Source organism: Carassius carassius, chromosome 18 (assembly GCF_963082965.1).
Source record: "Carassius carassius chromosome 18, fCarCar2.1, whole genome shotgun sequence".
NCBI classification, from domain to species: domain Eukaryota; kingdom Metazoa; phylum Chordata; class Actinopteri; order Cypriniformes; family Cyprinidae; genus Carassius; species Carassius carassius.
Genome location: NC_081772.1, coordinates 6,692,048 through 6,764,136, shown reverse-complemented (window position 1 = coordinate 6,764,136; position 72,089 = coordinate 6,692,048). Strand labels below are relative to the sequence as shown.

At 37.5% G+C, this 72,089-nt stretch overlaps 3 protein-coding genes across 10 annotated transcripts in view; 1 reads left to right on the top strand and 2 right to left on the bottom strand.

Annotated features, from left to right (window-relative positions):
- The first annotated feature begins 40,434 nt into the window (after window positions 1-40,434).
- On the top strand, window positions 40,435-42,761 carry LOC132091816 (5'-deoxynucleotidase HDDC2-like). The gene is made up of 6 exons (XM_059497920.1): window positions 40,435-40,476; window positions 40,553-40,674; window positions 41,196-41,298; window positions 41,380-41,448; window positions 41,530-41,668; window positions 42,470-42,761. The coding sequence occupies exons 1-6, from the start codon at window positions 40,441-40,443 to the stop codon at window positions 42,604-42,606; spliced, it is 606 nt and encodes a 201-aa protein (XP_059353903.1). The 5' UTR covers window positions 40,435-40,440; the 3' UTR covers window positions 42,607-42,761.
- A 1,246-nt stretch (window positions 42,762-44,007) lies between these two features.
- Window positions 44,008-64,642, bottom strand: LOC132092229 (tumor protein D53 homolog). Of its 8 annotated transcripts, none has more exons than XM_059498378.1 (9): window positions 64,488-64,639; window positions 63,201-63,224; window positions 55,475-55,590; window positions 54,748-54,896; window positions 50,367-50,468; window positions 45,994-46,008; window positions 44,721-44,759; window positions 44,314-44,374; window positions 44,008-44,165 (listed from the first exon to the last, which is right to left on the bottom strand). In XM_059498378.1, exons 1-9 carry the CDS (start codon window positions 64,504-64,506, stop codon window positions 44,049-44,051), a joined length of 642 nt encoding a protein of 213 aa, XP_059354361.1. In that variant the 5' UTR covers window positions 64,507-64,639; the 3' UTR covers window positions 44,008-44,048. The 8 variants fall into 8 exon arrangements, with proteins under 8 accessions (XP_059354361.1, XP_059354360.1, XP_059354364.1 ...); XM_059498377.1 differs by having other exon boundaries at window positions 44,008-44,168; window positions 64,488-64,637; XM_059498381.1 differs by lacking the exon at window positions 63,201-63,224 and having other exon boundaries at window positions 44,008-44,168; window positions 64,488-64,642.
- A 5,695-nt stretch (window positions 64,643-70,337) lies between these two features.
- LOC132092222 (E3 ubiquitin-protein ligase RNF217-like) overlaps window positions 70,338-72,089 on the bottom strand; it is a 13,141-nt gene continuing 11,389 nt past the window's right edge. The window contains exon 6 of the mRNA XM_059498367.1: window positions 70,338-71,559. Coding sequence (XP_059354350.1) covers window positions 71,480-71,559 — 80 coding nt within the window. The 3' untranslated portion in view covers window positions 70,338-71,479. The remainder of the gene's footprint in view (window positions 71,560-72,089) is intronic.

Sequence of the window (72,089 nt, the reverse complement as noted above, 5' to 3'; positions counted from 1 at the left end):
GCATGCTATACTCAGAAATACACTAATCTGCACTGCAAGTGGTGTTTGGCTCAACACAAAGAGTCTGTCAAAATGATGTCAGCATTAGAACAATATCAATGTGGTCATTTTGCATGGCTATCAAGGGAGTGTACACTCTTGTAAACATGTTTGTCAATCTTTAAAAAACGTTTTAAACTCTGCTGTAGTCTGTGGGGAGGGTTTAAAATACAAAAAATGGCATATATGGGCCGAGAACACACACAGATAGGTGCCCCTTCTCTACTTCCTGTCATATGACCTGAACTTCCTGTCAGGATACATGAGTTTAAGGAAGCCATGGATTTCCCTTTCTGCATTCAGCTCTCATTGTTCAAACATCGTTACCCAATTGTCAAGCATACCTTTTATTCACTGCGGCACCTACGTTATTTACACAATAGCTTTTTTCCCCACTTTTGGAACCCACGGACAGCTCTTCAGACAAAGTCCTAGCTAAATACTAAAATAACTGAACATTTTGTATGTTTTTAGTTTCCATAACCTACCTTCTGGACATTTGGTCAGTAGATCACTGGAAAGTCAGCGAAGAGATGGTTTTGTTTGGATGCAACCTACAGAAATACAACAATTTACATTTCAGCAAACTCATCCATTATGGATGAATAAATGTTTCTTTGTAAGCATGTACTTTTGACAAAAGCTTCATTCTTTCAAATCTTAAATGGAAACATTCAGAATTGAAAAACTGGCATGTTCCATCCGTTCGTCCGTCCGTCTGTCTGTCTATCTGAATTTCAGTTCATTTTATTTCTTTAATTGCAATTCCTTGATTGTTTGTTCAATTCAACTTAATTTCTAAATCCATTTCTGCATTTATATGTGAACGGAATTCTAAATTCAATTCTGAAGATCACACAACACAAATTAAATATTCATGCAAACACATTACCATTTCTCTCATTGCACTGATTAGCTAAAAAAGTTAAAGTTCATTAAAGCATTTTAAGAAAAGAAGACACTTAACAAATGCATTGAAGTTGCTATTTGACACTGAAAATCTTAACTCTTTAATCCAGTTGCATAAGCAGTCTGGCTCTGCTCCCATATCAGTGGCTTCTGGCTCGCTCTGCTTGCATGGAAGCAGTGGTCCTGGATGCCCCCAGTCTGAGCAGACTCCAAAGGCAAATGTGTTAAAGTAATTAACGGACAAGAAAGAGGAAGTCATCAGATACACATTAAGTGACCTGACCACTGTGAAATCACTACTCTAGACAGCAGGATATAACCACAGTCCGAGAAAGAGATATGCTTTCACACATGGCACCAGTCAGTGAAGGCCAACCAGATAATCTTCTCTTCAACACCAAAAACAAACAGAAGAAAGGAAGGATGTCCTCTTATGACACCTGTGCTAATCATTACTGGTTTGTCAGATTTATGTATGTATAATTGTATGTGTGTGTGTGTGTATATATATATACAGGCAACAGCAGCAGCCATTCACCGATCTTTCCCTGAGTTTTAAGACATGGCTTTCTCCTCTTGGTTTGGGTATCACAAGCCCTGAGGAAGCACAAGGTTACAGAGAGATCCAGGAAAGCATGTTCTGCCAATCTCTACCAGGGTAAGACCCTGAAGAGGCACAACATTGATATGGTGTGTCACTGCCTGGTGATAAACAATGCTGCATATTATTGTTTTGGGCTGCACCCTCTGGTTCTTTATCAGCAAACATCCTTCCGCTTCCCATGATTGTGAAATGGCAATAGGTGTGCAACAGAATGAGATATTAGACTTAGACTTATGTAAGTGTTAAAAAAGTTAATTAAATTTAGTGCACTTTAAGCATGTCTCAGTTTTTCAGTAAGAGAAAAATCTAGGAATCAGTCTCATGTAATCTGAAAAAAAGTCTACAGTGTAATCACCCATTTAAATAGCTTGATAGACATAAAACTGACCAATCACAGTTTGTTTTTGTTCGCATTTGATATTTAGGGTGGGTTTATCGAAAAAATTTGATAGCATAATAATAGACTGGATATGCAAACAGAATGCCACAAAATGTGAGCTAATATATTTAAAAGGCTGAGGTTGAGACATCATTTTATAAAGTATCATTCAAAGTTTGGGGTCAGAAAGATTTTTTTTAATGTCTTATGCTCACTAAGGCAGCATTTATTTGAACAAAAACAGTAGTACTATTAAATATTACAGTTTAAAATAACTGGTTTCTGGTCAAATATATTATAAATGTAATTTACTTCTTTAATTGCAAAGCTGAATTTTCAGCATGATTACTATAGACATCAGAGTCACACGATCCTTCAAAAATCATGCTGATTTTGCTGCTTCATATTTTTGTGGAAACAGTGAATAATTTTTTCATGATTCTTGATTTTTCCAGAATTCACCTAATGAATATAAAGAGAACAGAAAAACAACTTTTATTTCAAATGGAAATCATTTATGACATTAAACGTTGCTACTATAATTTTTTATCAGTTTAATGCATCCTCGCTCAATAAAAGTATTCTTATATTCTAGAACATTTCATTGGTATAATCGGGGCAAATCTAGAGTTAGTCTAGGTCTAGAAGGACTGAATCTCTTATCTGAATATGACCTGCTATGGCTAAAAGAAAGATTTCTTTAAGGGCAATAACCCACAGCCAATTTGTGCTTGATTTACTTTTTTTATGAAGAAAAAAGCAAACTCAAAGTGGCAAACATAGCATGTCAAAATATTAATTGTTTTTATGATTAAAAATAATTCTCAGATATCTTTCCGCAGCCAACATCAAAATAGATCACATAGTCACAGATTGTGAAGGTTGCTGATCGCTGTGTTTTATTTTTTTAAATGATGACTGATTCCTCGTCTATGGAGGGAACGAGATTCAAGAATTTCAGACTAATTTTGAACAAGCCTAAATCTGTATGTGGTTTATTTTAGATCTAATTGGCTGGCCCTCCATCACTGTTTGGATGTCCAGACACTGACTTATCAGTGCGAGCAGTTGAAAAGCACTAGCGCACATTCTTGATCCCAGGCCCCCCGGTCTTACCGCTATCACCCGAGACAAGCACTGTTGAGTCTGGAGGACAATGTGACAACAGCAGGCTCAGCTCATCTTATCAGGTTGAGTGAGGGCCACCAGCTGACCAAACGCAGACCCCAGATCAGCAACATGTCTGCTTACTCTTCATACACTCCACAGGGGAAAACCTGGACTGAAGGTCCGAGCCTGGAAAATACCTGTCATCAGAAGAGCCGCGATCAGCAGCAGGAATCTTGACACATTCACACCGGGAGAAACGCAGAGGGAAAGGTGTCCACGACAGCTCCCAGAAACTCTCATGCTGTCTTTCCCTCTGGCAGAAAACACACAATGCTTGTCACTGTCTATTAATGCTGAAAAAACTTTTGGGTAGGACAGACAGTCTATGAGAGTTCAATAAAATTAGTAATTTGAACAGAAATAATAGAATAAAATATTTTTATATATGCCAACAAATTGAATTATAAAGAAAGGAAAAGTTCACCTGAAAAAAAAAAAAATCTTGTCATTATTTAACCACCCTCATGTTGCTCCAAACTAATTTTTTTTTCTGTGGAACACAAAAAAGGATTTGTCCATATGATTGCTTTGAGGAACAGCAAATATGTCTGCGTTTCAATGATTTACAATATCCGTTTTTGTGCCAAATGGCTGTATTGGCACATACTGACATATTTTGCAATGCTGTTACATAGGTACTGGCTGCAAGAAAGCATTTTATTAAGCTGGTTCTGGTGTAAATATTGTGTGGCTTTCTTGTTTGCTTCCATGTGGACTATATTTTGTAAATACATAGCATACTCTGAAAATTAAAAAATGCTATATATAAAATGATGTCTGACAAAGAAAATCATGATTTTCATAAAATATTAAGCAGCTGTTTTCAACACTGGTAATTATGAGAAATGTTTCTTGAACACCAAATCAGCATTGATTTCTGAGGGATCATTTGACACTGAAGATTGATGGCTGCTGAAAATTCAGGAATAAACATTCTAAAATATATTAAAGTACAAAATACATATTTTTAATTGAAATTATATTTCACAATATTAGTTTTTACTGTATTTTTGATCAAATAAATGCTGCCTCGGTGTACACAAGTGATTTAAAAAACAAAAAATACTACAGACTCTAAACTAGAACGCATGAATTTAGAGAATGAAACTATCCTTAAATCAAGAGACTTTCATTTTAGTAGTCTGCCACATGTCAATGGGTTGTGATGTAAATACTGTGTGGGTTATGAGACTTGATTGTTTGCTTATATGTGCACTGTATATTGTTTAGTGGATACACACAGTTCTTTATGAGTACTTTATTATTGAAATCTATTTTTTTTTTTTACATGCACCTTAGTCGCTGGTGAATAAAAGTGAATATTCGTGTAAAAAGTACACTGCAATGAGGTCAAGTGTTACAAGTATATATCTGATAAAAGGAATACAGAGAGCTGATTATTTGCGACTAAATTGAGAACATTATAACTGTAAATTTTAAACTGTAAATGTTATGGGACTAGGCAAGATGATCATTTCTACAATCTATAGCACCACACTGCTGCCAAATACTGCATGTTTGCTTGCCGAACAAAACATCTCTAGGCACTAATATCATATTTGTTAAAATAGCTGCAGCAAACAGACTTAACTGTATTCTGTTTAAATAGAATGAGCATTCAAAGGATTCATTCACGAATGTTAATGTGAATAAAGACGCTTCAGTTTCATTCATCAAGCCACAGCCGTCTTGGATGGGAGTGTGGTGTGTTACCTTACAGAATGGCAACAGCTGTGGTTTTCATTGTTTGTTGCCACACTCTCTTTCCTCCTGTAATATAGTGGTCAGGCTACATTACAGGTCAAGCTACTCTGGATTTACTGCAGCAGAGGTTGGAGCTCGGTCAGAGATCAGAGAGCTGGCTTTCAGAGAGGGTCAGTAAGAGTAGCCTAACTAGTTTGTGCTAAAAGGCAGCTGGCAAAGACCATGCTGAGAAATGATCAATGGCTAGTACAAATGTAACATATTCACTTCATTTACATGACTACACTGATTTGACTGTACTATACTACTATACTATACTACTGTTCAAAAGTTTTGGGTAAATTTACTAAACAGGGATGCATTTATCAAAAGTAACAGTAGACATTTATAATGATACAAAAATTCTTTTGAACTTTCTACACATAAATTGGCAGCATAAATGTATTCAACATTGTAATATAAAATGTTTCTTGAGCATCAAATCAGCATATAAGAAAGATTTCTGAAGGATAATGTGACACTGAAAACTAATGGCTGCTGAATATTCAGCTCGGACATCACAGGAACAAAATACATCGCTCACTAGCTCAAAGTGTCTATACTCTTACACACCAATAACAACATACAAAAAACACAATAAAAGCACCATATAAGTATGCAATACACTGAAGCTGTACAATACCTTTGCGTGTTAAACAGACCATAATTCCAGTAATTATTCTCTTACTGACTTATACAAAGTAAAAACACAATTTGTCTTGTGTGAACTTTTCCATGAAATATCTGAGGGAAGTTTAGGGAATCCCTGCAACCCTTGACACTCTTTATGAATCTGATAAGATAAATGACACAGACAAAAAGGGGAAGCAAATCCTTGACATACTCTCACTGTCTGAACTGCTAGTAAGGGTCTCTCTCTCCTTCAGCCTGAGTGTTTACTATGGATTATAATAGATGCTTCCAGACCTCTGAGAGAAGCGGATACGTCCTGGTGCACTCAAACATTTACTTGGTTCCCTTTAAAACTCCTTAAAAACCCTTAGAAGCTAAACTAGGTGGTTATCAATGTTGTAAAACACATAACAGATGGTTCTGATAATCTTTAAGGAAATTACCGTGATAATTAAAGCTTGTGGTGTTTTGCATGACAGGTGCTGGTCAGGTCTTTCATGAGTAAAATATAGACTATAAAACAAGACATGAGAGAGTTTGTGTGATGTCACACCTCTGGTACGATGCAAATCTAATTCAATGCAATCAATGCAACATAAAAATAAACTACTACATTACAGAACACTAAAGCATTTCACCTAAAAATGCTGAATGAACATTAATATTTCATTAAATTTATATTCGTATATAGGGTTAGTATATACACTGCTATGAGTGTGATATTGAGTTTATACAACAGTTCGACAGCACGAGTGTATAGGAAACAACAACGGAGTGTCTTTAAAAATATATATATTTTGTGCAAACTACACTCAAATATTAATTACTGATTAACAGACAGAAAACATTTCAATGTCTTAATTAATCATTTTAATAATTTCTCAAAAGTACTATTAGTTTATGTTTAGGCTTTTTTAATGAACAAAAACTCAAATGCACCTTTAATGGAACGCTGAAATATTGTTTGCCAACACATCACTGAGGAACTGGCATGAAAAGTCCCTAGGACAGCATACAGTGCTCTCTGACCCTGTGTGGTGGTCTTCGAGAAAGAGGGGTTCAAAAGAGAAGTCTAGATGTGGCTCTGAAGATCAGGCCTGTTTGATGTAGCTCATCATGACTGCTGCTGCTGTGAAGATGTTTTCGTGTGATGGCAGCTGGAGACTCGAAACTCTCCCGGAGAAATAACGACACAGTTTGACTGAGGAAACAGCATTATGAGGGTCTTGACCCAGAGCTGGTCAAAAAGTTTGAAAGATCGAGCGGCTGTTGCTGCTGCGGTGACTGCAGCGGTCGGTGAAGGGAGTGAGGCAGAGGGGGTTTATCGCCGCTCTTTTGGGAAAATAACAGCCTCAAGGTAGACCGCGCCAAACAGGAAGGGTGTGGACAAGATCCGAGCGCAGCTGTTGCCGCTGAGCAGCGTCTGTTCCCTCAGACTTTGATGTGTAGGCACACTGCGCACTGTGCCACGAGATAAACACTCTGGGAGTGAGGAATTGTTTGTGTTACGCATAGCTCCGTAATGACATGAAGCCTGTGAGAAAGTCAGCTGCCGCCGACAGCCCCACGGGAAGCACGTGCGTACGTAGACCGTCGGCCCTGAGATAATTGATGAGTGATGTCACTGATGAGTCATCGATGGCTCCTTAATAACCTAAATAATGTAAATGTTAGCTTTTTAAATTTAACATTGCTTCTTTTTTTTACAATTTGTATAGTGATAAAAGATAGGAAAAGATATTTTAGCAGAATATAATTATACCGTAATTATTTTTACTTGCTCTTCCTATGAAGTCCCCCCCCCCCCCCCCACTAATGTCACTTTGGTACACTCTAAAATACAACCCAGCACTGGGTAAAACATGAACAAACCCATCAATTGGGTTGTTTTTGACCCAGAGGTTGGGTTGCTGCCCTGTTGGTTGAAAACAGCCCAATTGCTGGGTTTGTCCATATTTAACCCAGCATTTTTAGAGTGTATTGTAGCTTTGATTTCAAGATTAAAAAATGGTAATTGCAATTTATTTTACAAATTAAAACTTTTATTCGTACAAGTCAAAGAAAATTCGAAATTGCGACAATCTCGGAATTTTGAGATAAACAGTATTGCAAGATATGAACTTGCAATTCTTTAAAGAAAAGTCTGAACTGTGATACATGAACTCGCAATTGCGAGAGAAAAGTCACAATTATGTTTGGCAGAAACAGAAAAACAGAATTGCAAGATGTAAACTCAGAATTCAAAGAAAAAAGTAGAAAATTGTGAGATAAGCTCTGAATTCTAAAGAAAAAAAGTCAAATTGCAAGATGAAAACTGAATCGTGAGAAAGAAAGTCAGAATTCTGACTTTATATCTTGCAATACTGAAAAAAGGCTTAATTGTGAAAGATACTCAGATATAAACTTTCACTCTTCTTCCTCTGAAGTGATGTCTTTTTCTGCCAATGTCACTTATTTATGGAAGCTTTGATAAAGAAAAATTAAAAAGGTAATTGTGTTACGCATTGTTTGTGTTACAAGGAACTGTTTATGTAATGCATAGCTCCATAATGACATGAAGCCTGTGAGAAAGTCATCTGCCGTCGACAGCCCCGCAGGATGTCAGGCAGAATTCTGAGTTTATATCTCACAGTTCTGAGAAAAAAAGTCTGAATTGTGAGAAAAAAATAGTTATTTCAGGATGGAAACAGGCTTCCATATAGGGCCATGCATGGGCTATTGGCTAAAATTAATCAAAAAGCTAGTGTACCTGGCTTCATTCTTGCTTTTCATGATCAAATAAATTTTCAATTGGTAAAATAAAGCCTTGCCCTACATTTTATTCCCCTGCATGCTGTTTTACTTGAAATTACATAAAGTTGCTGAAAACACCAATTCATGTTGACTTTAAGCATTTGGTTAATTTCATTATTTATTTATTTTTGTTTTAAATACAGTAGTGATCTCAGCTCTCTTTAAACACTTTAACTGTGTTTAAATCCATTCCGCAGATTTTCCAAAATCACCACAGAAAACCCCAGTAGATTCCCATCTGGGCCTGCTTTTAAATGTTAAAAAAGCTGATACAAAAAATAAACTTTTACAATTGTTCGGGATAGGGTAATGTAATTTAACCTCATATTTTCAGGACTTTCCTGTAAGTCACTGGTGTTGGAAAGCATCCCTGTTGTCCTCTCCAACACTCCATAAAACATTACATTCACCTTGGGAATACTGCTGTGGAGAAAGACTTGTGGCATTGAATGGGAGGCAGGCAGACATTCTTCAAGGGTCTAAAAGTCTGTGAGACACTATTTCTCATGGGCCCTGTTGACTCATGAAGCATCAACAGAGGGCAGAGTGTGTGTGGCCTTAAATCAATGCTTAGCATTTGAAACACAGAGTCTGTCTGACAGAAAACAAGTGACTGGTCTAGTGCTAGCAAAGCACTACATGATCATATGGAAATAACCATATGAGTTGGCCTACAGTTCCACATGCTGCATTATAAGAGATGGAGGGTTGCCGGTTGTTTGGCTTCATCCCTCTTTGGTCATCAATGGTCAGTTTAGACCACTGGCTTTTTGAATAGGCCCTTGGGACACTAAAAAGCAATTAGGAACAAGTCAGTTTTCTCTGTCAGTTTTGAATACTCTTCAAGTTTATTTTAGTGGCACTTTGCACAAAAAGTGAACAAAATACAACTTGAGATCGTTTAACTCTTATTATTACTTTTTAAATACTCATTGAAAGTCCTTGAATCTTTTAGAAAATGTTTATCAATCTCATGCAGGTAGTATATATATATAAAAAAATCACACCCCTTTAAAATAAATCACATGTTGTTGCTATGCAGCCTGAAAATGGACACAGTTTTTATTTTATTCAGCTGTATATGCTCAATGCAACTTATAACATCAAAGTAAAAAGATAGAACACCAACATGCAAGAAAAAAAATAAAATAAAAACCAAAATTGCTGAGAAAAAGGATCACCCCTTGTGTGATTATTTTGTTGAACCTCATTTTGCTTTAATTAGTCTGTTGGGATTTGTCTCTACTAACTTTGCACATCTAAACTTTGCAATATTTGCCCACTCTTTGCAGTACTGCTCAAGTTAATTTGATGGTGACTGTTTGTGGACTGCAGTCTTCAAGTCATTCCACAGATTTTCAATGGGGTTTAAGTCTGGGCTCTGACTGGGCCATGCAAGAACATTCCCATTTTTATTCTTTTACCACTATGTGCTCACTTTTGTTGTGTGCTTTGGATCACTGTCATGTTGGAAGGTAAACCTTCTTCCTATTGACAACTTTTTGGCAGAGGGCAGCAGATTTTCCTCCAGAATTTGACTGTATTTGCCCCAGATGCAGAGAATCACCCCAGTAACAGGACATTACCACCGCATGCTTTATGTTAGGAATGATGTTATTTGGATGGTGAGCTGTGTTGGATTTCTGCCAGAAATATCATTTGGTGTTGAGGCCAAATAATTACATTGTAGTCTCATCTGCCTCAGAATCTTCAAGGTGCGTTTTGGCAAAGCTCTGTCATGACTGCATGTGGCCTTTCTTGAGGAGTGGCTTTTTTCTTGCAACCCTCCTATACAAGCCACATTTGAGGAGAATTTATGATATTTTTGTCACATGCACACAATGACCACTCTTTGGCATAAATACCGACAGTACAACTGCTTCAGAGTTGCTGTAGGCCTCTTGGTCGCCTCTCTGACCAGTTTCCTCCTGCTCTTTCATCCAGTTTGGAGTGACGTCCTGATCCAGGGAGGGTCTGTTGTATCAAATACCATCATCTGACTTGTGCAGTCCACAACTTTATCCTGGAGATGTTTTGACAGTGCCTTGCTACCCATAGCTGGTTGTTTGCTTCAGTTGCAGTACCAAGCATTGAAACGCTCCTGGAAAGCTATTTTCCTGCTGAGCTATTCAAAATGACCAAAGCTGAAAGTAAATATAAAAAGTATATATATTAAAATGAACTAATACATATAAAAATATAATTTAAATAATATAAATATTATTATATAACAATTATTATTATTACTTTTTAAATGCTCATATATATATATATATATAGAGAGAGAGAGAGAGAGAGAGAGAGGGAGGGAGAGAGAGAGAGAGAGAAGTGAGTCTCTTTTGCTTTATATATAGAAAGATAGTTTTGTTATTGAAATTAAAAAAAATTATCTATATTTGTTGCTTTTAATATATATATATTTATAAAATAAATACAACATATATTATGATATGATATATAAAAATTATATAAGAAGTTATATAACTATGTATAAAATTATATTACATATAAAATAAAATTATATGTATACTGAACATATTTGTGGAAAGACCTTGATTTACATTTAAATTAATTTTAAATCACACACTTTATCAGTCACATAAATGTCATCGTAAGACTTTCATTGTTTTTCTGGTCAACATTTACTTTTAAAACAGCTGAGACGTATAATTGTGTTTTAACAAGAACCATACTTCACTCATTAATCGTTGTCAGCTTTCCAAAGAGATCAGTGTATCAATGTCAGTATCAATGTCCTTCAACACAATGTCTATTTTTATGTGGAATACAAGCTTTTCAGAGCCAGACCTCTCTTCCTCTGGCACTCTCCATTGTCATTTTCACTCTCTGGCTTGTGACACTTTTGCGGTCTACTGAGAAGACAATGTTTTTTTTGAGCCATTGTTTGGATCTATTTATAAAGCGAGAGAATGGTGAGAGACAAACAAGCTCTCAGGTCCCATAGGTATTGGTGTAACCAGCGTTTCCAAAGATGTTAGTGTGCCATAAACCACACTAATTAGGCTTTGGTAATTGGAAATAATGGAATATTGTATTTGTTTTGACTAGTCATCATGAGTTCCCCTTTATTTTGTGGTATTGCATGGAATCAAGAACATGTAGCACTGGGAAACTGTTGAAGAATATAAAATGTTTTGTTTTGTTTTTATATTCAGCAGACAGATCATACTGCACACATTGCTATGAGAATCAGCTGGCAAAGCTTTTTTATGTTTTTATGTTTTTTGGGGATTTAAACTGTGTAGTGTGCATAGTTGAAAATGTGATATGTCAGATTTGGTTATAATGACTTAAAAGCGACGCAGACAGCGATCCCAGCACAGGAATGGTTTTACAAGCTAGTGATTGTTATTTTATTGAAATCAGAATTATTCATTACAAATTACCATTGCAATAGGGCTTTTGGCTAGCTGCTTGCCATTTCCATATTTAAATTGGCGATATAAACATTAATCTTATTGACAGTGCATAACAGAAGTGTGTAATTCGGTGACATTTGATGAAGAAAAGCTCGATTATTTGAGTTCATGGACTACACCGCTTTCTTTCAAGCACGTACAAAACCCAGGCCCACTTGTAGAATGAGAGAGGGTGGTTCATTTTCATGCACAATGGGCCAGACCCGTCAGCGAAGTGCTAAATTATGCAAAATCAACCAGCTACTTACACGACTCTGCTCTTTATTTGCATGACCTCGGCATGTTAGAGCATCCATTGTAACTGCAACCCCACACGTTCCAGAGATGCAAGCAGTGGGGTGCGGGATGCAGAGTCTTAGCTTTTGCGCATTCCTGTGAGGAATGCAGGGGGTGTGGGAAAGACCTTGAGGTTGGATCAGCTGATTCATCCTAATGTTTAATTCTCGGTACAGTTTCCATTTGTGCTGGGGGTCCGGCTCTATCGCACAGGGTTCAGCTCCATCAGAGTATACACAGTGGCTGTTGTGACTTCTAAATTGCTTTGATTGTGTTGGTTCAAATGCTTGTAGCATCCTAAATAAAATGGCCTTTGTATGTTTTCAAAGTTTCAAAGACTTGCTGAAAGATATAGCAGGACCACCGCCACACTAATCAAAGCGAGTCATTGGGGCCTGAGAAAAAAGCCAGAACAAGTCAATGAGAAGACTTAACTGATCTCTATTTCTTTAAGGGATTGAATAATCAATGGCTTTTATCTGTGCTTGTAAACAAGCCATATGGAGAAGACAAAGTGCAATACTATAAATCATTTTGTGCACAAATATATTTTTGCTAAATGTTTATTAGGTTTTTAGTGTTGAATGTAGAATCTTTTGAAATTAGCAATCTTACATTATACTTTAATTAGTAAAAGAGTGTGTGACAGTGGAAATTAGAGTGTTTCAATGATGCATAAGAATAAGCTGGGAGTTTGCTGCTCAAATGACTGTGAGAATCGTGTGGAGGCTAAGAATGTAATTATGGTCCATGAAAGAGAATGCATGTGGAAGGCCAGTGATGACTTAATAGTCTTTTAACAATAATCGTTTTACTGCAACAGCTAAAAGATTAGTCAGACAGCACTCCAAACAACACCAAAAAAATACTGCTTAGATTTCACAAAAGTTTCCACAATTTGTTCTATTAAAAAATACACTGACAACATGTATATGTTACAGACACGCCAGGTTCCACCTCCTTCCAATCACAGCGCACATCCTCACCTGAATACTGATCACTTCCACCTGACCCTCATCCACTAGCAATCACCTCTGCACTACAAATACCACACACATGCACTCAGTCAGCATCCGGTCTCATTCGCAACAAGGTCTTACCTGTATGCTAACTCTAAGGACTGACTCTATCTCTACTTACCTCTCTCCAGCGATCTCCAGAAGCTCCCAGTCATCATTGTGTGTGTGTGTGGTACACCCTCCTCCTCCAGCGTCTTTACCCCTCATCAGCGGATCCATTCTGCACTGCCTCCTACTCCATCACTTTACCCAGCACAACCCGCTCCTCTGCTTGTGCCTAAATAAACTCTCTTTCTGTTATCCTCAGCCTCCTGTGGTATTCCGTAACAGAAGACCAGACCAACACCGATCGGCACAAGCATGAGCCTCACGGACCCCTTTCAAGACCTGGTCGACGCATTGTGTCGGACACTCACCACTCTACCCGCATCCCCGGCACCTGCGAGCACTTCCGCCAACCACTCCAGCACTTCCTCACCTGCCGTGCATGCCAGACCCATGGCCAAGCCGGCGCCCTACTCTGGTTTGGCGGAAGATTGCAGCGGATTTCTACTCCAATGCTCGCTGGTCCTGGAGATGCAACCGCACTTAACCCTACCGAAAGATCTGAGGTGGCCTTCCTGATATCCCAATTGCAAGATAAAGCACTTCAGTGGGCTGATTCAATTTGGACACAGAATAACTCAGTTATCCAGTCTTATTCTAGCTTCATCGACCATTTCCGAGAAGTTTTTGGCAGACCCGCTTTGGACTCATCTATTGGTGAGAAGCTTTATAACCTGAAACAGGGAAAAATGTCTGTCAATGAATATGCTCTTGGCTTTGCTGACGACTTTCCGCCAGGGATTGGAACCTCGAGTGCGGTTGCATCTCGCTGCATACGAGGACACCATCGGGCTTGAACAGTTCATTCAACTCTCCATCTGCTTCGCCACCCGTATGCAGTCGGACCTCAAAGAGCACCAGGGCCAGGCGTACTCCAACTTGCCACTCTGCCGACCAAAGGCCGTCAGCTCCCCAGAGCCAGCCAGCGAACCCATGCTCGTCGATACCTATCGACTCACTGTGGCTGAAAGACAAAGATGGCTGGCCCAGAATCTATGTCTCTACTGTTCATCCCCGGGGCATATCATCTCCGTATGCCCCGTCCGTCCTCCTCGTCCCATGGTGAGTGCCATTCTCCCTTCGAAGTATCAAATGAAACCACTCACCACTGTTGTGACACTTACTGCTGCTGACATTTCTCTTCCAGTTTCTGCCCTCCTCGATTCTGGGTCAGCCGGCAACTTCATCTCCGGCGCCCTCTGCCGTCAACTCAAACTCGCTACCACGGCAACGCCATCAGCCTACCAGGTCCACACAATAACTGGAAGACCTTTGATTAGAAGATGTGTGCGTCATAGTGTGGGTCACATTACCCTCCAAACCGGACTACTCCATCAAGAGGAGATCCACCTGCTGGTTCTGGAGGAATCCACTGCTGACGTCATCCTATGGCGCCCATGGTTGGAGCAGCATAACCATGTCATCTCGTGGAAGAATGGCAAAGTCCTGAAGTGGGGCGACTCCTGTTTCCAGGGCTGCATCACTGGTTGTCCTGTCCCAGCAAAACCTTCCCCGGAACCTCTTGCTGTATGTACCACCTCCATAGAGCGCCCGGTGGAAAATCGATCCATCTCCATCGCGACATTCTACGCCCCCTTCAGTGACGTATTCTGCCCCAAACGGGCCTCCAAGCTGCCTCCACATCGGCCGTGGGACTGTGCCATCGATCTGCTTCTGGGTGAACCAGTGCCTAAAGGAAGGATATATCCCCTTTCCATCCCAGAAGAGAAGGCCATGGAGGAGTACATCAAGGAGGCGCTGGCTCAGGGTTACATTCGTCCATCTACCTCCCCTGCTGCTTCTAGTTTCTTCTTTGTGGAGAAGAAGGACGGAGGTTTGCGGCCCTATTTCGATTATCGGGCCTTGAATAATATAACAGTTAAGTTCCGCTATCCACTTCCCCTTGAATTTTATGCGAGCAGATATTGGAAGCCAGTGCAAATTGATAAACAGAGGTGTGACGTGTATTCTTTTTGGCTCATTAAAAATTAATCTTGCTGCTGCGTTCTGAATTAATTGTAAAGGTTTGATAGAATTGGCTGGAAGACCTGCCAAGAGGGCATTGCAATAGTCCAGCCTGGACAGAACAAGAGCTTGAACAAGGAGATGTGCTGCATGTTTCGAAAGAAAGGGCTTGATCTTCTTGATGTTGAATAGTGAAAGTGAGTGAAAGTGAAGTGACATTCAGCCAAGTATGGTGACCCATACTCAGAATTTGTGCTCTGCATTTAACCCATCCGAAATGCACACACACAGAGCAGTGAACACACACACACACTGTGAGCACACACCCGGAGCAGTGGGCAGCCATTTATGCTGCGGCGCCCGGGGAGCAGTTGGGGGTTCGATGCCTTGCTCAAGGGCACCTAAGTCGTGGTATTGAAGGTGGAGAGAGAACTGTACATGCACTCCCCCCACCTACAATTCCTGCCGGCCCGGGACTCGAACTCACAACCTTTCAATTGGGAGTCCGACTCTCTAACCATTAGACCATGACTTCCCATAAAGCAATAAAGCAAATCTGCAGGATCGGACAGTTTTAGCAATGTTGTCTGAGAAAGTCAGCTGATCATCAATCATAACTCCAAGGCTTCTAGCTGTTTTTGAAGGAGTTATGGTTGATGTGCCTAACTAGATGGTGAAATTGTGATGAAACGATGGGTTTGCTGGAATCACAAGCAGTTCTGTCTTGGCAAGGTTGAGTTGAGGGTGATGGTCCATCATCCAGGAAGAAATGTCTGTTAGACAAGCTGAGATGCGAATAGCAACCGTCGGATCATCAGGATGGAATGAGAGGTAGAGTTGAGTGTCATCAGCATAGCAGTGGTATAAAAAGCCATGTTTCTGAATGACAGAACCTAATGATGCCATGTAGACCAAGAAGAGAAGTGGTCCAAGAACTGAGCCCTGAGGCACCCCAGTAGTTAGATGTTGTGACTTGGACACCTCACCTCTCCAAGATACTTTGAAGGACCTATCTGATAGGTAGGACTCAAACCATTGAAGTGTGGTTCCTGAGATGCCTTTTGCCAGTAGGGTTGATAGGAGGATCTGGTGGTTAACCGTGTCAAAAGCAGAGGACAGATCAAGCAGGATAAGTACTGAAGATTTGGATTCTGCTCTTGCCAGTCTTAGAGCTTCAACAACTGAGAGCAAGGCCGTCTCAGTTGAATGCCCACTTCTGAAGCCAGATTGGTTGCTGTCAAGGAGGTTGTTGTTTTTGAGAAATGTAGAGACTTGGTTGAACACAGCTCGTTCAAGAGTTTTTGCAATGAAAGGAAGAAGGGAAACTGGTCTGTAGTTCTCTAAAAGAGATGGGTTGAGGTTGGGTTTCTTAGGTAGTGGAGTTATACGTGCCTGTCTAAAGGATGAGGGAAATCACCAGTGTGGAGGGATGTGTTGATGATGTGAGTGAGTGCAGGTACAACTGCAGGAGAAATGGCTTGAAGGAGATGAGATGGAATAGGATCAAGCGGGCAAGTAGTAGGGTGATTAGAAAGGATGAGTTTTGAGACTTCTGCCTCAGAGAGTGAAGAGAAGGATGTAAATGAGTGTATGTTTGCTGGTGATATGAGCTTGACTGATTGTGGTGTGGAAAATTGTGCACTAATGTGTTTAATTTTATTAATGAAAAACGTTGCAAAGTCGTAAGCTATTAGAGATGAAGCAGGAGGTGTAGGAGGAGGACAAAGAAGTGAGGAAAATGTTTTAAAAAGCATGCGAGAGTTAGACGAATTGTTAATTTTGTTATGGTAATATGTCATTTTAGCAGTGGAGACATCAGCAGAGAAGGAAGATAGGAGCGACTGATACACATTAAGGTCGACCTGCTCCTCTACTTGTGCCTAAATAAACTGTCTTTCTGTTATCCTCAGCCTCCTGTGGTATTCCGTAACAGTATATAGCAGAGGTGTGGACTCGAGTCATGTGACTTGGATTCGAGTCAGACTCGCGTCATGAATTTGATGACTTAAGACTCGACTCGACAAAATGTACAAAGACTTGCAACTTGAGTTGGACTTAAACATCAATGACTCGTGACTTCACTTGGACCTGCGCCTTTTGACTCAAGAAGACTTGCTACTTCCCATGAAAACCTGGGGGGGGGGGGGTGTTCACACGACCGCACCGCTCTCAGTGTATCTGCATCTGTGAAAAAAATGTGCACCACCTGTATGCATGCAGAGAGCACGCGACCTCAGTGTTGGGAGTAACGGCATTTAAGTATAACGGCGTTACTAATGGAGTTTAATTTTCAGTAACGGAGTAATCTAATTAATTACTTTTCCCATCGTTGCAACGCCGTTATCTCTACTGAGAATGTAAAGTGTCGCTTTACTACAATTTGGTTGAATAAAGCTCGAGGTGTCATTCTTTGGCTAGTGGCTACACATCAGCTGCCTGACACCATTGCAAATCCGATGATGATTGGCTGGGTGGACGGTGCCCTGCTCACGCTGTCTCACTGCACTCTCTGACAACCACTAAACATAAGAACATCAGCGATAATCGCGTTCTCGAACTAGAAGTACCGGAAATTAAAGGCGAGAATGTTTCTGTAACATGCACGGTATGCCCAGGAAAAAAGACTTTATTCGCGCGTGAAATTAAGTTCACAACAGACGCAAATTCGTGTCATGGGGGCTTCTGCCAGTTGAGTTCACGCAGCATTTTCAACCATCATTTTTATTCAGATAATTTTCTAAATATTACTGTTATCGTGTCATGAAATGTATTTTTAAAATGTATTTCATGCGAGAATGTAGTTGTTTTAAACTCAAATATCTGATTTTTTTTGAGGCTGTCGTCTTTGCGTCTTTGCATTGACTTAACATTGAAATCACTCGCGCCAGACACTCTATTCGCATCTGGTGTGAATGCACCAAAGGAGTTGGATAGTGTTCTGTTTATTGTGCAGTAACTTTAGGCCTAATATACAGTTACAGAGATTTGCACTAATGGCCAGGTTTCCCTTTGTTTCTTTTTACCCAAGTTTAAATTTGTTTGTCTTAATTTTGTACTTGAATTTTATTTTCAATATTTATTTTTTATATGTTTTTATTTCTATGCATATCATATAGCAGGTTGCAATCTATTGAGTTCAAATAAATATAACATTTTCTAAAATACTTAGTGTTTTTATTCTTCAATCAGTTAATATAAACATCTTATATATTAAAGATGTTATAGGACGTAATACTGACACCGTGATGAAGGCATATAGCCGCAATGCGTAGATGTACCTCTCACCAAAAGAGTTTTAACGTTTAAAGCCAGTGATGCAATAAAGGCTTTTTAACTTTTCACTATACAATTCGAGTGCCTTGGAGTTCTAGTTCTTGATACCAAAGATAGTTTCGTTTGGCTATAAAAATTACGAGGTAGTTGACAAAAAACGAGTTGCAATTTGCATAACATGCGGGTCAAAGATTGCAGACGGAGCTGCCACTACGTCCAACTTTGTTCAACACCTGAATTTGCACAAAGAAAGGTAAGTTTTGAACGAATGCTAAGCACCTTACGGGTGTACCATACTGTATCAACGAGACAATAAACGTACGTCTCCCTTGCTGGTTCATGCTAACAAAAAATAGGGATTTTTGAGGTACATGAGTGTAAGGCAAGGCAAGTTTATTTATATAGCACATTTCGTACACAATGGTAATTCAAAGTGCTTTACATAAAAGAAAGTAAAATAGTAATGAAGAAAAATAATAACAAGAATAAAATAAGCAATTTTAAAACTTTTAAAATTATTAAAACTGTACTTATTTAAAATGAATTTAAAACAGTTAGAAAATGATTTTACGTAAACTTAAAAAAATAAAAATAAAACAGTGAAAATATATATTGCAATCAGTTCGGACATTGCACAGTGCTCATTCAATAAATGCACAGCTAAACAGATGAGTTTTAAGTCTAGATTTAAATGTGACCAGTGTTTTAGCACATCTGATCTCTTCTGGAAGCTGATTCCAACTGCGGGCGGCATAGTAACTAAAGGAGGACTCCCCTTGTTTTGTGTGAACCCTTGGTATTTCTAACTGACTCGATCCTAATGATCTGAGTGCTCTGTTAGGTTTATATTCAGTGAGTATATCTGCAATATATTTCGGTCCTAGGTCATTTAGTGACTTATATACGAGTAAAAGTACTTTAAAATCAATCCTAAATGTAACTGGAAGCCAGTGTAAGGACCTGAGGACTGGTGTGATATGCTCATATTTTCTGGTTCTAGTCAGAATCCTAGCAGCAGCGTTCTGGATGAGCTGCAGCTGTCTAATGGTCTTTTTGGGAAGGCCGGTGAGGAGCCCATTACAATAGTCCACCCTGCTGGTGATGAAGGCATGAACAAGTTTCTCCAAGTCTTGGCTGGAAACAAAAGATCTAATTCTTGCAATGTTTTTTAAATGATAGTATGCTGATTTAGTTACTGCTTTGACATGACTATTGAAACTAAGGTCTGTCTCCAGAATCACACCAAGATTCCTGACTTGATTTTTAGTTGTTTGACCCCTAGAGTTAAGGTATGCATTCACCTTGAACACTTCATATTTGTTTCCAAATGCAATGACTTCAGTTTTTTCCTTGTTTAACTGAAGAAAGTTCTGGCACATCCAACTATTAATTTCATCAATGCATTGGCAGAGGGAGTCAATGGGGCTGTAGTCATTTGGAGATAAGGCTAGGTAAATCTAGGTATCATCAGCATAGCTGTGATAGGCAATTTGGTTCTTTCTCATTATTTGACTTAGGGGAAGCATATACAGGCTAAACAAGAGCGGTGCAAGAATTGACCCTTGTGGGACTCCGCATGTCATGGACGTCCACTTAGACATATGCTCTCCTAGACTCACATAATAACCTCTCCCTTCTAAGTATGACCTGAACCATTTGAGTACCATCCCAGAAAGCCCGACCCAGTTTTCCAGTCTCTCTAGTAGTATGTTATGATCGACAGTGTCAAACGCAGCACTGAGATCTAGCAATACCAGCACCGATATTTTGCCAGAGTCACAATTTAAGCGAATATCATTTATTATCTTAATGAGTGCTGTCTCTGTGCTGTGATGCGGTCGAAAACCAGATTGAAAATTGTCCAGGTATCCATTTGAGTTTAAGTATTTGTTCAGCTGATTAAAAACGACCTTTTCTATAATTTTACCTATAAAAGGAAGATTAGATATTGGTCTAAAATTGCTCAAAATGGTGTTATCAAGATTGCTCTTTTTCAGGAGGGGCTTAACAACTGCATTTTTTAAGGAGTTTGGAAATGTCCCAGAAAGAAGTGAGGCGTTCACCACTTCTAAAAGATCTGCTTCTAAGCAGTTAACCACACTTTTGAAAAAAGATGTGGGAAGTGTGTCAAGATAGCAGGTTGATGATTTTAGGTGCTGCACTATGTCTTCCAGAATTTTGCTATCAATTGCTACAAAAATCGACATAGTATCTTTTTTATATTGTGACCTAATCTGTCTGACCTCTGCATTACTTGAGGATGTGCTAATCGCCTTCCTGATATTGATGATCTTCTCAGAAAAGAAGGATGCAAACTCATTGCATTTGCTGTCTGAGAGCATTTCACTGGGAATCTGACTTGGGGGGTTTGTCAGTCTCTCAACAGTGGCAAAAAGAGTACGAGTGTTATTTAAGTTACTGTTTATAAGGTTTGAGAAGAAATTCTGTCTAGCTGTGGCTAGTTTCACATTAAAAGCATGAAGGCTGTCTTTGTAGATGCTATAGTGAATTTCAAGTTTTGTCTTCCGCCACATCTGCTCTGCTTTTCTGCATTGTCTTTTCATAGTCTGAACTGCTGTTGATCTTCTCCAAACTGATTTCTGTCTGTTTGTTTTCTTACTGATTATTATTGGAGCAATATCATCAATAACATTCTTAACTTTTGAGTTGAATGAATCAAGGAGAGTATCAACAGAGTCTGCAGAAATGCTTGGTGTTAAAGATATAGCCTCCATAAATAGTACACTTGTGTTCTCGTTAATGCATCTCCTTCTGACAGAGACCGATCTAGATTCAGTTGTAGCAGACATCAAAATATCAAAGAAAATACAGAAGTGATCAGATAGTGCTATGTCCTTAATAACAATGGATGAAATGTTTAGACCCCTACTGATGATTAAGTCTAGAGTGTGTCCACCTTTGTGTGTGGGTCCATGCACATGCTGAGTCAAGTCAAAAGTGTTTAGAACCGTTATCATTTCTTTTGTAGTTTTGTTTTCTGAATTATCTATGTGAATATTAAAATCCCCTGCAATAGCAAAACAGTCAAACTCTGAGGAAATCATTGATAACATTTCTGTGACCTCTTCAACAAAGGCTGGAGAGTATTTTGGAGGCCTGTAAATAATAATGAACAGAATGCGTGGAGCACCTTTCAGCACAATCCCTAGATATTCAAAAGACAAGTACTGACCAAATGACACTTGCTTGCATTGATAGACATCTTTAAATATAGCATCTACACCCCTACCTCTCCAAACAGTCCTGCAGACACTCATGTAAGTGTAGTTAGGAGGGGCTGCTTCATTAAGGACTGTTGCATTGCAGCTGTCTTCAAGCCATGTTTCGTTTAGAAACATAAAATCCAGATTGTTTGTGGCTATAAAGTCATTGATTAGAAATGATTTATTTTTTAGTGAGCGAATGTTTAAAGATGCTAACTTGATGGCTGTGCTTTGTGTCTTTACATCAATTTTAGTTTAATGCATAATAGGCCGCAGATTAGATGAGTTTCCCCTTCGGCTTGAGATGGCCTTAGACTTTCTATCACGTGATAAAACTGAAATAGAGAAAGCTACAGGCACACTGGGTTCCCGCTTGTTCAGTAGGCATTTGTGAATGTTGCTGTTATTATAGCGGGGACCCGACACATATCACTGAGAGCTGCTATCAGTTGTTTTTGGTTCCCCTTCAGCAGATAGAGGGTTTGGGCCCTGGCGTTGTGGCAGTGGTCGAAGAGCTCTCGCAGGAGCAGGGACCACAGGCTTTGGTGGTTTTGGGGCCTGCCGTTTTTTTGTGATATCTGCGGGCTTGCAGCAAATGAGTGAGAGAGTTTAGTCCCAGCATACACCAATTCCTCCATTTTCTGTGAGAAGCACAGAAGTGGAGATGCTGGAGAAAGTGATAATTTGTCTGGTGAGATGGGCTGTGTCTCTGGTGTTTCCGGTGGCTGTGATATGTTGTCCTGGCTTCCCTGGCTGTTTTCCAGAAAGTCATCCCTGGGTGCTGAATCTTGTAGCTGTTTTGATACGTCACAGTCAGTCTGTGAGGAGCTCTGTGGGCAGGGCTCAGCCGGGATAGTGTCCATGAGCAGTGCTTGTTTTGGCTGTGTGGTGTTATCAGTGTCCTTGTGGGATATATCAACCACATGATGACTCGGACCCGGTGTGTGTGTGCTGAATGGATTGACACACTCTGCTGAAGGATGACGGAGGGAAAAGTAGATATTGTCCTTAAACACTCTAGCACCAAGTTTGTTTGGGTGGAGGCCATCCGGTTTAAACAATTGTCTATGGCCCCAGAAAAGATTGAAGTTGTCAATGAAATTCACTCCTTTTATATTACAAGATCTTTGTAGCCATGTGTTCAGCCCAAGCAACCGTGAAAACATATTTGTTCCCCTTGCTGGGAGTGGTCCACTGATGAACGACGAAGTGTTGAAGTGATGAAGTGTTTCAAAGAGTTGTAGCACACTCAGATGGAAAACCTCGCCAACATCATGTCAACGTCGGTTTTAAAGTACCATTTCTACCTTGCTGCTAGACAGATAAACACAAATGTATATCTCAGTCTCTCCAACACATGAGACAAAAACAGGCCATTGTTCTAGTGCAATATGCTGTTGAAATACAAGCATTTTTTGTGAAAATTTAAATTTTCCGTTTTTTACTGTATTTGATTAATGTCATTGTATAAAAAGAGGTTTAAATGAATACAAATCTTACAGACATACAAGATTTGTATAAATTTTATTTCTGTGGTAAGAGGACTTGAAATGACTCGAAACTAAAATGGTAGGACTTTGGACTCGACTTGAGACTTGTTGGCTTTGACTTTTGACTCGACTCGGGACTTGCCTCATCTTTGACTCGACTTGACTCGGGACTCGAGGGCAAAGACTTGAGACTTACTTGTGACTTGCATAACAATGACTTTGTCCCACCTCTGGTATATAGATACGCTTTTTTTTTAAAATCCACATATTTCAGATAAAGTCTGCATAAAACATCTTAATGATCAACAATAAAATAAGAATATATATTTAGTATCATCACTGGGATACTATCATAGTTTTAGAGTTAATTTTTATATTTTACGTTTAGTTTAAGTTTTAGTAATTTTGTTGTTTATAATCATTTTTATATCAGTTTTAGTTATTTTAGTATATCAAGTTAAATCAAATTAGAATGAAAATATTGATTAAGTATCATGTATTGAAACGATTGAACAATATTTCTATCATAGATTTAGGCTAAATGCATGGATTAAGTGACATTGCGATTTGGTAAAAAAGCAGTAATAGTTTGTGAAAACGCGATCAAATTTAATTACAAAACACACTGTTATTGTCTTACTTGCTAAAATGGACAGAACTGTCCATTTTGCACTTGCAATTATTTTTATTTATTTATTTTTAAAATCTGACTAAAAACTATTTGTATATTCTATAATCTGGATGTTTAAACCAGTCGCATATTAACTAACTGTAAATAAATTATTTTTAACCACGAAACTCACTAAATGTAAACTGCACTTACCACAAAACCTGGTGGTTTGCGCGTAACTAGTGATCACATGACTGTGGAGCAGGTGAGCATATGCTCCCACCACCTGTTTAATATTTAACTGTGGGAACGAGGACTTTGAGGAAGCCCCATGGCATCTGCAGGCTCTGTGTTTCTGTGGTAACATGATTGTTGGTGCTTGTTCGAAGGCGCAAGGCAACACGTCCAACACAACACAATTAGGCTGGCCGGCAACAGAAGAGCGAGCTAATGCTGATTATAATTACTTGTTAATCTCATCACCTCCTCCTCCATCAACAGGCTCGTTTAAAAACAGATATCCATTAGGATTGTTTTCACACAGAATGCCTGATCGAGACTGCAGTGATTATGTTGCACTGGACATTTTGTTTGAACACAAAGATTTATTTTGTAATTAATTTATATAAATTATAATTATAACTAACTATTTATATTAAATATACATTTTTGCATCAATGTTTAATAAAATACTGATGTAAAAATAAACAAAACAAACTATTTCCATTTTTTTTAAAGCAATATAATGTTTTTCTTTTTTTTCTTTCTTTTTTTTAATCAGGGCATTTTGAAGGTTTGAACTATAACCTACCACATGGAACAAAAATTATTCTGTAATGACTAATTTGTAGTAAAATATAATGAAATTATTTTATGCAAGACATACATATATTAACAAAGCTTTTTTGAATAAATGTATTTTTATATATGTATTTCATATACAAATTACATTTAAAGGTAATTTAAAATTAAAAATACAATTTTAAATATAAATGGACTGCATTTATATAGCGCTTTCAACAGACCACATGGCCATCCAAAGCGCTTTACAAGTTGCCTCACATTCACCCATTCATTCACACACCGACTGCGGTGTCAGCCATTCAAGGCACCATCCAGCTCGTCGGGAGCAGCTGGGGTTAGGTGTCTTGCTCAAGGACACCTCGACACTTGGTCAGGTGGAGCCGGGGATTGAACCACCAACCTTCCAGTTTGTAGACAACCTACATGAACCACTGAGCCACTGCATGTGTTTGTTACAGAAAAAAATATACAAGTAAATGAAACATTATAAATACATATTATTAAATAAATATATTTTTTATACATTGATACATTATTAAAATAAGAATATATAATAAAATAAGAATATATATATCGCTCACTCAGCCTGTTTTAATCAAATAAATGTTAATGTGTCATTGTGTCGTGGCTTTACTTTGAGGGGCCCATCATTACTAACTCATAACCTACACATAAACTAAAATCTGCTCATGGCTTTTTGATGCATTATTTTGACATGACTTTACTTGAGAGGGCCCATGATAATGAATTCATTATTAACTATCCATACACTAACATCTACTCATGGCTGGTTAATGCATTATTTTGACATTACTTTACCTGAGTGAGCCCAATCATTATTAATTAACTGTTTACTACTTACTAAACTCAGCACATGATTTATTTTATACTTTCTATGAAAATCACATGTACTAACACAATGAGTATTGAGCCCGATTGAGAGATGTGGTGTGTCAGAGATCGGAGGTACAGGATCATCACGGCCTTCGAATGAATGAAAAGTGAACTGTACTGACACTCAGCAATTGTTCTGACCTTAGCCGCATGTTTCTAGTTTGGTCATTTCTTAAGGAATCATTCTACAAATAATCTTTGTGGGTTTTGAGTTATTTATTTTTTAAGCTTTATATAAGTCACAGTAGGGTGAGTTTAAAGGGAAGGAGAACAACACATGTACATGATTATTCATGTACCCTTTTTGTAAATTGTTACCATGAATTTAAAGAAGCCAGTTTTACATTCTAAAACAACAAATCATCAGTCCCACAGAAGCAAAAACATACTCAGACATTTCAGTGCCTTATGTCTGTAATTATCAACAACTTTCCAGCTTCCCAAATTCTCTGTACTGTACTTTGGCAAAACAAGCATCTTATATAGCTGTCTGAAATTGTATATTTTTCCAAACCACAGATGAAATGAGTTTGCAACTTTATGGTTCTTCTGCCTACACTTCACCTTAAAAAACCTTCATGAGTGGTGAGTGTGACATGCTTTCATGACATGCCTTCCCTGTAATTGTGAGCCAAGTGCCCAACTAGAGAAAAAATATCAGCTCTTGGCAGGTTAAAAGGCGTTGGGAGTAAGTACCTTTGGACACAAGCTACCAGAACTGGAGAAAGCTAGTGTGAGGCCTTCAGGGCACCACTGCTTTTGAACCGGGATCCTGCCCACACCAGAGCTTCCTTTGTTGAGAGCTCAGGCTCTGCCAATTTGGCATCCTCCAGTACTCACACTGCTCCGCACTGACAGTGAAATTGATTCTGGCACTGCATATGTGCCACCTGGAGCTAGCCCTCTTCTCACCCATTCACGATGCTGTCAAACCAGTCTACTGTCACAAGCAGTGGTGCATGCTTTTCAAAGAGTTGGAAGCAGATGTTAAATCAAATGGGGAAATGTTTTTGTTTAAAATTATAATGAGGTTTTTGTTGCCTTGAGAGATTCAGATCACAAGATGCTTAAAAAGAGTGCATTTTGGCCTCAACTTTATGTAAATTTCCAGGGATTTACAAGGGTTTGATATTGCATTTATTCCAGTTTAAAAGACTAGTTCATCCAAAATTGAAAATATGCTTCAAATGTATTCCCCATCAGGCCATCCAAGATGTAGATGTTTTTTCTTCAACAGAACTGAGAAATTTAGCGTTACTTCACTTGCTCACCAATTCTTCTGTAGTGAATTAGGGCCGTCAGAATGAGAGTCCACACACAGCTGATAAAAACTTCACAATAATCCACAAGTAATCCACACGAGTTCAGTCCATCAATGAATGTCTTATGAATAGAAAAGTTGTGTGTTTGTAATAAACAAATCCATCAAGATGTTTTTACCTTCAAACGGTTGCTTCTGGCTGAAATGTGTGTCTGCTCTCCAGTGAAAAAACTGTCAGAATCGAGATAGAAATATGGATTTTGATGTGAGAGTACAACAGGGGACAGTCATTTTCACTGGAGGAAGAGTTTTTGATTACAAACTCATATTGTTTATTCAGAGGCAACAGTTTAAAGTTAACATTGTGCCATTTTTATCAGCTTTTGGGACTTTCATTTTGATTGCACCCATTCACTGCAGAGGACCCAATGGTGAGCAAGTGATGTTCTGATAAAGAAAAAAACTCATCTACACCTTGGATGGCCTGAGGGTGAGTAAATTTTCAGCAAATCTTAATTTTTTCAACTATTTCTTTGACAGCCATGAGATCAAAATAAAATATGTATTGTGGAGCTTTGAATTGATGGTCTACAGAAGAATGATAACGTTAATGGATAGACATGCAGAATATCCTCCAGTCACAGTTCCTGGGTCTGGGAAAGTATCCCCTATGAAAGGAGACCTTCAGAAATGCCACATCTCTCTGATTTCCATCTCGCCTAAAATAAGAAGCATGAGAAGTGGCGGATATTGGCGACTTGCATCTTTATGAACAATACTGAATCTCTGTATGGGAGACAGGCTTCATGCCTTAATTGAATTACCATCCTGCCATTGGTCTGTGGGATACTGGGTGTGCCATACTATGATGATCCAGACAGAGGCCAACTTCTCGAACCATTTACCCATGTCTCAGCGCAAGTGAATTGGCTCTGAGTCCTCAATGTTTTCCCCCTTTGTAATCAGATTTTTTTCTGGTCAAGTTGAATGTATTGAAGGATTGAGAATTTTCATGAAGTTACTTAACATGTTCTATTTTCTGACCAGACATCCGACTGGGAGAAGCCCCTTCTCCTCAAACATACAAAGGGCTAATAGTAAGACTAAATGTTCGTGCTGGGATAATAGGCCCTTGAAAAGTAGAAAGCATAACAACCATAGCAGTCATTTCCTAAACGGTCTTAAGAGCTCTGGTCTTCCAGGCCAGCATGTCTGGTTGCTGGGCATTGAATGAGTTAAAAAAAAAAATACCCAGATTAATCTACTGTCGACACATTTTGGCTGGTCACTTATCTTTTATCAGAAAAGGGCTGGGTCTTTTCCTTTGCAGGTTGACCAGATGAAAAAATACTGGAGTGCTGCATATTTTGTTTGGGGTGGGAGGAACAAATGACTCTGATTCTATACACAGTCACACTTACCAGCTGGAATCTCATGCACATCTGATGCAGATATGATATATCTTAGTTATTCGATGCATTTGGAGTGTTTGGATGATTGAACTTTATGGAATGCGTTCTTACAACAATGTGGCAAATGTTTAGGCACTTAAAGTGAAATTGTGAGCTGTCAAACAAATATGACAGCCTACATACAACAAGGACTTTGAACACTTACAAAATAAAAAAGCATTAAAATAAAATATAAGTTAAATAATGATTACTAAAAATAGATATGGGGCATTAAGAGGGCAACAAAATCTTTATTCTTCTGTCTTAGAAAATCATTTAATAATAATAATAATAATTGTTTTATCATATTAATATGCATATTAATGACATATTTTATATAAAATGTAATATTAAATAAATTACATTAATACATTAAAATAAGTAAAATAAAAATTATATATGATATTATATGTATATATTAATAATATTAATAATTATTATTACATGTATTTAAACTGTAGTGTTTCTTCATGACGTCACTTACAGTAAAAAGCCCTTGCCTACTCAGCATAACAGTAATGAAGCATAAAATCTCCCTACATATACTTGCACAGTATTTTTAGACCATAAAGTCAGTCCAGACTTTCAATAAATACATACAGCAACATGCAATGGAGCATTAATGCAAAGGACAACAAACCCGGTTTTGATTATTTTTTCCTTCAGGTTTACCTACATATTCAACCCACGTCTCACATTGCCAAAAGTCATTCAACACAAAGATGATGCTCAAATGTTTTAAATGAAAACGATTTACTCATCTCCGGATTATTTCAAAGACTTAATCACACACAATGCAAACATTGAGAAATATTTGTGGCTTTAATGTGTCAACTCCTCTGGAGAGCTAGGGATAATTGTATGTGGTCTTATGAAAGAGATTAATTCATTATACAAACCAAGAGGAAAAGTGGTGGGAGGTTATGTCAGGTTTTTTGCCTAATGAAAATCATCACAGCAGTGGTAGTTTGGAAAGTCAAATAAAAGATAACATATGGTTAATGCCAGAAATATCACAGTGGATATTTTGTTGTTATTTGTTAACTCATCATTGTCTTCATTTGGATGCTATAAGATATATAATGTGAAACATAACAGACGGTGAGATACAGATTAAAATAAGGTAATTACTGCTTCTGATGTTCTTTGAACATATTGTTTGTGGACATGAACAAGACTTGATTTAGGAAAGGCATGGAACAGAACACTTCCAACAAAACAAGAAAACTAATAAGCCAAAGCTGAATACCCTTTCTTTTTTTTTCTGATTTTCAGCTGTTAGGTTCATTTAAAGGGATAGTTCATTCAAAAAATATAGTCATAATTTACTTATACCCCCATGCTGTCCCAAACCTGTATGAGTTTCTTTATACAAAATAAGATATTTTGAAGAATGTTAATAACCAAACATTTGCTGGTATAGTCACTGGCTTTCATTGAAAGTCAATGGCTACCGGCAACTGTTTCTTTCCCAACATTCTTCAGTTATATACTGTATATATATGTTAAATATCACACACACACACACACACACACACACACACACACACACACACACACACACACACACACACACACACACGTTTGTTTTTGTGAAAAGTGGGGACATCCCATAGGCGTAATGGTTTTTATACTGTACAAACTGTATATTCTATGGCCCTACACCAACCCTACACCTAACCCTAACCCTCACAGGAAACTTTGTGCATTTTTACTTTCTCATAAAAAAAACTAATTCTGTATGGTTTATAAGCGTTTTGAAATATGGGGACATGGGTTATTTTGAACACGTTGTTGAAATAAAAATGCACTGCTTGAATGTGCTTTAAACACATGTATGGAGTAGATAACAAGGCAGCTCACTAATCTCTGTCTATGAAAGATTTTTTTCACCCATTTTTGCTTTGATACTTCTCTTTAACACACACACACACACACACACACACACACACCCAAGTGGTCAAACACTCTAATGTTCCCATCTCTGTGATGTTCACACACTCACTATCTCTGTGAAGTCCTTCTCTCTCACACACAGCACTCTGCGTGCTTTCCTGCCGCACGGGACAAAACCTCTCTCTTTCTGTGTCACACGCAAGCTCTCCCTTTCTTTAATCTATCCAACCACCTCCTCCAAACACACTCCTCAGCACGTACACACTCCACAGGCCTCCCTCAGAGCTTGTACTCATCTCATCTCTGAACTGCATGAAAATAAGTTTGAAGGTTGGTAAGTGGGAGAGATGGGAAAGGTGAACACAGGATGGACAGACATGAGACGAGTGGAACTTGAGCTGTGAGTGGCTACAGAGAAATGGCTTTCCTCCAGAACTCTATCTCTCCATCCTCTCTCAGGGTTGTTCTCATGGCTCTTTGGCCAGGGAGGGAGAGGAGCATCGCTAACTTCCTCGGCCCCTGTGCTACAATCACAGAGAGCTTTTTGTGATGGAAGCCCACGCTTGTCACTTGCATTCGATCCTCCTGGACATGCTGCAGTGGCGGCCTACTGGGGTCGCCCCCAGGGCGCTGATCAGGTGACCTTCCCACCGCATTCACAACTCCTTCAGTAGCAGGAACAACAGCATGTGTCTAGAGACAGGCACACATGTATTTAACACACACACATCTTCCCTTTGTGGATTTCGACTACGTTCGCACTTACATTAAAGAACACTCATACATACGCATGCTTACACACACTCCTCTTTCCCAAAGATACACATTGTTCACTTCCCAAGCCTCATTAATTTAGTAAATACAGAAAGTAACAAATATAAAGTACATTCCATTCTGAAGTCATGTTCAAATAGTTTCTTTAAGTTGTGTTCAAAAGTTACTTCAGTGCTGTTTGTAAACATGATTTATGAATTTAATGACTCCATTTTCACATCATGTTTAAAAATAGCAATTAAAGCAGCAATGAAAGCAATTCCCAGCTGTGCACACCTACTATCTCCAGGCATCTTATGAGGAGCCATTATGTGCGTTGGAATTACCTTCAATTTGTCTGATTTGACCATCTGGGAATCTGGATTGACTTCCTTCCATTCAACTTTGTTCTTGACTTCTATTCTTTGAAATTCTCCCATGTCCAGTGTGAATGAGTTACACGGAGGCACTATGTCTTAGCTGGGGAAATGGGGGTTAAGGAGGGTCTTCCCCGGCCAATGAGCTTTCGTGATAGACCCTGTCTGGTTTCAGGAGATTATAGATTATATGCGGATATTGTTTGATGAGATTAGATGCTATAATTGATATCTTATTGGTGAATGTCCCCATTTCTGGAAGTGATAAATACTACTGGTTCTGGATGAGTGCACCTGAAATGCATATTTCCACCATTTTGAACAGTTTAAGAAACATAACCATAAACACAGTTGCTATATTGAACACCAATGTCAGAAAAATCCACTGCTGCAAAGTGTAATGAACCCTGATGTCTGCAGTGCATTAAATGATATCCTTTGGCTTTTTGCTCTATATCTGTGATTAAAATATCATAAAAATCTGATTTAAAAAATGTATAGGGAAAATGCTGGAAATAATAGTTCGGTTTTGGAGTACAGGAAAAGTTCCCACTAAAACAGTTTTAAATGTTTAAATATGCCACAATTACAAAAACAACATGCACACAAAACTTTACAGTTTATTACTGTTCATGTTTCTAAATTACAGTGGAACTGTAATCAAAGTCACTGGGGTCAGATTCACGAGTGTTTAAGTGTGTTTAAGGGCCAGCACAATGAGTCTGTGCTGCAGTGTGCTCACAGCAGTGTGCTGGGCGATCCCCTCACCAATAAACTGTGCTCTCTCCACCCTTACATGTCTCTATCAAGATCTGGAACCACTTCCACTTTAATACCATTCCCACATTGGCCCAATGCGTACGCATGCAACACACTCACACACTCCTCTTCCACATCCTCGGGTTCAACAAGCCCTTAAGAAATCCAAGGGAAGTTAAAGTGACAGGCGTGTCTGGTTAAAGCAATTTAACAACATAAAAAACACTTTGAGTAAAATTTTTTGGGTTTGTGTGCCTAGTTGATGTAGATTGATGGTTTGGATTTAAATTTCAATGAGGTTTTCATGTTGTTTGCTCATACTACCCTCCACTAATTAATGTTTGATTAATGACCTGCAGTGAGTTACTGCTAAAGCTAAAAATCAAGCCCCTTATAATGAAAGTCAGTGAGGTTCAGTGTTGTTTTGACTTTTATTGTATGGACAACAATGTCTACATGATTTTTTTTTTCAAATCACTTATTCGAATTATTTGAATAGAAAACTCAAAAGAACAGCATTTATTTAAAATATAAATCTTTTGTAACATTAGTTACTGTCACTTTTGTTCAGTGTAATGCACCCTTGCAGTATAAAAGTACTAATTCCTTAAAAAAAAAAACACAAACTTTTAAACGGTTACTTTAAAATCTTTCACAGCTAAGACAAAGACATTTTGTATTAAAAAAGGTTTGACGTTTGAGAGATTTGACTGAACTTCTTGCCAAATAAGTGGTCTGCAATCAAATAAACATTACAATGTGGAAAAAAGCTTTCAAGAAAACCAGAAAAGCTTTAAAATGACTTAAGAAATAAAGGTCTAAACATGAGTAAGACCAATAAGGGAGAGTGGCCAAAGCCAGAGAGACATCCTTATTAAACATCCTAGATAAAAACGTGAATCTCTTTACTTAAACCAATGATTTAATGCTGTCAATATCAGTGGAAAAGTCTGTCTGGGGGAAAAAAAAGTGTCACACTTTCATGAAAAATGGATAGGTGTTGGAAACGGTGAGGGCGAGCCGCAGGGGAAAGGCTGCATCTGGTCGCTAATGAGCCGCTCACAAGCAGCGACGTTCTCATCAGCTCTGTTTGTTTTCATAGGCCTCTCTGTGTCCTCTCCACAATTGTTTTGCTTGGTAGGCCCTACCGTCATTCTCAGGCTCTCGGCCCCTTGTTTATCAAGTGACTGGTCTGTTGTTTTTGTGCCTCACATTCATGGGGCTAAATATAATATGTCCTTCCTTCTTGCCTAGTCGCTTGTATTGTGACAGACAGTGGTTGTCAGCTACACTGGTAAGGAGAGATAGATTGCCGGTGTTTCCCATTGCTTTAACCTCTTCTGGCGGTGATCCAATAAATGCAATAATATCAGGATGTAGAACAAACATTCTCTAAAATGCAAGTTTGTGGAAAAGATGCATTGTTTTTAGATGTCTATGGATTAATAGGTCTGAAGTTACCAAATTAACTTCCTGAACTCTGGAAGTTATGTAAAGGTTTTTAATGCTTTTTGACAAAGTTTTATTTTACATTTATTTAATAAAATAATTCCAATAGAAAAAAAACACAAATTCTGTCATAATTTATCTTTAATTGTTTTTGGTAATCCCATATTACTTATATATAGTTTTCCATATAGTTCAAGCTAATATTTTATTTTTCTGTTTTTCTGTAATCACTTGCTGATTGTGCATTACTTATCACGGTGAGCACATCTATTCAATAAAATAATATGGTGCTTGTGTAAAATAAAATAAAATAAAATAAAATACATTGTGAAGGACTGGCCATCTGTCCACGTACAAGTATGTAAAAAAACAACTTGAACATTTTTCGCCAAACTGCTAAACAGCTTCATTTGTGTTACTTAAAAGTGTGGGTGAACACATAATGACAGAATTAATTTTTTTTAGAGAAGTATTCATTCATTCATCTAAGTCAATTAGAATATATATTAGCAAAGTGTTAATTGTTCATTCTTTAATTTGTGAATGTACATTTCTTGACTATAAGTTCCATTTGAATAAATACATGTAAACGTGAGGCCGTAATGAAACTTTGAGATCTTGCTTTCAAAGTTTAAGCTGCTTTCTGATCTCATCGACAGATATTAACCGAGGTCGTCTGTTTTTACAGTTTGCAAAAACAACCACATGACTTGGGATCAGTAATCCCTCTTATTGTAGACATGTTGTGACTCCCACTGCCATAATTCCTGATCGGTGATCCCTTAATGCTAATATTACCTCTGTGCTTTTTGGACCTTTATAAAGTCAAGCACATTTCTGTCCATGGAAAAATGCTCTAAACGGTCGACCAACTTAGGGATAAAAGTTGGCCCTCAGACCCCCAAACACCCTTCTGAATACCCTTTCATGCAGCCAGCACAGGGGGTTTGGACTCTGATCCACACTCCTTTTTACAGGTACCACCGCTCAAACATGACAGCAGGCCAGCACCTCAGAAGACTGAATCAAAGGTATGTTCAATAGGTCCTACCCATCACATGCTCTTTGGCTAAATCATCATGACCTGAGATTTCAACCACTCTGCCACACTCTTTCCCAGGCTTTTCTCCTTGTGCATGCTCTGGTGACAGCCAAACCGCCAGCCAGAACGAACCCCCACCCTTTTCCTTTTTCTCTTCAAACATTTCCTAACCAGACTCACTCTATGATAAAACATAACCGATGCTGTCCCCGAGAGAAAAGAGGGATAGAAAGAGCAAAAAAGAGACTTCACAGATGTTGTGTTATGCAATGGAAGGGGGGCAGTCGCTGTGCAGACAGTGGCACTCTGTGTGAGAGAGCGTGGGGCACGGCGGGGCGGCGTGGTGCTGGTGTTGCACTGGGAACAGGATGATCTTGGTGAGCCATGGGAGCGATGGTGAGGAGGACAGGGCTCCTGGCAGCACTGTGCTTCTCTCCTCCAGCCCTTTATCTCTCACACGGGAGAAGTGGGTCAGCTTTGGTGGCCGAGGTACAGTTACATTTGAGTGCCTCCACTGAATGAGCTCTACTCCCTTGATTACAGGACAACGTTTCAAAACAATTTATCAGAAGTGTTACAAAAGATGAAATGAGAAGCTCAAGGGACATCTTTAGGCCTTCATAAGTAATCTGGTAACAGGAGCTGATATGAGATTATTTGTTGTTCTCATTTGTGTTCTTTGAAAATTATGACAATTCTACATGTTCATGTCCTCTAACCTAAATATATGCTCCAAGACTACTGATAATTACTGCAATAACAACACTGGGGACACTTTTCATTTCCACATAATCACTACTTATCTCAAGTTTAAGTTACTTTTGCTTCTTGGTTATAGAATTTTGTAATATATTATTATCTGCAGTACTTTAAAATCTACACATTAAAGGCATACATCACCCAAAAATGAGAACCTGTTAGACATAGAAACAAACGAAAATTCATGAATTTCATTTTTTAGATAGATAGATAGATAGATAGATAGATAGATAGATAGATAGATAGATAGATAGATAGATAATGAAATAAGTTCATACATGGTAATACTATTAAAAAGAACCACATGAAAATGAATTAAAACTATTTTTTTCTTGGTTTATACATTATTGACGAGTTTACTTTAATTTATGGTTGCTCTTTTAGATGTCCTTGCTGGGGTTAAATTTCAAAGCCAAAATGATGGCATCTCAACATGTTTGTCGTCAAAGAGGATGTAGTTCTACTGCGTTTAAAGTGCATCAATAATCGATTCCATGGCCGCCAAAGGCTTCATCTCTACTTTAACAAGAAGTGAGTAGAGCGGAGGCACAGACCTCTCACTGTGTGTCACCGCCGCAGCCTTTCACAGGCTCTAAATCAAAGCTCAGGAGCCATGAATGACAATGTCCCATTCTTCAGGCTCTTCCCTCTGAGGAAGAAAGGCCTGCAAGCCCCCAATGTGCTCCCTGAGAGGGAACAGCGTGGCCTCCCCCCCATTCCCTCCCCACCGCTGAACTCAGTTTATGGCCGGCTGAGGTTGCTCACTTTAAGGTAGTGTTCTTTTGAACAGAGACTTTGCTGGAGCTCGTGTTACACCTGCCCCCGCTCTAACCTCTCTTCATTCACACGGCCCTCCGGGACAAGGCCCTTTTCTGTGTCTGCCTGCCCCGCCGCACAAAGCACCCACAAGCCATCACTGCCAGTGCTATTTGTTAGCCACCGTCACCCCAGCACTGTCCACTCACACAATGCGTGACTGTGGTGAAAAGGCCCCCCTGACACCCAGCATAGTCAGCCGGGGGGATTCCAGATTGATTACCCATTGCCATGGAGATCTAAGCAAAAGAAGGATGCATGTTTTATTTATATAAATGTAAACTTTGTAAGTCGTATATGCATTTGCTGAAATAATACAAAAAAAGCAATATTTTTAAGTATTTTTATAATTTAAAATAAATGTTTCCTATTTCATATGTCACATGATCCTTCAGAAAACATTCTAATATGCTGGTTTGGTGCTCAAGATATTTTCTTTTCACAGTTGTAAACAGTTGTGCTGCTTTGTGGAAACACTGTGTATTAACAACAAGCTCAGAAGAACAGCATCTGTCTGTAATAGATTTCACTTCTGATCAATTTTATTGCAGAAGGATTAATTAATTTCTTTAAAAATATGTATAATAAAATATAATACTGACCCCCAACTTTGGAATGGTACTGCATATGGTAATCTGCATATTTTAAATATTTTATCATAATTACAATGCATCATTAGCAGTTTTCCTAAGTTATTAGTTTAAATTGTTACTTCTCATACATGTTATTGTTAAAAATATTTGTCTATATTTTGATGTTTTTAAAAAATAAATTGCTCCAAAAAATGAGTACCCTCTATTCATTTTTACACCTGCCTGCATAAATTAATATCCCATTACAGTCACATTTCCAAACAAGGTGATTATTACACAACAAAGAAGAGCGATTAATACATGAATGTCAACAAGTCTTATTTGGATTTTTAGAAATCAGAATATTGGCTTAGGAATAGATCACACAAAAATGAAAATTTGCTGAAAATGTAGTCACCCTCAGGCCATCAAAAATGTAGATGAAGTTTATTCTTCATATCAACATTTTTGGAGAAATGTAACAATATCATGTAGGTATAGAGGACTCATATTTTAATTAGAAGCATTAAAATAGCAAGTTAAAAAAATGTCTTGATGGATTTGTTTATTACACTTCACAAGACATTAGTTGATAGACTGGAGTGGTGTGGATTATTGTGATGTTTATATCAGCTGTTTGGACTCTCATTCTGATGGCACCCATTCACTGCAGTGGATTCATTGGTGAATGAGTGACTTAATGCAAAATTTCTCCAAATCTGTTCCAATGAAGAAACTCATCTACATCTCGGATGGCCTGAGGGTGACATTTTCAACAAATTTCCATTTTTGGTTGAACTATTCCTCAAACAAGTTGTTTACATGACACATAGATAATTGGTTTATGGCCAAAATCGGATTAAAATGTAAATATTCTTGTGCATGTAGAAGAATTCAGTGGCCAACTCTTACACAATTCTGAATTGTAAATGTTTGGCAAGTCACTCTCACTTGACTATCAAGCAGTATATGTTCAGGGTTGTGGAGGTTCGGTACTGTGTAAACAAAGCGTGTCAGAATCTAATCTCAAACACAGACAAGACAGCACTGAGCAAAGAAGGCCTGTTAAAGTATCAGCGGGGTGCCGAGAGCAGATCTGCAGTCGTCCCCGACACACCCCTGTGAGTGATGCTCTGACCCCACGTGCCCTCTGTAAACATCCCCCTGCATCACAGACGGGACAGCACCGCATTCTCACGAGAAACTGTCGTGTCCCACTGTCCACATCCGAGGCAGTTCACACAACTTCCAGAGAGCTGCAAAATCCCCCAAAAGAGTTCCCAGAGCACTTTTAGCTTCACTTTCTAATATTAGACCTTCTCTAGTCAACTGAGATGAGAGGTCGGTGGAACACTTGAAATGTATTACAACCGAACAGTTAAATATAGAGGAAGAGACAGTTAGGGAGATGAGCGGCCAGCAGCCCAGTGTCTTTCTGCAGTCAGCTGTGGGCCTGTTTTCTGCTGCCAGAAGAAGAGAGGAAGGAACACTGCGTTTTCTGTAAATAAAGAGAGGAGTGCAGCAATCATTGTTTTGACAACGGAAGCATCTTTTTCTGACACTCGTCACATCTACGTGTGAAAAGAAGCGTTCCCTACTGGCCCAGGGGTCAATTAGAACCATTCACAAGTTGAAATGAAGATCTCTACATCAGGTGAAGTTGTAAACAACACTGGAGTTTCTTGCCTCAAAGGGACAAGGCGGTTCAAATTACATCCATGAAGGCACTTTTAGAAACATGTCCGATCTTGAATTTATTTTCAAAGTGATCTAAAACACAATCACAGTTTTAGTTTAAATACATGTGATAATAAAAATCACATCAAACTTCCAGAAGGAACCACAAAAAAAAAAAAAGTACATTTTACATTACATTACATTAATACTTCCATTTAGCAAGATTACATTGTATTATATTAATCAAAACTGAAGTTAAAGTCATTTATAATGTAACAAAAGATTTATATGTTAAATAAAAAAAAATGGAACTTTGTAAGAATCCTACAAAATGTATAATGGTTTTCACAAACGTATTAAGCACAACTGTTTAATAATAAAAATTCAGCTCTGCATCTCAGGATTTTAAAATATATTGAAATAGAAAACACATTATAAATTGTAATTATATATATAAACTTTAGCATGATAATGTATTTTTGAGAATTTATAATTATATTTATTGAATAAATAGTCTAAATTTAGTTTGTCATTTAGTGTGACAAAATACGCATTTCTGAACACTGAAACTGTATTTTTACATTAATTTTCATGTTAAGCAGACAAACTTACCAAATGCATCTTATGTTTTCAACTGTATGAGCTAATCAAGTATTTTAAAATCCTATTTCATTAAAGCTGAAAGTATCCCACAATATGCAAAATATCCCCAGTCAGTACATCCTTCCTGGTGGATGTTCAAGAAGTGATAACCAGAACACCCATGAGCAGGATGTATTGTCTACACCCTCTACAAATAGAGAGTACCTCCAGGAAACGGTGTCATGAGAAAAAGCGATGACTTAGGTAGGGGGAAGATGAACATCACAGAATAAAAGCTATATCTGTCACTACAAACACACACCCAAAAAAAGATCTACACGAGGAAGAGACTCGTATCCTGTAAATAATGATTCAGCTGTCTCACATACAACACTGCCTGAGGACCCTCATTTGCATTTTATCACTGTAGAATGAAATTGAAAATGATTGTGGTTAAATCTTAAATCATATACGGAACCACAAAGCTCATTATTTAAGGTCTACATTTCCTGTATTAACCTTGAATCGGTTTTGTTTTGTAGTCTCTGAGGAATGTGCACATGGTGAAGAATCCCACTCTCTTACTTTAAGGAAACATTGTAGACAAAGTGTATGTCAAGGCCAAAACAACTGAGGGAAGAATGATTACTATTATTATTATTATTATTATATATTTTTAACATTTACTAAGAATCACAAGATGATTAAAATTTGAGAATTAAATTTCAATCTATAATAACAAATACTGTATTTTTGTCAGTTACAATACATTTAAAATGTACAGTTAGAGTAGAAGTGAGAACCATGCTAAATTGTTCTCACTTCTATTAAATTATGGTCTTATTCCATAACAGATGGTATCAAATGGTAATAGTGGTACTTTGAAATATACCACTGTACAGGTTGAGTATTCATGGTATTTACGTGTTAAATCTGTAAATGCAAAGGTACATGTAAAAAAACATACGTACGTTTTTCAAGAACCAGTTAATCTAATGTATAAAATTCATTTTATTTCATTTTATTAATAATTAATCAAAAAATCAATTATGAAGAAAAAAGTATTGTGGTACTGCTTTCTATTTAGATGTAGAAATATTTTCTTACTTGAATTATTTATAAACTTAGATATAACTGTACTAAACTTATGTATACGCCTTTGAAGTACTTGTGTGATTCTGTAGGCCCAATACATGCCTGTAATTCATTCTCAATCTCTAATTATTGTCTCTCTCTCAAGTACTATGTAAATACATATGCATATTTTCTATACAGCTGTATATATACAATAAAGCATAAATAATGCTTAAATCTGTACATAAATCTTCTATTCCAGATTCATACACATTATTAATCTTGTTAAGTCTTATTTAAATGTTTCTGTTCTCATGTCAGATATGTATGTATGTATGCATGTATGTACCAAGAGCTTTTCTAAAAAAAAATAACACAACAAATTCCTTACTTGGCGAATAAAGATGATTCTAATTTCGATACTTATAGATTTTGGTTGACTTGAGTAGTTAGACTCAATCGACTCGCTTGTATTATTTCACCATCTAGTGGCGGTTGAATGTCATTACAATAACCGGCAATTTTACTCTACTGGGGGCAGTGATTTACATCCAGGTCGCGGACGTCGTTGTCCTATTTGTTGGTGTTAGGAAACGGACAACATGTTGCAATTCATGAAACTAGTTGGGCAGCTAAAAGTGAGTGATATTCTATTAACAATATCAATGCTTTGCAGGTTAACCTATGTTATATTAACGCTCGCTTGTGTAACAGCGCGTACCACGAACAGGATGGGTGTACAGAAATATCAAACAGCCTGAGAGTGTGTCTGATCATATGTACAGAATGTCTATGACGGCCTTAACCATACAGGACGTCACTGTCAATAAAGAGAGGTTTGTATGAGGCGTCTTAAATTATCTCATTTATGCGGTTCAGTTATTCACACTTGTGCAGCTCATTTGGACTAATTCATATTTGTGCGGCTCATTAGGTTTCCTTCACATTTGTTCAGTTCATTTAGATCCACGTTTGTGCGGTTCATTAGGATTCATTCACACTTGTTCGAATTCATTAAGATTCATTCACACGTATGAAGTTCATTTAGTTTCATACTTGCTCGTTCGATTAATGAACATCCAGTCGTTCATTCATGTACACTAGAAGTCATCAAATCGACGTCTAGTCGTCTTAAAACCCCATTGGGGCTTATACTAAAATTCTTGAAAGCAGCTTTCTAGAACGATGTAAAATGTACAAAATGTGTAAATATATTTACAATACTAGAAGTTTATCAATTATTAAACAAACAGTTATTGTAAAAAAAAAAAACAAGAAAAAAAAAACTAGAAGCTTGCCTCCAAACTGGAGCAGTTCCTTGAGATGCATTCACATTGATCAGCTCTTCTCTTCACAGATGCATGAAGCTGGCTTTAGTTCATGACCTGGCTGAGTGTATTGTGGGAGATATTGCTCCAGCAGACAATGTTAGCAAAGCAGAGAAACACAGAAGGGAAAGGGTATAATGGTTTTAAGCTAATTTTTACAAATGAAATATTTAGTTTGTGTACAAATTAAACACTGAGAATCTTTCTCTTCAGGAAGCTATGGTGCACATCACAGGCCTGTTAGATTATGGCTTACGGAAAGAGATTTACAACTTGTGGGAGGTGAGTTGATCAAAACTAAACAAGTGGTATAAGTGTTCCTTTTTTTTGGTTCGGAATGATTGGAATACGTCCCTTTTTTAGGAGTATGAGACTCAGTCTAGTCCAGAAGCCAAACTGGTGAAGGAGTTGGACCAGCTGGAGATGATAATACAAGCTCATGAGTATGAAGAGTTAGAGGGAAAACCTGGAAGACTGCAGGAGTTCTTCACCTCCACTGAAGGTTTGACAAACACACATATTCAACAAGCTCAAGATCTGATAACATAAGCAATTCTAAGAAGAGATACATACACCCATTAGAAAAATCATTGTTACCATGGCAAAGTAAAATTGTATCAAAGTGCTCAACAGTGGCCGTTCAATCCTATAAAGAATTGTGAATTAAATATTTTGATCACCTAGGAATAGTTCACCCAAACATCAACATTTGCAGAAAATGTACTCACCCTCAGGCCATCCAAGAAATAAATGAGTTGAACCCTTCATCCGAACAGATTTGGAGAAATTTAACATTACATCACTTGTTCACAAATAGATCCCATGCAGTGAATGGGTGCCGTCAGGATGAGAGTCCAAACTGCTGATAAAAACATCACAATAATCCACAAGTAACCCCCACAATTCCAGTCCAATCTATCCAAAGTATTGCTTTCTTCAGTGAAAAAGTCATCTTGTCTGAATCAGGAGAGAAATATGCACAGATCAAGGATAAGCAAAAAGAGTCCAAAACGGTTCTTAACAAAACCTGTCAGTGGATTTTAAGGAAAGTAAGACGACCATAGGGGATGGACTTATCTTTACTGTAGGGAAGCATTACTATGGATTTTTGACTGAAGTGATGATTTAATGATGGATTTGTTTCTTACAAACACAGTTTAAAACATTTTATTTTGGGGTGAACTATTTCTTTATTTGCATAAAATGCAATTTTGCAATGGCTTACAGTTTTCATTCTTATAATTACTGATTCAATGAAATAGCTTTATATTTTGCCTGTATGTATTTTCTCCTCTGATCATAGGGAGGTTCCATCATCCGGAGGTGTTGGGTCTGGTGAAGAGTCTGTATGAGGAGAGAGCTAGACACATCGCTGCCAGAGGAGATAATGATTCAGAGAAAACCACTGACACAAACTCTCACACACTAGTGACACCATGATCTCAGTTCCTGTCTGGCAATAAAGCTACCTCCACACATCTGTATCTGAGTGTTGATTTTGTCCCGATAAGCTGTTTTAGCATAATCTTATTTCACTGCACAGAAGCATGCATGGTTTGTGGTTGTTTGATATTTGTGTCTTGTTTGTTTGAATGTTCTGCAGGAGTTTTGATTAAAAAAAATATATATATATATATATATATTTTTTTCTATTCAAACTAAATGGAAATACTGTCAGAAGTTGATTTTCTGTTTCTGCTGCATTCCAGTAATAGATGCTTTAATAGAAAACAATATTTTCTATCAGTTGAAACTGATATTACTTTGTTAAATGCATGAAAAGTACAAAGGAAATGTATATACAATTAATTCTAAAATTATAACAACTTTTAAAATATGTTTGTGTACACATTCGGTTCTGTGAAAAATTGTCTTACAACAGTGACTGACACTAAGAAAGTGGAAATTAAAGCAGAAACTACAAAAAGGATTCTTTAGAAGCAACTCAAAGGTCAAAACTTAGCAGCATCTATCTTGTGAATTTTTTTTTTGCAGAGACTTTGCCACACTTTACTGTTTTAGTGACTAAGGAAGAGTAAAATTAATGTTCATTTTATGGTTTCGGATTACGATTCAGTTCACCTTATTTTCATGACCGATGAGCCTGGATTGTGACTTTGCAAAAAAAAACGTTTTAATGACTAACGTTAATAATGAACAGCAGCTCAACACTGAGAATGAGTTTGAAGAAAGATTTCGGCTATAAAATCCTGTTCCTTAAAACAACAATTGACTTCAATGTCAATGTTAAGTATGTAAAGCTGCAACACATTTCACACAAATGTATCAAGAAAAAAAAAACAGGATACAATAATGCTATACATTTTTGGTCAGTGACAATTATGGTTTCCAACACATTACATTTAAAATCAGGCATATCAGATAAGCTAATAAATTCCAGTAAAATGTAAATCCACTTTCTTAAATTAGTTGTTTGCATCTGTTATCAGCAAATATGTGCTGAAGTTATAGGCATACAGCAAGAATAAAAGCATTAACATTCAGGAAAACAAAGTCTAACATCCATTTTGTTAAACATTCTTTCAAGTACTTCTCTTAGGATTTTATACGCAGCCATTATTTTTGGAAATGTATCATGCTTTGTTACAGTTAAACAATTTTGAGTTAGTATAAATAATAAATGCAGGACTAAATCCAAAGACAGTCTCCTCGAAAAATATACATATTTTGAAAAGAACTTAAAGAATAAACATTCTCCAGTTGGTTGTTTTTCTTCAATGCAAAAGTTAAGAAATATTTTGCACAGACAATGCACCAACAAGGCATGTATTACCATGTTTTGAGCCCCCGGTGCAATTTTCTAAGTGCTCTCCAAAACAATTAAGGGTCATCAATGTTTCACTGGTAGACCATTTAAACCCTTAGCATTCATTATTCTCGGTCATGTTATTAGTAGGGGTGTCCTGGGAGCTGGCTTGGGCCGCTGAAGACAGGACCTCTTCAAAACTGCCCGCACCTCCTGTTCCTCCAACTTTAGACTGCTAGCAACACAAAACTCTCATGACATTAGGATGTTGACATTCAGGACAGTGAAGCTGAAAATGACCATGTTAAGCTGTTCAATTATTAACAGCACAGCTACAGTTTGCTTGTTTGACCACTAAGGTTACTCTATGCAAGGCTTACCTTAATGTTTGAAACTGTGCTTTCGACTTTCTCCTCAAAGGACTTGAAACTAGGCGAGTTCCTGTAAAATAAGAATAGTTTAGTTTTATTTACCTAATCTAATCATTAAACCTCATCTGGTCCATTCAACTGCAGTCTTAAAATTCTCTCCAGGATGTTTTAGTATAATGTAGATGCATGCATGATGATACATGCAGGGATTACCATTTTTTAAAATGCAACAAAACCAATATTTATTCTAATCTGACACACCAACAGTCAATTTTATATATGTATATTTGATATATGATGTCACATTCATTTTTGTGTTGTTTGTATCCTAGAACATCACATTTTTGGATGCTTTAAAAAGTTTTTAAATGCAATAGCAGAACAAACATGCAAAGCAAGCTGTCACACACATTTACCTCATTGTAGGCAAGCTCATTGAATGCCGTATAGAATAGCTGTCCCATGAAAGCATGGCCAAGCAAAAGATAGGTTCAATCATTATCATTGACAAACAAATACATTGCAAATAAGACACATAAAATTATGAATAATTAAAAGATCATATGTAAGTGTAGCCTGCACCAGTGCATTTCACTACACCTACCAAACGTTTAGGTTGATAGGATTTTTTTATGTTTTTCAAAGAAATCTCTTATGCTCACCAAGACAGCATTTCATCAAATTAGCAAAACTAGTAAAATTTTATAATATTACAATTTAAAATGAATGTTTTCTATTTAAATATATTTTGAAATGTAATGTATTCCTGTGATACAAAGCTTCGGTGTCACATGATCCTTCAGAAATAATTCTAATATGCTGATCTGGTGCTCAAGAACATTTAATAATTATTCTGAAAACAGTTGTGCTGCTTAATATATTTGTGGAAACAGCATTTATTTGAAAAGGAAATGTATAGTTGCATAATAAATATATTTACTGTTGCTTTTGATAAATGTAATATGTCTTTAATGATTAAAACTAATAATTTCTTTAAAACTACTGTTCTGAGCTTAAGCTTTTGAATGGTACAAGCTGGTGACTTTCCAATGGACAGTATAACAATCCCATAGCTATAGATTCCTGTTATAATTACTGTACACTGGTCGTACGCTGCATGTGAAAAGGCTAACTGTACAGAACTGTGATCATTTTGTACTTCCTGTTTTTTATGCATAGTGAGAACCACTTGATAAAAATGGCTATTCAAAGTAGGTGGGATAAAGAGGTTTTGCTATTTCTCTCATAACATAACAAAAAAAAAGGCAACACATGCTGAAACCAGTCATCTGTTAAACTGCATGTAGTCAGTGTGGGAGACAGTGGGAAAAATGATTGTGACTTTGGCTCAATATGGATTTGAACAAGCATTTCTGATTAAAACAAAAGTAAGACCTTCTTATAATGCTACAGCACAGTCTGAAACACTGAACCATTTCAGATCTCATATTATCTAATGAATGTATGGCTCCATAGATTTAATCTTCTCAGAATTAATTTTAGACTGACACGCATTGAAATTGTGTGGAGACATTCATATTAGCCTTTTCAGATACTTGAATACTTGAGTCCCGTCTTGAAGTCAGATTCAGTTTCAGCACCATCACTGTTCTCATGTATCATGCAGATGCTAAAAGAAAGCAGCTATTGCTAATCTCTATTCTGGGATCTTTGAACACAATATCTTACCCAAGAGAATATGACCTTTGTTGTGCATCAGAGATAAGGAAAGAACACTGTAAATAATTTTTTTGATTATAGGCCATACAACAACAAAAAATTTGGAGACCTAAAATGGAAATAGGAAAAATATTAAACCAAATGATGCTTGAACTTTTTTAGACCTAACATTTATCCAAGTGCAGTCAAGTTATTTTTTTTGTAGATGTCTCCCTCAAACTGACACTAATATATATATATATATATATATAATTTTAATTTAAACAATTGTTCTGTCACATTAACCCTTCTGAAATGTTTTGCTTTAAAAGTGTTCAATGGAATTCTAAATTCTAATGCATTTTTAAGTATGACTTACAGTAAGTCCAAATACTTTTTAGGTATATATATATATATATATATATATATATATAGCCAATTTGTGCCTGGTACAACAGACTGAACAAAGCACTCAGCGCACACACACACACACACACAGAATATTTATCATAACTTGAGCATTTTGACACTTTTTGAAGTATTGGTTTTTCACAATAGCTCCAAATACAGTATGGACTGTAATCATGCTGTATGCTGCTATAGTTAGTAGACAATAAGCATACAAGGATAAACATGTTCATTGCAAACATGAGGTAGAAAACTCCCAGACTCAAGGAGATGGTGTCACACACTGGCAATAAAACACACATACCTCCTGGGATACAGTATCTGAAAGCCAAACATGCCAAAGTAAAATAAGGTAATGAGGTGTTGGATTTACATAAATGTCCAATAACAGTAAAGTCAACACTATTTTGCTAAAGCAAAAGCAGTAGTGAGTGCTAAATTAGAACTGGGCATCATGCACGGATTTTAATGATTTTAATCATTCTTTATATTTTATAATTGATATATATATATATATATATATATATATATATATATATATATATATATATATATATATATATATGTGTGTGTGTGTGTGTGTGTGTGTGTGCGTGTGTAATAGGCATGGGCCGCTATAAGATTTTGATGATATGATAACCTTAAGCAAAAATATCACGGTTTCACGATATCGTTGTTACAGCTCTAAAATGTGTTAATTTTAAATGACTGGGTAAAAAAAAAAACCTTTTTCCTCGCTGAATACAATATATCTTGTTTTTGAGCAACATGCAGAATATTTGGAACAGTGATATTTCTTTATTTTTTCTTAGATTTATTTTGAAACGTCTGCTGAAATGTGGGCTGTCCTGCAGCTTTTGTTGTGGATGGTTGATTTGCTGCTAGCTCTTATGGGACAGCAAACATTACTGGGTATGCGCACATCAATATAGCGTGATTTTTCTCAAACTGTACAACAATTACTATTTTTACATTATTTTAAGGGGTAGGTTTTGGGTTGGGGTAGGTATACATGTTAAAGGGGTCATATGATGTTACTAAAAGAACATTATTTTGTGTATTTGGTGTAATGAAATGGGTTTATGTGGTTTGAGTTTCAAAAAACACATTATTTTCCACATACTGTCCATTATTTTTTCTCCTCTATGCCCCGCCTTTCTGAAACGTGTCCATTTTTACAAAGCTCATCGTTCTGAAAAGTGATGTGTGCTCTGATTGGCCAGCTCTCCAATGCGTTGTGAATGGCCAAATACCTCAAGCGTGTGATGGAAATGTTACGCCCCTTACTACACTGTGGTGACAAGGACTGGAATTGACAACTGCTGATTATAGTCTTTTTATGCATTGCGTTGCACCGTGCCGAGTAAACATAAAACCATGTGTGCATTTGTGATCGGAGAAACGACAAACAACAAGTGCTACTCTACAATGCGCAAAACTTGCATTTGAATCATCAGTGGCAAATCCTTTATATATGTATACGTACTTACAGTCTGTGAGTCAGAACAGCCTGCATTGTAGTCTACTCTCCCAGGATCAGGAAACACTGTACACATCTGATTATTTGTTTGATCTGTTCTGGAACAGTATTGTAAATACAACTTAACTACCGATTTCTAGCTGTGTCCTCTTTTGGAAGGCCAAACTAATAAGTTTTGCTATCACAAGGAAACACACAGCAAGTGACTCCACAAAATGGCGCCAGTAGCAACAGCGAGAATAAAAGTTACGCCTTCTTTCTTTGCATGAACATTTGGGCGGTGTTATGCAAATCTATCGACATTGAGACATAGACACGTGGGGGCGTGTTAGAAAAAATATCCCCTTCAGTTTGAAACTTTAGTCTTTGCAACTTTACAGATCTTCATTATGCACCAAGAGCTTGTAACACTCCAAAGAGAAAGGAAAAGTTGAAATCACATCATATGATCCCTTTAATGAAATACAATCTAATAGGTAGAAAATTAAATTTATTGTTAGCTTCCTGTTTTTGCTGTATCCCTTCTAGTCACAACCTGCTGTGCTGAAACACTGCTTTAATGTGAATTATACAGAGACGAGATGAAAAGAAAATACCATTTGAACAGTGAGTGATCTGCCTGCTACAGTATTTTTCTCTTTGCGTCTGTCTTCAGTGTCTCTGGCTTATGTTAACAGGCATTTACAGACTTTACATAAATTACTTTTTGAAAAATGTTTGCATTGCAACACAGTTTGTGCAAGTCCCAAACAGAGAAAGGTCTGGTTGTTTATATAAGTTCCTTCGGCCATCCCAATGTTCATACTATCCATCCTAAATCCAATTCATACTATCCATAGTATGTGAGATTAGAATTATTGTGTCTCAAAGCATAGTATGTTGAAAAAAGTATGCCAAAAGTCCCCGGATGGTCTACTATTTCAGGTCGATTTTTGAAGTGTTGATCCGTGCACACACTAATGGCTAATAATACCTACAATCCAGTGCGATTTTACAAATGATTCAGTTGATAACTACAAACACGAATAAAAAAAACTTTAAAAAAACTACAGACATGGCGGATGCGCATGACCAACGATTAAGTAGAGTTCTTAATAATCAACATTTAAACTGGTAAAATAATATTTATTTAATCTTATCTATGTTATATTTCATTTGTAACAGCAATGTAAACTTTTATAAACATCAATTTGTTCATTAACTTTTAAATGCATCATTATGCAGAAAATATGAGTTCTTTGCATAAAGACCCACGGCTGGCAGATCAACGTGCTACTTAATTTCTCTCCAATATGGTAGGAAGTTAAATTAAATGTGGAGAATGTTAACTGTGACAAGATGATTGACAGGCCGGTTTACAGTGACAGGGTGCGTGTAATTATGTAAACTATGTAAACTGACAGCTGGAGATCTGGAATTCATGGCAACTTTCATTGGCCAAGGACCGTCCATTAGGCTGTTTGACCGACATGTCAAACAACCGATCACAGTTTGTTTCATTTCAGCATCACGTTTTGGGGTGTGGAAATGTCACCACAATAACAGACTGGTGTGTAAAACTGTCAAACATATTTAAAGATTCTATGCCATGAACTTTAAATATTTCTCATACTTTTTATCTTGATAAGCATTTGTCATCACAGTTGTAAACACGCCGGCTTTCTTCTTTCATGAGGGGGTTTGGTGCCATGGCATATTTGTTTCCAGGCGGAACGTTAAAGAACGCAACACACATGTTTCCCAGAAATCCTGTATAACTCAACCAATCCGATGTCGACTTCGAAACTCATGAAGTGTTTCCACTTTTGTGTGCCATATGCATCAGACGTTCAGCCAACAGTCCATGGGCGTGACGTCTGAGGCTGAGACTAACACACACGTGACTGACTGCTGCACCAACGGGAGGGGGGGTGGGGGGTTGCACTCATTCAGAGGGATTCCTACACTTTCAGTCTTTGAGGGGACATGAAAAACAGTGTATACTGCAGGAACGGTAAAACAGAAAATGTTAGTGGTTTTGAAATAATTTTCAAATCACGGTATACCTTGAAACCGGTAATCGGCCCATGCCTACTATGTATGTATTGTATATATATTATTATATAATAACAATAACAAATTTTCAACAGTCAATCCTTTATCACCCTGCAGTAGATGTGGACACTTCTCTTTTACAGTTCTTCTGAAATGAAAGCATCTCTTGTCACAGAGTGTGTCTCAACCATCTGGGATCCAGTGAAGAAGAGCTGGTAAATTCTTCATGCCATCACAACCTCTTATTTTTATGCCAGCTGGACATGCCCCAAATCTGGCCCACTGAAAGCTGCTTAAATGAGGCTTACGTAACACAAACATGCCACTTAAACAGACTGGCCAAAGTAAATGGCTCAAGATCACTGCCATTTCACTGTGCAACAAACACAGCATATGTTCAATGCGTTTGTGGGAGTTCCCTGCAGAAGAGAAACAGAAAAGAAAATGATGGACAGCAGAAACAGGCAGATTGACATTTTACCTTATATCCCCGAACTTCCTGCTGATGGCATTGCCCAGGTTACTGAAGGCCGCTGAGGTCCGCTGTCCTGCCGTAGACAGGGTCTCCGACGTCTTTTTGTATCTGCCAGAACAGAACCAAGAAAACAAAAAACAAAAAAAATGTATACACTTAGATATTCTTATCACAGTTGTCATTAATAAAATATTTCGGACAAATATATATTTATCACACATAAATGTTTCTTTTTTAAAAGTTACACCGTGTCTACACCGAGCACAACTGTTGTCACTCACATCGCATTGCGCCTCAACAGCCAAAGGCTGTCTATACTGGACTTGACAATGTGCCCATTGCTTATCATTGGTACTTTGTGGCAATAACACATAATAATAAAACATAATACACATTTAAATAATGTGGCTGCAAAATGAACTGAAAATAAAACTGAAATCACAATATAGCTTAAGGCGATTATCAAATCAAAGGCTGTTTGGGATTGTGCAATGTGTACATTCACATTTCTGTGGATAACAGTTTACAGCATTTCACTAGCATTCTGCCTAAATAAAAGCTTTAGGATCTGAAAATATATAAATTAAGAATTTAATACATAAATATAGGTATTGTGACTTAAAGTATAAATATTTAAAAAAGTATAAAAGTATAATTATCTACTAAAATATTAAATATTTTTTATTTTACAGGACAACTGTAATTTAAAACTAATATATTTATGTAATTCATTAAATAATATCCATTTTTATAACTACAGCTAAAACTATATAATAATAATAAGCCATATCTACTGTACAAGCAGCACAATATATAATTAATTTGATAATAAATAAAACACAGGAAATCAACAGGAAAGAACCATGAAAATGCAAATATATTGTTACATTTTTGAAATATTAACTTCTTTTAAATCCAAATATTATTAAAATCCCATGGGGCACTTCAAGAAAAGGGGTTTGACTGACAAAAAAGTTTGGGAAACCCGGGTCTAAATCTTTAGTGGATCTTAGAGCACATTAAACATTACATGCCAGTTCCCAAAGGAGACTAAAGAACAAGAACAAATTTAGAACAAGTACAGGCAACATTTTCTGAATTTTAGACATTAAGAATTTCAATTCACTACACTTTTTCTGTGATCTCGTAGAAAACTTCGACTTCGACCAATCAGATGAAAGCAGCATTTCAGCTCCGCCCACAAGTGCGAATGAAATATTGAAGCCATAAACCGAAATGATCAAAACGTACACGGACCAAGGGTCTTGTCCATGTTCTCTCACTTGAATCCTCTTGAGATTTGAGTCTCTGATCTTCTGCAAGCCCCGCCTTGTTCACGCAGTGATTGACATGCCGGGAGGGGGCGGACACGTGATCGCCTCGGAATGCATTTTCAATGTGCACATTGAATTTTGCTACATTCATTGCGGGACATTGAATGAAAATGCAATCGTAAGTGTCTTGACTGTGAGTGTTAATGCATTTAAGAAAAATAGCATTTAAATGATAATTTTGCCACAGTTTTTGCTTGAAAATGTTATACATATCTAATAATTTCTGTAATACATTTTCATTTTAATTTTGCAACATATAAAGCGTTAAAATTAGTATTCATTTTACATATTAAAACTGGTGTATGAAATGGCAAATGAAAATTATGTAATTTAATTTTCATTTTCATTTTGCACCAAACGTTGCACAAATGTATTGGAAAATGTAAATGTAAATACAGAAATGCATTGCCATTTTACATATTGCATTGTCATTTTGCATATTACATTGCAAATTGAATATTGCTACCCATGTGCTTCCATAGCTTTAAAGCCAACGAGCACTGTTGCGGTCCATGACAGAAGGAACCCTTTCAACATCTGGCAACACACAGGATTCCGATGAAAGCGGCTCAGATGTGGAGTTAACTGCACCACGCAGCAACAGCTAAATTCCTTCTTCACTGGACACGTCAAAGCAAGTGTTAAAAATCATTTTAATATGTTTTAATATGTGCCGCGTCGCAGACAGTTACTGAAAATAAAGGGATAGTATTTTGTCTCACTGCTTCCGTCCAACAATAAGCCTTGTTATCTATTATGGTAATTTGCAGGTCGTGTCAAAATGTTGTTGGTTTAGAATAGATAAATAACTCTTTTGACTCATGTACGATAATTTTCTTCCAAATACGATAATTTTGAACTTCTGGTACGATACTTGGACATTTCCAATCTGGCAACACTGATCCGAACGGATCACGGATCAATGATGATCCGTTGCACCACTACTATAGTGTCATTTGAAAACATTGCAGTTGCATTTTAAAATACAACAACGAGCACCATGAAACCATTTAAAGAGGCACATTCAGTGGTCTCCTTGACGGGAAACAGTCAACAAAAAAAAAAAGATCTCCAACGTATGGCGTGCTCTCTTCATTTTATCAAATGATCATAATCACATCTATTCATTTTACAGTCCTGCTACTAGCATTTTATTCAGACTACAACCCCTTTAATTCGGGTGAGAAAGCTTTTTTTCCAAGTGGCTTTTGCACATAATAATAATACCGCTACAGACGCATTTTGCAGCATTAAGGTTATTAATTGATCGTTAATTTAAACGACGATCGATCATGGAAATTATCGAATATCGACATCCCTAAATACAAATGAGTTGGATGGAAAACTGGTTATTGTCTGCATCAAACTATGCTTCCGAACAAATGTCATTCACCGTTCTGGGCAGCTCCAGGACAGCTGTCTCTCCGAGCATGCTGCTGTCTGTGAGCGAGTCAGAGTAACGTCAGAGACAGTTTACTTTGGTAATGTCATGCTGCAGTGTTTGTTAGAGCTGCCAACTTCTCCACCCCATTTACAGAGTGAAATTCTCTGACTACCTTTATCTCCCAAGACTGTTGTTGAATCTTCCAAAAGTTTTGGCTTGGGGTGCTTCACATGTAGCGGCAGCAGCAGCACTTTCCACCGCACCAATAACACGGGGCTGCCCGCCGACGTGCCTGACTTTAATCGGCGCTACTAAACACTTATATCGGCCGATGCCCATATATTTAAAAATGACAAATATCGGCCCAATATATCGGCCGACCGATATATCGGTCAACCTCTAATGACAGTGTGTTAATTTTGGGTGAACTAGTCCTTCAAGTTGTATCATGCTAAAATGCACATTTCACAGCCCAATTACAGTACATGAGGTGAATCACATTGTACAATTACATGCTTTGTATGAAAGCACATCTAGACTGACCCGAAACCAGTCTAGTCATCTGATTAGAGTATTATTGTAAGTTAATTATTATTCTAAGTTGCTTTGGGTAAAAGCATCTGCTAAATGAATAAATGTTCTTCTGTTAGCATAAATTCACATAATCTTTGTGTATGAATGGTTTCCGTTCATTGTGCTTGTAATCTGTGTATTGATCTTCCTGAGGGTAGTGATAGTTAATATGCTCAACAGCATTACAACGGAGTATAAAGAGAAACAGAGATGTGTAGCTAGGATCAATGCACAGAGACACAGTGACATTATTACCGTGCAGATGGGTTGTGTGTTTGTCTGGGTGAATGTGAACTGAAGCAGAAATGGACCACACTGGAATGGCAATAACATAAATATACAAAGACAGACGGAAACCCCATTGTTTCAACATGCTTATTCAGATTGCAATTCATTTTCAACAAGGAAGCTGGCTAATAAACAACAGGTCAATGTAAATGTTCTTTTTGATGCAAAGTACTGGATTTTAATAAGAAAACAAAAATATTGGATGTGGTATATATTGTTAAATCACTATTGATCATACTGTTGGTGCTACAGACGTAAAATACAACACAATATCTGTCATACAGTGTTATTTTAGTATCATTTATATTCAATAATATCATTTTTACTGATATTTAGAACTTTCTTTCATTCTTATATTTTCAGATTTCAATTTTACTTGTGTGTTGTAAAAGAATGTGCTTTCGTAAAAGAAAATATATAATTTGTTTTGGAAATAAAATTTCTTAAATATATTCTTATTTATTATTTCCAGTTAGTAATTTTAGTTGCAACATTTCTAATTTTCGTTTAGTTTAAGTTGATCATCTAATATTTATATTTTATTTCAGCTTCATTTTAATTTACAAAAACGTTTTAGTTTTAGTTAACTTTAATAACTCTGGGTCACCTTCAGAAATATATAAAATACATATAAGTATATACATCCAAAATCTAAAAATTCAGTATCTAAACATTTATTTGGCTGTGAACTAAACTTGTTGTACTTGATTTTTCCTTATCTCCAAGTCAGCAAGGACCACCACTGCTGTCTTCTTAAAAAATGTGCATGATTCATCTGTTGTCACAAGGTTTAGCAAAGACTACTTACGCAGTGCTGGTCTGCATGTCGTACCAGCTCTTGGAGAAGTTCTGTCGCAGTTCACACAGGGGTGTGATCCCTAGTTTCTGTTTCAGCTCCAAATGACGCTTTTCTTTGGAGGCCAGGACTTGTTTTAATGTTGTGATTTCTTCTTCTAACTGACAGAAGGAAAATAGGTGGAGGGCTGAATTTTTTCATATTTAAATAACAGTTATCAGAACAACAGATAATTCAGTTTTAATATGAAGTGTCCACTCTTTTCTTTTTGTCTCATATGCAAACTGTTTCACAGTTAATGCCTTGCTCAGTGGACCATGAAGATTTTAGAGGGTAAAGTAACCAAAGAAAAAAATGGGAAGGCTTTGATCACACAATTTACAATCATGGGTTTATGTTCTGAGATAATGCAGACCATTTGTGTGGCAACAGCACAGTATATTTCAGTAAATACAGTACAGTAGACTAGATCGTATTTCCATACTAATTGCTTTAATATGACTTTAATCAACCTAACTATACTTTTACACTAGTAAATGTCATTTTAACTCTCATGATAGATAGAAATTGCTCTTTAAGTGAACAGTGGCACATTTTTTACTATTTAAAAGTTAGTCACAACATGCAAAGAAGAAAAATGCAGAAGATGCTGTAGTCTTCAGGTTCACAGAATAACATAGTTACTAAGGATCATATAGCCCATTTTCCTGGTCTAAAACTAAAACACTGGGTTAAATACCTTAGTCAGTTCATTCTCCATTTCTTCTCGCTCCTCTTCTGTGACAGTGTTGTTGAGATCCACCTCTGATACCATGTCCTCATCCACTTCCTTTAGAGGCTCTTTGTCCAATGAACCTGGAAATAAACGTATAAAAATAGCTAAAAATTAAGTTTTTATTATCAAAAAATCAAGGGTACAATTCATATACTTAAAGGAAAGGTTTACTCCAATGAAAGTATGGCATATATGCAATGATAATGCTAAAACATACTCAGACAGGTTTAAAAAAATATGCAAATGTCTTGTTAATATTATAATGAATTCACTCAAAAACTCAAATTTGCTATAAAAGCATTATGTTGAAGAGTCAAAAATACACTCATGATAAATGTGAAAGTAAAACTAAATCTTACAATAGCTAGAAAATGAAAGCTCAAATGATGAAGCACTAATGCACTTAATAATGACACCAGTAATATCCAGAGGAAATCGAGAGTCACATCTCAGAAGTCTGGTAAGTCATTACACGAGAAACTGATTAGAGTGCTGTGGCATGAAACGCGTGATACACTTTTAGTGGCTAATGCAATCAGCAGGTAGAAGAGCAGTGCTGGACGGTCTAAGCAAAGAAAAGTGCTCAGGAATGAGATCTCAGATTCATCATTTACACCACACAGCACACAGCGGCTTGTACAGGAGATCATATCTATCTGTTTGCAGAGTGCATTGGTTGCTAGAGAACACTGACATGATAGAATCAGAACATTTGTTTTGCATTTACAGATTTCTTAATTTGTCTTTTGAACTATATTTTCTATTTTCATATAACCCATTTGGATTTGCAGGTCAAATTTCATTTTGAAGAAGCATACAAAGTTATATAGCACAATTCACTATAAAATGATGCATCATCAATGTTTTATTTATATATATATATATGTATATCTCCGTTGGACCAACAGTTACAATTTTCTTAGCACATATAAACATATGTTATTATTTGTGAATTTATTTTGGCATTATTATTATTATTCATTTGTGAATTAATCTGATGAATTAGTAAATCAGCATATCAAAAATGTCCTGCACAGTTTAGGACACCGACCCTCCAGGACTGAGTTTGGGCACCCCTGTTTTAACTAGTTTTTAACGGTTTTATTTTGGTGACAGTCTTACTTTGGACAAACTAGTTTTAACTATTTCAGCTTTGGTCTAGACATATAAATGTCATTATGATGGTTGACGATTACCCCTCTGGGTCTGTAAGATGTCAACATTGTTTATGTACTTAAACAACTAGATAGAATGGGGACATCGTGGCCTAGTGGTTAGAGAGTTTGACTCCTAGCCCTAATGTTGTGTTGTTCCGAGTCTTGGGCCGACAATACCACGACTGAGGTGCCCTTGAGCAAGGCACCAAACCCCCAACTGCTCCCTGGGCGCTGCAGCATGAATGGCTGCCCACTGCTGTGTGTGTGTGTCTGTGTGTGTGTGCGCTCTTGTGACATATCAGGACACAACTCTGTATAATGACATGGGTACAACATAGGTATTACAAGGAGAGGGTGACTTATGAGGACATAACCCATGTCCCCATTTTTCAAAATGATTATAAACCATACAGAATGTGTTTTTTTGAGAAAGTAAAAATGCACAAAGTTTCCTGTTAGGTGTAAGGTTGGTGTAGGGCCACAGAATGTATAGTTTGTACAGTATTAAAACCATTACGCCTATGGGATGTCCCCACTTTTCACAAAAACAAACGTGTGTGTGTGTGTGTGTGTGTGTGTGTGTGTGTGTGTGTGTGTGTGTGTGTGTGTGTGTTCACTTTGAATGAGTTAAATGCAGAGTACGAATTCTGAGTATGGGTCACCATATACTTGGCTGTATGTCACATCACTTTTTTTTCCCCTGAATAGATTTCTTGATACAGATTACAACTGAAGGTTGGATCTTTGAGCATAACTCAGAGGAAAAGTTACTTTATAAAGGCAATTAAGTCAGTTCCACAGCCTCACTGTTCAGGTTGCCTAGCAACTTTCTTGATGCCCAGCATCAACCTCCCAATTATCCCATGAATCGGATTCTCTAAATCTATTTAAGGGTGAATAAGAGGAAGTACAGAGGATCATTTTCATAATAAATCTGTAAAATAATATCTTTTCCATTCCATTGCCTTTCTACTGTCTATAACCACTGAGCTAAATCTTTGTTGAAGGTTTATTACTGGAAAAGAGAGCTGTGCAATATTAAAATAGTTCTTTCAACAACACCAAGATGAATTGCTGAGATATCTAGGATTTAAGCCAATAACATTTGAAAAGATAATGTTATGGTACATTTCAGAAAGAAAAAAAAACTATTAGTTTTGAAACAATTTAAATAATGACAAGGAAAATGCAATCTTTGTAGATAAGACTTCCAATATTTTCCTCTAAGATTAGTTGTCTATTTTTGTAATTAATGCAAGGACTAATCAGTTTTCAGAATCATCTCATGGTGATCAGGGTGTCATCTGAGTAACTTAGTGTCCCTTCAGGGCAGTGTACTCAACAGTTTAGCTTCTTCAAGCTCTCTGGACTATGCATCCAGTTCTCTCAATGTCCTCATCTTCCTTCCCGAAGACACAACAGAATCACAAAGAATCACTTCACTGTCCTCAGAGAAAGATTTCAATGTGAGGAGGAGGGGGCATTATTTTAATCAGATGAAAAAAAACACTTTATTTCTTATCACCCACTGATAGAAATGAAAGACAAAGGCATTCAAATGCCCATGTAGAGTGAGCCTTGGCTCACGACAGCGGGGGACGACCACAGGACTCATAGGTGGCATTGATAGTCTCAACTATCCAACGACTAATAGTCTGCTTAGAAGCAGGAAAACCCCCTTGGGGGGACCGTAGCATACCAGCAATTGGTCCGTTTTTCTCCACAAGGCAGCTCTGTGGACGTATGCGTCCAGCGCTCGAACTGGACACATACAATTTAGCTTCTCTTGGTCGGGCTCCCAAAAGGGAAGAGGACAGAATGCCTGCAGCACTTCAGGTTGTGGTGTGACAGAGGGAACCTTAGGAACATATACTGCTCTTAATGGGAGGAGTTTGCTCTGGGACCACACAAGGATCTGGTGCGCCAGCTTGTACAAGGGGCGCAAACGCAGACCTCCCTGGTGGTTCATATAAGAGACCACCGATGTGTTGTCAGTGCGGACCAACACATGGTGACCCCTTAGGTCTGGGAGGAAGCGCTTCAGTGCACCATAAACTGCTAGCATCTCTAGACAATTGATATGCCATGTCAGATGGCGACCGCTCCACAGACCACGGGCAGGGTGGCCACTCATGACCGCACCCCAACCAGTGAGGGATGCATCCGTCGCTAATATTACACGGCGACAAGGAGCTCCCAGCACCGGGCCCTGTTTCAAGAACCAAGGTTTCTTCCACATTTCCAAGGTACGGAGGCAACGCCGCGTGACCTTGATAGTTCGAAGTGGATTGCCCCTTGGGGAAAATCCCTTGGTCTTGAGCCACCACTGTAGGGGTCTCATGTACAGCAGGCCAAGAGGTATCACGTTGGACGCAGCTGCCATCAGACCCAACAATCTCCGAAACTGTTTGACAGTGAGTGACTGGCCATCTTTGACTCTCTCGACTGAGATGAGGATCGTCTTGATACGAGCAGGGGACAATCGTGCTTGCATTGCGGTCAAATCCCATACTACGCCTAGATAGGTGGTTCTCTGAACTGGAGAAAGTACACTCTTCTTGGCGTTCAGTCTCAAACCCAGCTCCCCCATATGTGCGAGAACGACATCTCGATGCCGAGCCGCAATCTGCTCTGACTGAGCTAAAATCAACCAAATAGTCGATATAGTTGAGAATGTGGATGCCCTGCATGTGCAGGGGGACCAGAGCCGCATCTGCACATTTTGTGAACGTGTGGGGTGAGAGTGCAAGGTCGAAGGGAAGTACTCGATATTGGTAAGCTTCGCCCCAAAAGCGAACCTCAGAAACTTCCTGTGTTGTGGAAGGATGGATATGTGGAAGTATGTATCTTTAAGATCTATTGTGACAAACCAGTCCTCGGACCTGATCTGAGCTACAACATGCGTGATCGTGAGCATTTTGAACTTCAGTTTCATAACTGATTGATTTAAGACCCGCAGATCTATGATCGGATGTAACCCCCCATCGTTCTTTGGAACTATGAAATACCGGCTGTAGAACCCGGACTCCCTGTCTTGAGGAGGGACCACCTCGATGGCCTCCTCCCCTAATAGGGTTTTCACTCCTTGTTCCATAACCAGAGCCTGCTCGGGGCCGACTAACATCGGAGTAACCCGTTGAATCTCGGCGGTGGGGAGCTGTGCGCAGGAGCTGTGCGCAGGACCCATTGAGATACATTTGGCAGTAGTTTCCACGCTGCTAAATAATCTACTAAGTGAATCAGTCTCTCGAGACTGACCTCTGGTGTAAGGGACCCCCGAAGGGGCAGCGAGCATCTCAGCTCCGCTACGCACGTGGGCGGAAAATACTGAGGACATTGCTCGCTGGAGGCCGCTGCGCCCTGGAACTCTTGCAGGGTTGGCAGACCGGCCCCCAGAGGGCGCTGAGGCAAGACGGGCACCGTGTAATGCGGTGTATGCCGCTCTACCCCAGTAGGGGCCGCCCTCTGCAGTCGTGACGGAAACGTGTCAGGACTTCTTAGCTGAGGACCTCCCAGCCTGAAGTACGGCCCTCAGATCCGCCTTAGGCTGGGAAAACCCTAGTTCAGAGCGTTACTTCAGCCTCCGGTCCCGACGCGGGGGAGCGCGGACGGCAACGCTCTGATGATAGACTGAGAGGCCTGCTCCCGCCCAGCAGCCCCTCCAGTATATATAATTTCTCAGAGTGAGATAAATGTCATTATATTCCTCAGAATTTAATGCAAACAAACAATCAGATAAGTAAATACGGTCTGCCTTGTTGATATAATTCATATCTAACTTCTCATAGTCAGATAAATACTGAATTTAATTCCTCAGAATTAATGCAGTTAAACAATCAGATGAGTAAAGACGGTCTGGTTTTGGTAAGATTCACATCAAAACTGAAAATGATGTAATACACACGTTGCCTCAGCAGCACGCAAGCTGCTTAGTCACACAAACAGTATTAATCTCCTAGGAGTTAAGTAGCTGCAGCTGCGAGTTCACAGAGGGGGAAGGAACCGCTGCGCGTGCTTCCGAACCTCAAGAATGAACTCTAAATCTAGGGAACACGGGTGGAGATAGGCAGAGCCGTCTTCTACCCGTCCCCAGATATGCAAGAAGCACAGTCAGCCCCCTTATTTTTCCAGAGAGCTGACTGCGTGATCTGCGCTCCTCATTACTGCTGCTCGTTATAAAGTTAGGTATAATATGCTTGTGAAACTTATGCTTGTGTAACTGTTGTCTGTATAACTGATGTTTATGCAGCTTATGTTTGTGCAACTGCGAGCTCATCGACGCCCTCCGTTTCAATCTCCTCGGAGAAAAAAAGGTGGTGCGTCATGGCCGTCACTCTGGGGGGAAGGACCATAACACTCTGTCTTCCAAACCCGCAGATCGGGCAGATCTGGCGGGTGAGGTAGGAGATAGGGACGCGCCCGTCTCCATAACCTCCAGCAGATCTTATCTGCGAACCATGCGAGTGCAGGCGCCGCGCCGCGTCTCGGCGAAAGCAGGACCGACACCGCTAGGAACGCTGGCGAAGACTCCCTCTCGAGAAGAGTCCTCCGGGATCGAAGTGTCCACACTGGCTTGTACCAGTGCAGGCAGTCGGCTCCCTCAAGAGCCGAAACAGCGTGCCTCGATCCCAGGCAGACCGCGCACAGACTGTGTGTATCCCCACTCGTGATGTAGCGAGGAACACACAATCTGAAACGCGATCTGGATTCGCCTTTCAGATGTCTCGTCTTAGCTTTGCTCTTTGACTATTGTTTACTCTTTGAGGAGCTAATAGTGACAAACAACAATAAATAAGACTGACAAGACAGAATGACATGCACACACAGAGCGCTTGCTGAAAAACACAAAGATGATGCCGGCTGCGCGGCTCGTGCCCATAGACAGTAAAAGAAATGGACACAGCAACCCCATTGGAACTCAATTGAGACGAGTGAAGCCCATTTTTAGCCATTTTTTGCACTTCCGTATCTGACGCGCAGACTCAAACTAAGCTTGATGACATCAGCAACCTGTCTGACAGATGTAAATCTTCTAGTGGCTGTGCGTGCAAACTGCCATCGTTAATCTGGCAGAGACTGCGAGCTTGAGCGGGGAGTTCTTTGGCGTGAGTGAGCAGGAGTAAGTATTCTGATTAATTATTTTTTATAGTATTTTAAAATGTAACGCCAGTACGCCATATTAAGTTAATTGCCTGCGAGCTTCTCCTCCTGTCTGTACGGTAATTTCTCTACTGTGCGACAGAGAGTTGAGTGGTTATGACGCAATCGTTAGCCTATTTTTACAAAAACTGCTTCTACGGGACCATAATGTAACATAGAAGGTAATGGAGCCCTTTATACATTGTCGTGTATCTTTAGAAACAAATAATGGACAAATGGAGTCTTTAAACGCCTCAGATGTAAAGTTATTCGCTGTCAAAGTGACGCCAAAATGAATGCAAAGTCAATGGGATGCTAACGCAAGTGAAGTTCTGCTACAAGATGGCAGCTCGCGGCTGACTTCAACTTCCGGTCGACTTCCTTGCTGCCTGCTCGTGCCTTTATAGCTTCCTGGTTGCTTACATCACCCGCCCATGATGTCACGCTCTTCTATAAAACAGATTAGATATGATATTGAGTCGCTCACACTAAACGCGTTCACCAAAACGTTTTGACGCAGCTCGAGTTCCTGAAGAGGAACTACATAACAGGCCTCTGTGTAATTATTAGATTCAGTATTTTGTGTAAATAACTTTTATATTGTACATTTCTGCAAGTGGTATTAGTCTCAATGACACACACACACACACACACACACACACACATACACACAAACACACACACACAAATCTCACACTTGTATCTAAACACTGAACCTTAAACAATCAGCCAAAATTCTATAAAACAAGATAAATAAACCAATTGCACAATTTAGTGTTATATTAGTATTACTTGAATTGTATTACTGTGGTTATTCATATTTTGAATGAGCTTTTGTCTTTTATATATATATATTGTTTAATTTTTCATTTATTTTTTGTTTTAATTTGTGTTTTTGTCATTTTTATTAATATTTTAATATTTCTATTTAGCTTTCATTTCTTCAGGTTTAGTGCTACTTATTTTAATACATCAAGTTAAAAATAGTTTTAGTTTTAATTAACAATAGCAATGCTGGTGCTATCAGGCTAAGTTTGACAGCACTACTAACGAACAAAAAGTCCAAATAAAGTGTGTGTTTTTAGTGACAAATTGAAGAAATCCTGTTTCTTTTTTCACTATACGGTATAACTCCATTTCAATAATGCAAGCATAATCTATTTGGAGCCTGAAATAAAGCAGTATAATTTGAGAGCATGGTTTTAGTGAAGCTTTGCGTAATTTCTGGCTTTGCCGGAGTAATCTGAGGGATTTCTTCTTAGTGATTATCTGACTGGATTTAATTCCGGCTGACTGCTGCACAGAGACGCAAGTATTTAGTGACTGGCAGGAAATTACAAATGGTGACCATGCAAAGTGGGTTGTTTTTAAAACTAGATGTTTCTGAGACCTACCTGCATGGAAAATCTCTCTGTCTTCTGTTGTGCAGCAAATTTAAAATAAGGAGAACATTAGATGATCTGATTAATGAGCTGGTGCACCATGTCCAAACAGATTCAAATTACAAAATAGAATGCAAATCTCACAAGAGCATGCTTTATCAGGCAGGCTGCATTCAACAGCACAGAAGTGAAATTAGATGTGCAATATCATACAAAAGCAAAATGTACACAGACATGCGCATCAAACCCATGTTGTCTCATTCAAGAAACCTAAACGGCATGCATTTAAAGCACAAGAAAAGGGTCTGTCAAAAAAAAAAAAATTGTGACAATTCTTGGGTTTAGCAGTGTCCACAAGTTTTGAATGTGCTAAAGTCTGACATGGCTGCCATCTTCCATCTAAAAGCACCTATGTCAAAGAGCTACACACAACTCAGCACCCATCAGCTTAGAAGTGGAAATGAGTGATCTACATGGCTAGGTTGGGTTTGTCACATTCACTTTTATTAAATTACACAGCAAGCTCTTACCCCAGTCTACTATTGCTTCAGGAGTCAGTACGCTAGAATACAGCTCTGTGAAGTACGGTTGGCAAAACAAACAAGATATTTAAGTATGATAAAAAATTGAACATATATGCATTGACTTTACTGCTTATAAATATTTAAATAAATGTATTAATAACGTTAAACTATAACTACATATAAATATATTTTATTGTTTTTCTTAAGTTAAGGAACAGCCAATTCATTGGTACTACCACTGGAACATACAGTATCTGGTCACAAGATTTCAATTATTTTGCTCTGGACAGTCACGTGAAAATAAAATGAGAAGGTCACGTGGTTGTCCAGATCATTGCACTTGAGAGAGAGGGGGGAGGAGCTGAATCCAATTCCTTCAATTGTTTACGTGTTTTGACAATATTTCCTGTCTGGAAAACTTGATCACAAGTCTGACTTAAGCTCATGTACCTCAATAGAATGAAGCCTAAATTAAATAGAATAGAGGAACATGTACATGTGACTTAAGTAGCCCAATATTTATATTAAAAGATTAATATTAGGCTGTTAACTGTCTAGTTATCTGTTCTAATCTATCATATCTATTTTTCTGGTATGCAAAAATAAAATCAGTATAAAATAACTTGCCTCTTCAATGAAGGTCTAACTTACTCAAGTTATTTGAGGATACACAAGAAAATGAAACCATATTTGCAGACGTATTCAACAACATTTACATGCACAAGTATGTTTACAGAATAATAAGACACGAAAAGTGTTTGGAAAGTAAGCTCACCCTGTTGTCTGGGCTCCATATCTGCAGTACTGTGTAAATGCTGGTCCAGTTCACATGAACAGCACCTTTCAGTTCAGAGAAATATCCCGTTCAACACAAACCGATGCACACAGGCGATCTCTGCTCTCAAACACCGCCCATTACCGGAGCCGCTTCTGCCACTGACCAATGGGAACAGTTCTGATTAGCATATTCTAATTAAATTATACATATTAAACATTTGATATACATTGGTATTTAATTCGTCTTTAATTTTAATAGAAACCTATCTATGAATATATATAAACTATTAAAAACTACAACGGCTGACCGATTCCTAAAGCAGGTTTGCGTCCTGGGAGTTGTAGTCCCTGTTTGACAAACTGTTCTCAACTTACTTTTTAAAATTTTTTATTACAACTTTGAAATGATCTATGTTTAACTGAGAATTCAAATGAAAATCAAGAGGGAATATGACTCCAAAATGATAATTCCTTCTGGGTTTTAGAGCAACAACATATCATAGTAGGCTAAATTATAAACGAAGCACAGTTCTTAATAAAATCATGGTAAATTTTCACAGCGAAGATCTTTTATTTGTTTACAAAGACGCTTGGTACGCCACACCGATGATGTAATGAGTGACACGTTTACCTGAGAGCAGCGAGTTTACAGTCTGTTAAATTATCGTTGCAGTCTACAGCGCCATCTCATGGTGACACACGGAAAGACAGGCTGGCCTGAGAATGCAACAGAGATGTTTCATATAGTAAATAAAATAATAATTCAATATAAAAATATCAAATTATAGAATAGAACAGAATAGAATTTGCTGAAGTATTGGTTTTGGCAAGCTATGTGCGTAGAAGCGTTTAATGATATGTAACAGAAGCTAATATGTATTGATGTGATTATGGGAGCTTTAAGACAATTATTAAACTTCATTGTTGTAATAAGGAAGGTTAAAACTGTAACGAGTCAACAGCACGCCAAGCGTGGATATACAAACAGAGAATAGATGATCCCATACAATAATGGCACAGTTTAATTAAATGGGTGGTAATCTTTGGCCTGATACCAACCTATGCATATGCGAGGCAGATCTGTTTTAGAATGTAAACAGGTCATTTTTTTTCTAAGGCTTTAATATGGTGGTTTATATGTATGCATATGTTTATAATGCATTTGTAGTTTACTAAACAAAGTTATTTAGGTTTTATTTATAATGATGGTAAGACAAAAATTTCACTTGAGTTAAGTTTATTTAACTCACTTTTTAACCACCAGGTATCTGACTTGTACAAAATGACCACATAATATTTGTTTTCCCCCCAAGTAAACTTGTCTTTTTTAAAAACTCAATAGAATTAATTGTCGCATGTATTTATTAATATGTTGACATATAAGCCTGTATATTTTATGTCACCATCACTACATTTGACTAAAATCGCTGAGCAATAAAGCTTATCAAACTAAATCAAGTCCGGTCACCAATAATACTGTACATTTAGTACGCGAACATAGTCATCACTATCATTTCAAACACTTTTAATTTTGTCCAGAAAAAAAGCATTGTGTTAACAATCACAAGAAACGAAAACATCCCCTCATCACTACAACCTATATTCTGATATTTGATAACGCATTCACATTTGACTTTGCTCATTGCGACATTCATATAGCTTATATACCTTTCATGACTTACATGTAATCATTAAGCATACACTTTATCCGAAGCTACTGTAAATGAGGTAGCATTAATAATATTTGCAGTACCATGTTTCAAGAGTAAGAACTACAACATAGCAATGTGAGTCACACTTTTATTGTATTAAACTGAGAGAGATTGATATTTGTTGTCATTCTTCAGTGGCCTGCACTGCCATTAGAGCCGGTTACAGTGATGGAGCACCGGGGTAGCTGGTGTCAACAGGATGTCAGTCAGTCAGCTGACCTCAGGAAGCACCTCTTCGGCCAGCAGACTCCTAACAAAGCGCTTACACTGGCAGGAAATTGATCTGACTGGAATTTGCATTATCAGAGACTACCAGCAAGGAGGGTCAATGAAGGAAAACTGAGGAAACCGTCACTCATGTGACACACAGGTTGTAATCTCTGGATGTAGATTCAGACTTCACAACAGACAATCCTTGAGTCCATTTACTCACTTTCATGTAGTTTCAAACCTGTATGACGTTCTTTTTGGTTTGAAATTGAATATAAATAATATTGGATCCCACTGACATCCATTATATGGACAAAAATATATTTTCCACAGAGAAAAAAAAGTTATGAATGACATGAAGTCTGTATAATGAAATTAACTATATCAAAATGTACTTTCATGTATTTCATTATAAAAGCTAGCCTGCCACTTGGGTGACGTTTCCAAATTTATCTAGCGTTAGCTGCACCCAGACCACATAATGAGATGGACAACAGCAGCATATTTTCTCTTGCTGCACATGCAAATCACAGTAGTAAGCTTAGTCCAGCAGTGACCACTGTCACCACACTTCCTTTTTGTAGATGTAGGTCACACAGTTAGTTGCCTGCAGCAACAGTAAGATTTTGTTAGTTGAGAAATTAGTTTATTTATATTTAATCAGGGACAATGCACAAAAAACGTTAGTCTAAAAAAGAAGAGATATCATGTGCCAGGTTATAGCAAAAAATGCTAATCTCCACTTGCAGTCCCTGGACAGATGTTACATTTACACAAGTTCATAAAATATATACAGTATTATACATGGAGTCATTACTTCACTCACATCATAAGAACACTCTCCACTTCATGATATACAAAATTATACATGGAAAACTTGTCAGGTTTTACTGTATAAGCTAAAATAAACTTATTTAGAATTAATCATTGTAGCATGGTAGAAGATTAACCTTTTAAAAATGGTGGTTGATAAGATATAAGATATATTGTAAGATAAGATATTTTTGAAAGACATCTTTGCTCAACAAGGCTGCATTTACTTGACCAAAATGCAGTAAAAACACTATTATTGTGAAATTATTTCAATTTAGTATAACTTTTCTATTTTAATACATTTTAATACAGTCCTCTCAGTCTTTGGTGTCACATGATCCTACAGAAATCATTCTAATATGCTGATTTGGTGCTTAAAGGTATAGTTCACCCAAAAATGAACATTTTATGTTTATCTGCCCCCAGGGCATCTAAGGTGCAGGTGACTTTGTTTCTTCAGTAGAACACAAAGAAGATATTTAACTCAAACTGTTGCAGTCTGTCAGTCACATAATGGAAGTGAATGGGAATCACAGGTTTAGAGTACAAAAAACATACACAATCAAAACCAAATTAAACACTCCGGCTTGTGATGATACATTGATGTGTAAAGACATGAAATGATTGGTCTGTGCAAGAAACTGAACAGTATTTACATAGTTTTTTACTTCTGATTCACTGCAATGTCCCATCTCTCTGTCCTGAGCATGTACATCTCAACAGTCATGCACTGGCTGTTAAGAACGCACTCAGGACAGTTCAGACATTGTGGTGAATCAGAGGTAAAAAACAATATAAATACTGTTCAGTTTCTTGTACAGACCGATCGTTTCCTACATCTTGGATGCCCTGGGGGCAAGCAGATAAACATCAAATTTTTATTTTTGGGTGAACTATCCCTTTAAGAAACACTTCTTATTAATGTGCTGCTTAATATTTTGTAGAAACAAAGATACCCTTTTTTTTTTTTTTTTGAAACCAAAGATTCTATGATGAATAGAAAGTTCAAAAGGACTGCATTTATTTGAAATTAAAACCCTTTGTAACATTATAAATGTCTTTATAAATGTCACTTTTGATCAAAGTAATGCATCCCTGTTGAATACATTTATTAATTACTTAAAAAAATTAACTACTGACCTTAATTTTTAAATAGTAGTGCATCTGTAGCACAAATTGTGCATCTTGGGAGACATGCTGCAATCTAATACTTAAGAGTCCCCCCTCACAGATCACTAACCCTGAGTATGAGCAATAATAATAGTGATATTTTACTTAGCAAACACCCCTTATTAAAAGCCAAGTGAAACCAAATGTCGGCAGCTTCTTTTAATTCTTAATGAAACATGATAAAGACATATATTTGCTGTCTGCAGGCCTGAATTGACTTTAAATCTGAAAATAAAGTGCAGCAGCAAATGTAACAATAATAATAATAATAATAAAAAAACACAATGTGCATTTAAAAATAAAAGATAAAATGTAACACAGGTGTTGTGGAATAGATTCAGACACATTCTACAGTATATTTAGGGAATCAAATATTACAGGTCTTTGGAAATCAATCACAGCAGGTGTGCTCTCAAAATATTCAAAGTTCCTTTGAGTAAAGTTCAATCCCACTGGTAAAAGGCACCGTCTCTGGAGTTAAATAAAAAAAATAAAAAACACCACCACCACATTGGCAGTCAAAGCTTTCAGTTTATAATGTTAGCATGTCTAAAACAGCCCAAGGTAACATTCAGACTGATTTCTGTTGTGTCTTCCTTAATATAAGCACAGATAATTCAGGTATCTGCCCTGGAGTGATAAAGCAGTGTGTAGCAGATGTGACAAATTCTCCCTGAGAATAACAGTGGCATTCACTACCGGCCTGAGTGTATCTTCATAACTGATTGTCTTACAAAATCCAATTGATAACCACTTTGAAATGATACCTGGCAACCACTTATAATCAGAGTTGAATAAGGTGTTATTACATTGATGATTCTGTGTAGGGCATTTCCCAAACGAGTGTTAGACAACCTTACAACCTTTCCAGCAATGCTTTTCCCTGTGCTTTCTTGGCTTTTCTCCAGACCAGCCTTAGTTTGAATATTAAATGGATAGCTACAATCAATACAAGCTTTAGGGGTTGCCATTTGTTAAAATTTCTTTGCATGTACCCTAATATACATCTTATGGTCAAGGTTATAAAACATGCTACAGTATTCGTTTTTTTGTAACAGCTTGAGATTGAAATAAACCCAACATGCGGAAATGGATTACAGTGGATATGAATCTATAACACTGCAAAATACAGCAGGGATGCCTATTGGGCTGATAGTCTTGAACGCTGTGCTGCTCAGTGGCTATGTCTGAGTGTGCATTCTGTGCAAAGCTAAAATATACTAGAAATTAATGTCAAATTTTCCATATTATGGACTTTCAATTTGAATTAACATATATACACTCAAGTAGAAATCAGTTTGTTCAAGGTGTAAGGCATGCACTATGCTTCCATGTGGGGTTTAAAAATCTGAGACCACACTGCAAATCTGGGACTCAAAATCAACATTATGAATATTCTCACCAATTCTTCATTTCTGATATCAATCGTGTTAACTCCTACATATGATGAGATGTTCTTTGTATTATTCTCAAGTCATTCTGGATAAAATGATTAGGATTCGCACAAACAATTTTTTCTTTGTAAATCACATGCACAGATGAATCACTCTCAATAAGATATTGAATATGCATGAAGAAAATTTTGACTTCATGATGAAAAAAAAAAAACATGACTGCTAAAATAGACTATTAAAATACGGCTAAATTCATTTCAAGTTTTCATTTAATTTGTTTTCACTCTGTTGTTTTTTTTTCAGATCATTTTGAAATGTGTATATATATATGTGTATATATATATATATATATATATATATATGTATGTGTGTGTGTGTGTGTGCGTGCTAATATATTTTATAATACACAATTATTTCTTACAATGTTTAATATATGTGTGTGTTTATAGAGTAACATTTTTATGTAATATTTATATATATATATATATATATATATATATATATAATAAACTTTTTTGTTATTTACAGTATATTAACATTAAAAAATCAAGTTAGGAAATCAAAAAAATTGTATCATTACAAATATTATTATAAATAAATAATATAAATAACATTAACAACTGCAGTGAACCAATTCAAATTTAAATATTCAATTTGAGAATTTAAATTCAGGTCAAGTTTACATTTAATTTAATTCGTTTTCACTCTAACTGTTATGCTGATAATAAAATAAATAATAATACAAATATTTTAGATTTTTCCAACTTAAATTTTATATATATTTTTAATGACATATGTATTGTACACACACACACACACACACACTTTTTTATTATATATATTTACATAAATTTAGTTAGGAAATCATAAATATTTTCATTGCAAATTATATTATCACATAACAACTCCAGTGAACAAATTTACATTTAAATATTAAATTAGAGAAATTCAAAATGCAGTTTCAAAAAGTGGTCTCAGAGTTTTGGACCCCACAGTGTATTTTGTGTTTGGTTTACAGCTTTAGATTTGTCCAAACACAGAGCTTAAACACTTGTATGACACAGTACTGACTTGCATGACCTAGATGACCTACATGTCTTGGCGTGGAGCTGTGGGTCTCTGTAATTCAGGGCCTTTTGTTTTCCACAGTGCAGTAGACAGAAACGGGTTTTGTTGATCATGCAAATTCCTGCGGATATTGGCACAGCATGAAGGAGAGGGAGGGAGGAATAGTGAGGGGATCAAGAGGGACAGACATTAATTCATTAACTCACCATCATCAAACACTAAACGCTTACAGATTATAACATCTGATGTACGTCATAAGTAGAATGAAGGACAAAATCATTCACGCTGTTTGGCTCCACTGCATAACACATCCTGCAGGAAATTATTAACCAGTCTGTAGTTCCATTCCTAAAAATGAACTGAATTCAAATCAGTTTGTGGGGTTATAAATCAAACATCCCAAAAACAGAATCTCCTCAATTAGTCTTTGATCCTGATGCCAAATACGCCATGTGGAGGGAACGGTCACTGTGCAATTGAGGATATTCACAAGATGCAGCCAACAAGAAAACTGCATATTGTGACTGTTGTATAAGCGGCCAATGTTCGGTCACTTGGCACCCAGGGCTATTTAGGGTGTGTGTTTGTGTGTCCAGGTCCTGAGCAGGAAGACTGAAGCTGAATCAGCACAGCCAGCGACTCGACCCCTGTGAGCGCTTCCTCCTCCTCTTACAGATGTAGTAGATAGGCAGAGCAAACAAGCCTGTGGAGAGATCAGTCACAACACCGGACAGCTCGGTCACACAAAAGAAGAAACTAATCTAGCCATTCAATCACAGTATAAAGTTATGTGTGCCATCAATGTGCTTTACGAGAAAAAAATAAACAAAGAAAATATATATGTAAAACTGAAGCAAATTCCAAGTGACTTAATCCATTACTCTTCCAAAATATATTTTTTCTGCAAAATCATCAACAAATATGTATTCTTGAGTCTTAGACCTTTCCAACGATATATAGTTTGCCATGACTAGATTAGGATTTAATAGTAATATAATAAAGTAAATTTAGGTTGCCCGTATTTGGGCAGGTGACAGTTAAGGGGTTGAGATTCATAAATAAAAATGTTTGGTTCAGTATACATGTGTATTGAATGAATACAGTTTTTTTTTACTAATGCGTGTTCAGAACGTCTGTGGAAGTTAAGCTATTGATATTTAGAAACTCTTTTTGTAAGGTATATTAATTTATTTGGGAGTGCAATAATTCAGACTAAAAGATAAGTTTTGCAAA

Coding starts and splice junctions, on each gene's coding strand:
- LOC132091816 (XM_059497920.1), top strand. CDS start 40,441: ATGTTGCAATTCATGAAACTAGTTGGGCAGCTAAAA. Junction 40,477..40,552: donor AACTAGTTGGGCAGCTAAAA/GTGAGTGATATT, acceptor CTTGTGTAACAG/CGCGTACCACGAACAGGATG. Junction 41,669..42,469: donor GTTCTTCACCTCCACTGAAG/GTTTGACAAACA, acceptor CTCTGATCATAG/GGAGGTTCCATCATCCGGAG.
- LOC132092229 (XM_059498377.1), bottom strand. Junction 54,897..55,474: donor TGGAGAATGAACTGACTAAG/GTATTTAACCCA, acceptor TCCTTCTGTCAG/TTAGAAGAAGAAATCACAAC. Junction 44,375..44,720: donor ATGAGCTTGCCTACAATGAG/GTAAATGTGTGT, acceptor CTTATTTTACAG/GAACTCGCCTAGTTTCAAGT.